Source organism: Pongo pygmaeus, chromosome 3 (genome assembly GCF_028885625.2).
Source record: "Pongo pygmaeus isolate AG05252 chromosome 3, NHGRI_mPonPyg2-v2.0_pri, whole genome shotgun sequence".
Lineage (NCBI taxonomy): Eukaryota > Metazoa > Chordata > Mammalia > Primates > Hominidae > Pongo > Pongo pygmaeus.
The window spans coordinates 43,729-115,817 of record NC_072376.2 but is presented as its reverse complement, the minus strand read 5'-3'; the positions used below and the strand labels follow the sequence as shown (position 1 = coordinate 115,817).

Sequence of the window (72,089 nt, the reverse complement as noted above, 5' to 3'; positions counted from 1 at the left end):
AGACAGATAACAGACAAAATGAATAAATAATGTATATAGTGTGACAGATGGTGATGAGGACTATGGAGAAAAAGAGATTGGGAAAGGAAGACAGGGAACCCCTGGGGGAGGAGGTTCTGCAATTTTAGAGCAGCTATGCAGCTATCTGGAGGAAGGGCAGTCAGGCAGAAAACACAGCAGGTGCAGGGGGACTGGGGAGCCCGTATGTTCCAGGAACAGCACAGGGCCAGGGTGGCTGCAGGGCAGCAAGTGAGAGGAGTTGCGATGGGAGGCGAGTTTAGGGGGGTGATGTGCAGGCAGCATGGGCCAATTCTCCAGGACCTTGTGGGTCATCTTAAAGCCTTTGGCTTTTACTCTGATGAGACAGGAAGCCAGTCCATGGTTCTGTGCAGAGCACTGATATGATCTCACCTAGTGTTGGGTTGCAAAGGGACTTCAGGGGTCAACAGTGGAAGTGGAGATCAGTTAGGGGGAGAGGGATGAAGGGGGCTCACAGCAGGTGATGAGTAGTCATGGGGGATGAGAAGCAATTGGATTCTTATGTCTTGAAGGTGGGGCCCACAGGAGGTGGGTGTGAGAGAGGAGGTGAGGGCAGTGGCCCGGATCACTAACTGGAAGGATGGGGTTTGGGGAGGAGCAGGTCTCCGGAGGAGGATGCAATGTGGGCAGCCTGTACACATTACTTAGAGCTTTCTCTCCAGCTGTGTGTCAGTGGGTACTTGCCCCTGTGCCTTTGCACATGTTGGCCTCTGTGCCTGGAAATCTTTCTCTTCCCTGGAAGAAGAGCTTTAACTGCCTTCTCAAGGGCACCTTCTGTGAATCTGTCCTGTCGGACCTCACCCCCTCTAGCCCTCTCTTTGCCTCATGCACATGCTGGACCTCAGGCACGCTACACAGCCTTGACCATATTGTGCCACAGAAGGTGCCCCAGGAGTCAGGACAGCATGCCATCATCGCTGAAGCCTGTGTTCCTCAGAGTGTCCGCCACACAGCAGGGCTCAGCGAGAGACTGACAGCGGACCTGGCTGGACTCTAGCTCTCTTCTTGACAGGTTCTGCCACCTTGGGCCGCTCACCTTGCCTCCGTGGGCCTCCGTTTCTGCATCTGTCAAATCGGTGTGCGCTTTCCCCTTCCCCCCCGAGGGTCCTGTGGGGATGGTCCCACTCCAAGGATCCTGAAAACCCTGGTTAGCACGCCCCGTGCTGGGAGACGACAGGCTCTTTAACCCTCTTCTCGCCTGTCCCCTGCTTTGCGCTGGAGGGAGACAAAAGAGCTGGGCAGAGGGAACAGGAGGAGCAACTGCCGACAATCCCTCATTTCCAATGCACTTTACACACATTTTCCCACCAATCCTCTGAACTCTCAAGTGTAGCCGGGACTGAGCTGACGGCTGGCGAAGGCGGCTGTGAGTGAAGGAGACCCCGCCGTTGGAACAGGAGGGTGAGCCCGGCCGCCCCGCCCGTGTGGACCGTCCCGCCGCTGCCCGCATCCCGCGCGCCCGGAGCCCAGCGCAGCCCAGCGGAGCCGCCGGGGCTCTGCACGCCGCGGACCCGCCCCTGGGCCTCAGGGTCCCGACCTCGCAGCCGGGCTCTCCCGTCCCCGCCCCGTCCCCGCCCCGTCCCCAGGGCCATGCGTTTCCTGAGCCGCCGCCCGCCGCCCGGGTCGCCTGCACCTTGCGGCAAAATTTGGTCTCGCCCTCGGCGGCTGCGCGGAGGGCGAGCAGGAGGAGGGAAAGGAGGACTCGGCCCTTCAGGGGACCGCTGGCCGCTGCCGCCCGCGTGGAGCCCCACGGAGCCCGGGCCGAGCCCGGGAGCTGCAGGAGGACAAGCTGCTGGGGCCCCGCCCAGCGGGGAGGGGCGGGCGGAGGGCCCGGGGCGACTCACGGGGCGGGGCGGGTCACGGGACGGGGCGGGTCACGGGGCGGGGCGACTCACGGGACGGGGCGGGTCACGGGACGGGGCGACTCACGGGACGGGGCGGGTCACGGGACGGGGCGACTCACGGGACGGGGCGGGTCACGGGACGGGGCGGGTCACGGGGTGGGGCGGGTCGGCTCCTCGTCGCAGGTCGAGGCCCGGCGGCCGCCTGATTCCTGGGCGGCTCTTCCCGGCCGGGGCGCTGAGGCCCTGGGAACGCCTCGTGCGGGGCTGCGGGGCGCGCCGGGCACGGAGGGGGCGTCTGCTGGTCCCTGTGGGACCCCCGGGTGCCCCGCGCAGTCCTCCCGCAAGCGCGGCTCTGTCGCCGCCACACGCCCGGGAGTCTGCGCTCCAAAGCTCCAGGGATGGATCCCAGCTCTGTTCACCTCTGCTAGTCCCTCTTCAGAGACACAGAAATATCAGGAAAAGGGATTCGATCGGCGACAGATTCCTCCAGTGAATTCTCACCTTTTTACTCCGGATTCGGTGTTGCGTCATTGCTAGGACAGCGTCGTGGTACAACGAGGAGGTATTGGGATTGACTCCTGTGGTGAAGACATGGAAGCCAGTGATGATGCGTTTGAAGATGAAACTACACCTGCTTAGAGAATTACAGTTACTGAAAGCAATGTGAACTCTCGGCCTACAACAGAATTTCATGAGCCAGAAAAAATGGGCTCTGCAGAATTTGATTCTGTGTTTTAACAGCGTGGAGAGGCTGGATAGATGTATTTATGCCACGAAGCGATCAGAAAAGTCACTGGCCGGCTCCGTTGATGAGCAGAACCCTTTGAGAGAAGTGTATGCTCACGCAGTGCTCGGACGGCATTCGCGTACTTTGACACTTGTCTGCTTGGGCAGATGCTCATATGCTTACACAGAATGGATACCGTGATGGTGGAAGGTTTGTTGATGCTATAAGTGAAAATTACCGAATCACGAGTTACTTTAAAGAAGCAGAGTTGAAGGATCTCCTTCTGCAAGTTGGCCGGGGCTCGAGGTATATTCATTCAGTGTCTTTGATTCACATGGATAAGGAACCTTGTAATATACCCATGTCTCAAACCTCAATCCCCAGTGCTGCCTCTGAAGAAGGAGATGAAGATGACTGGGCATCCAACAAAGTTACGTGTAAAACTCGTGATTATGGGCATGGAACAAGGATCTCTAACCCACAATTTGAAGAGACTGATAGTCTTTTTTTTTTTTTGCAAATGAAGTTTTACAGGAGAATTATACCATCTACCAAAAGCAGATATCTTGCACTTGCCCTCACAGTGGTCTGTGCTCTTCCCAGGAATGGAGACCAATGACGTGGAATCAGAGAGAACAGATTACCTCAGATACCACAAGTGCTTTCCCAAGAATTTACAGAGTTGCTAAAAGTTATGATTCATCCATATCCAGAGAGAAGACCCTCAGCAATGGCCCTCGTAAAGCATTCACTGCTGCTGTCTGCTTCTAGGAAGAGTAGAGAACCACTATGTGTAGGATTGAATGTTGAAACATTCAAAAATACACTTTTACAAAAAGAACTCATGAGAGCATAGATGGTAAAGGCTGCAGCTGAGGAAGGAGCACTCTTCACTGATCAGAGGCCACTAGGTCCACCACGCAGAGGAACACAACATCTTGACTTATTAGAAAGAAAATGAAGTGCTCTGTCAGCCTTCTAGTATACTAAACTACTCATTTCCCACCTACTCACCCCGCAAAAAACACTATGAAAAAAGCAAGCTAGGTCGAAATCACTGCTAGAATCCAATTTGCAATTACTCTGTCTATTGGTGTCAGTAGTTTTACTGATTAGGACTTTTATTTGTGAATTACAATCGAAAACTGTATTTTGACCATATCTTTTTCAGGCTTTTATATAGTCTTACCAGTCTGTCTTCTGTAAAATGTCAGTCACTGGTGGATGGATGTTAACGCAGTCTTTCCGAAATTAACTGCTGTGGTGGTGTGTTGCTCTCAGTGTGCTGTTGCACTGTAATGAAGGTATCTTTTCCCGTGGTGACCTGAAGAAAGGATTCAAGGGCTTGATGACAAACATATTCTCTCAGTAAGGCAAATGCTAAAACCACTCATTACTACTCAGCCTTCAATGCATCTGTGTATGAAATTTCTCTCTCTCTCTCTCTCTATATATATATACATGTATGTTTTAAGTGAATTATACTTGTATATCCAACTGGGAGCACTTTGTAGCCATAGCATGAGACATGGGATGATAATTCTGTGGAATTATTGCCTTATAAATTTGCTATTTCAGTTTTATCTCTGCTGTAAACTTGTAGCATTAAGCAATTACTGTTGTTAATAGGCTTTCTTTTTGAAACAAATATGTAAAGTGTACAGCTGGTCTTGATGAAAAGCAGCTATTGGCCTTTTTTTTTTCTTTGAACTTTAAAGCTTTGGAATTTTGTATTAATCCAGTATAATAATTACTGAGTTTTGTAATTTTGTTCTGGTAATGTACTTCCCTGACTCTTAAAAAAACTACCTCCTCCCTCCTTCCCAGTTTTGTATTTGATTGTATTGTTAGTCTGTTGTTCAATGTTTTGCCTGGTTTCTCTCAAGTGTATGTGTGTATAAACTTATCTTGGTGATCCTCTACACAGCTGTTTGTAATGCCAGAATTACTTCTGACATTCCAAGTTTTTTACAAAATAGATTTTTTTCTGTGATTAGCCATTTGATTACTAATACTGGCTAACGTATTTTGCAAAAAAAAAAAAAAAAAAAAAGAATTTGTCCATTTCTTTCTCACTGATTTTGTTGTAAAATATGTTTGTATTTGTCTTTGACTTGTGTTTTATTAATATTGACTGGCATATTAAAAGTCACCCTGAGTTTAACTTGTCTAGAAAAAAAAAAAAAGAAAAAGGGTTTATGGGCTGAACTACCAGGCAGAAGGCCTGGTGTGAGCACAGGTGTGGGTTTAGGGAACCAGCACAGCCATGCTGAGGAGGAGAGAGAAGGTGATGACCAAACACAGGAAAATCCAAAAACCCAGAAAGTCAAGGAGCCAAATGAAAGCCTTTTATCCTGCATCAACCATTTAACCTCATAAACACTGCAAGTGAACATGGTCTTTTAGAGATATTGATAGTTCTTATTTTCTTGTAATCCTGTAAAGGAAATGGATTTTTGACATCAGACTGTCCCCAGGAAATTTTTTCACCAGCCTGTCCCCAGGAATTAATAACAATTACAATTATAATTTTAATAAATTAAAATTTATCCGAAATTAGAATATTATTTTTAGGAAGGCATCCTTCTGGATTAGGCTGCTAGGAAATTGAGTTAGTTGCTGTCAGTCATTCACACCCTGCACAGACATTAATTTACCAGAGCCTTGGTATGGAATGGGAGGAGCTTATTATAAGCAGGACTGGCTGGTGACCAGAGTGTGAAGGGGACAGAAAAACGCAGGGAGGCTAAACCTGGAGACAGCTCCAAACCCAGAAGACACTGTTATTATGCTTATTTTACAGAGGAGGAAACTAAAGCACAGGCAGGTCAAGACCATGCTGCCCCAGAGTTGAGGAGACAGGATCTAAACCCAGCGAGCTTGCCTTGCCATCAGAGCTCACACACATAAGTTTGTTCTGTAGTTATGCAGGATTGCACTGTGGCTAAGTACACAGACTCTGGGTTCACATCCCAGCTACTCTGCTATTTCCAGCTTTGTGACCATGGGCAAGTTACTTGCCTGTGCTCAGTGTCTCCTGTAAAGTGAAGATAGCAGTACTTGCCTCATGGAGTCCCTTAAATGAGTTAATAGTGTAACATGTTATGGTGGCATGCACACAGTCACCATCGGTAAATATAGTCTATTATGCCTGAAACTCAGATGGGCACATGTCCTTCAAATGTCTAAATTCAGAACTGTGAAATCCAGCCTCTGAGATCCTGGAATCCTCCAGCAGCATTCTAACGTCTCCTGGCCGCAGAATTGTATGTTACTTTCCAGGGCTGGGAGGTGTATTTGTATTAATATAGTGTAATAATACGGCCACATACTCTGTCATTCAGATTCATACATGTCCCACAGGACTGCTTAGCCCACAGAAAAGGCAGGAGGGTGAGGAGTGAAGGTGGGTGGGTAGGTGTACTTGTCCACTCAATTGTGCTGCCTCTTGCTATGCGGAACTTGTGGGCACAGGGACTGTGTCTGGACCTGAAGGGTTCTTACTCTCCCTTTAACTTTAAGCCTCAATTTGCAGCAATCCCAGAGCTTTATCCCCCACTGTGAGCCTGTCTGAGTGTTTATGCTGGATGACATGCATACCCTCTGCCAGCAGTGAATAGACTAGGGCCTGATGAAGAAGCCATGGCAGATGAGAAGAGCTTCAACATGCACTTTATCATGCTGGCTTTTTTTTCTGCTGGCTCTCTGCACCTTTCTCATGAGCCATGATTGGCCCCAGGTCTACGGCACCTTCTGAAGCTGTGTCATGGTGACTGGGGGCATCATTTGAAGCATGTCACTGCTACCCCAAGGTAGGTTGTGCTGGGGCTGGGTGGAGTTATGAGGTCTGGAGACTATGCCTCTATTTCATGCATGGACTCTCCATCCATCAATCATCGCCTCATTCTTTGACTTCCTGTTTACTTCTTTCTGCTTCCCTGAGGATCCACACATCCATTCATCTTTCTATATCTATATTTTCATCTACTAATTCATTCATCTATCCATCCATCAGTTAGCATAAGGGTTGGTGAGAAGCCCCCAGGATCTGGAGCCATGAACCAGACACAATGGAGGTGACACAAAGAAACACAACATATCATCCATATGTTTAAACCAAAAGTCAAGGAGCGCTATCCACTTTACAGTCACTCCTGCATTTAGAGTACAGTTCTGCCCTTATCCTTAGGTTTTTGATGCCTTCTGTAGTTCCATTTTATAGCAGAAGAGGCTGAGGCTGAGAAAGTGAGGTTCTGTAGTTGAGTGGCAGAGTTTGGATTGGAGCTCCAATGTGCAAATGTAGGCATCATTCTCTTTGAGTTCTCCACCTCAGGGTCCCAGAGCTGTTTAGTTTTCTGGGGTGGGTCAGGTCTAATGTTGACAGGACACATTGAATAGTGCTCTATCTTTTGGAGTCTTAATGGATTCCTAGCCCAAGGAATGATTTAATGATGGGAAAAGCATTGGTTTGAGAATCTTGTGTTCTAGTCCCAGTTCTGCCTCAAACTTTGTGTATTATCTTTTTCTTTCTGAGCCTCAGCTTTTTCGTCTGCAAAATGGGACTCAAGCCCCTATTTTGCACAGCCTCAGGGTATAAAGATCAGAGAAGAGATGGGATATAGGAACATTTTGTGAACTCTAGAGTGCTGTGAGTGAAAGGCTGCCAGGGACTGATAACCCTGAAGAAAAGACATGTCAGCTCTCCAATCAAGTTTCTTATTTTCAAACTTTAGACACAAAAATATTTTTTTCTTGAAGTACATGCTTAAGAAGCTCCTGTTGGTCTGTTGGTCCCACTTCCACGGCACCTCATAAGATAAAACCCACTGGCTCAGAATTCCAGACAGCCACTCGCAACAAAGTAGCACCTGCCTGAGATGGGTGGGACTCCCTGACAGGAGAGGTGAGCCACCATTTTTGCTCTTTGGATAATGCAGCCATTGCAGCCTATGGGCTTTGAAGAATCCAAAGGATCCAAATGAGGAAGAAACCCCACAGCATAGCACAGCTGCTTTACCAACATGTCGCCTTCTTTAAATGCGACCCCAATTCATTCTGCTCACTGGGTGATTCCTCCCAGAAGAGGCCTCCAGGCACCCCCACCCATATTCTATGGACAGAATTCTGATTTGTCTTATGCAAATGGATTATTTTCTCCAGGGCTGGGACAGAGCTGGAGTCCTTGGTCAGAGGAGGGGGAGAAACTGGATAAGTGGGATAACTCACTGCCGAAGCCATGCACTCTGGCCCCAACCCAGAGGGTGCAGGGGAGTGACCATTCACTGGTCCATCTCATGTGCACCTGCGACTGTTGGAGTGAGATGGTGTGCAGTTTCCTCTATTCTCAGAAGTACAAGGATGAAAAGGCTTAGAAGCAAAAGGGAAAAAGATTCTTGGTTTGCATCTTACCCTTCCTCAAGGCCCATGTCTGGGCACCAACAATTTTTAGAATTTTCTCCTTAGCTCAGCTAAAACTGAGTTCTTATCACACCAAGGAAAGATTAGTCTTGCAGACACCCTGAAGGGTGACGACCAGAATTTATTGGGTAAAAAGGGGAAAAAAACAAAACAAAACAAAACCTCTCAGCAAAGTGAGAGGGAATCTTGAACACCAGGCCACCACAGAGGAACTAAAGAGGCCATGTTTCTTCCCCCTGCACAAAGTGTGAACTTTCCATTAGCTCCATCCCATTCCCCCAGTGCACTGGTGGGTCCCCAGTTCATTGTGGGCTTGTGCAGACAAGACCCTGGGCAGGTTCCCTCATCTGCCTCCTGCATCTATCAACAGCACAGATGCTCTACCAAAACACAGCCGGACTTTTTCTTCCAAACCAGGGTCTCCAGCCACCTCCTACAGATGCATTCAGGCAGGGAACATATCAGTATCCCCCTAGGATGGAGATCCCAGAGGAAGGGGCAGGCTGCTATCGTTGCTGGTTTTCAGCCTTCCCTGGTGAACTTCCAGGTACTGGAAAATCCAAGGTGACTAGGTTCTGGAGTGGAGCCTCAGCAAACCAGTCACCCTACAAATTGGTGGCAAGATTGTTTAAAAAAAAAAAAAAAAAAAGACAGAAAACCATGACAACCCCATCCAAAAGTCAGCAAAAGATTGAAGGTAGATAGGTCTTGGATTGAATTCCCCAAAGCTGGGCTTTTTGTCCACACAGCCAGCCAGAATTCTGTCTGGCGAGAGTAAAATTGCTTGTGATTTTCACTGAACCTGGCCAAGAGTTTGTCTTATATATGGAACCCCTGGCTCCTTTCTAGAGAATTTCTCTTCTTGGCCAGGACCCCTGTTCAGAATGCTAATAAATGATTCCTGTCCCAACTTCATATAACAATTGATCAATCTGCCCAGACTGCTTTAGAAATAAAGCAACCATGACTAGAAAACATTTTTATTTTTATTCTTTGGACCTGGATTATAATAACAAAGTAAAATATTGTTAGAGAACTGATGATATGGTCTGGCTTTGCATCCCCAGCCAAATCTCATTTTCAATTTTAATTCAAACTGTAATCCCCACATTTTTGGGGAGGGAAATCATAGGTGATTAGATCATGTGGTTAATCCCCTTATGCTGTTCTCATGATAGTGAGTTCCCACGAGATCTGATGGTTTATAAGTAGCTTTTCTTCCCTTTGCATGACACTTCTCTCTCCTGCCACCATGTAAAGTAGGATGTGTTTGGTTCCCCTTCCACCGTGATTGTAAGATTCCTGAAGTCTTAGCAGCCATGCATAGCTGTGAGTCGATTAAACCTCTTTTCTTCCAAACTAGTCTCAGGTATTTCTTCAGAGCAGCATGAAAATAAACTTACCAGTAAATTCGTACTGACATAGTGGGGCACTGCTATAAGGATACCCAAAAATGTGGAAGTGACTTTGGAACTGAGTAACAGGCAGAGGCTGGAAGTTTGGAGGGCTCAGAAGAAGGAAAGATGTGGGAAAGTCTGGACTTCCTTGAGACTTGTTGAATCGCTTTGACCAAAATGCTGGTAGTGATGGACAACGAAGTCCAGGCTGAGATGGTCTCACGTGGAGGTGAGGAACTTGTTGGGAACTGGAATAAAGGTGACCCTTGCTATGCTTTAGCAAAGAGACTGGTGGCATTTTGCTCCTGTCCTAACGATCTGTGGAAGGTCGAACTTCAGAGATAATTTATGGTATCTGGCAAAAGAAATTAAGGAGCAAAACATCCAAAAGTTGACAAAGCATAAAAGTTTAGACAATTCACAGCCTAATGATGTGGTAGAAAAGAAAGACCCATTTTCTCAGAAGAAATTGGCTGCAGAAGTGAGGAGCAAATGTTCATCACCAAGACAACAGGGAAAATGCCTTCAGGGCATGTTAGAGACCTCTGTGGCATCTCCTCCTTTCACAGGCCTGGAGGCCTAGGAGGCAAAAAATATTTCATGGGCTAGGCCCAGGAAACCTTGCTGTGTGCAGTCTCAGGACTTGGTTCCCTGGATTCCAGTCACTCCAGCCATGGCTAAAAGGGGCCAATGTACAGCTTGAGCCATTGCTTCAGATGTAAGGTCCAAGCCTTAGCATCTTCCTCATGGTGTTGGTCCTGTAGGCACACAGAACTGAAGTTTAGAGGCCTCAATTTAGATTTCAGAGGATGTGTGGAAATGCCTGGATGTCCAGGCAGAAGTTTGCTGCAGGGGCAGAACCCTCATGGAGAATCTCTGCTAGGGCAGTGCAGAAAAAAACAGAGTCCCCAGGGGCACTGCCTACTGAAGCTGTGAGAAGAGGGCAAAGTCCTCCAGACCCCAGAATGGTAGATCCACTGTCAGCTTGCATTGTGTGCCTGGAAAAGCCACAGACACTCAACACTAGACTGTGAAGCAGCTGGAAGGGAGACTACCCTGCAAAGCCACAGAGGTGAAGCTGCCCAAGGCTGTGAAACCTCACCTCTTGCATCAGTGTGAATTAAATGAGACGTGGAGTCAAAGGAGATCACTTTAACGTTTAATGACTGCCCTATTGAATTTTGGACTTGGGTGGGGCCTGCAGCCACTTTGTTTTGGCCAATTTCTCCCATTTGAAATGGGTGTATTTACCCAATGCCTGTACCCCCATTATATCTTGGAAGAAGCTAACTTGCTTTTGATTTCACAGGCTCATAGGAGGAACGGACTTGCCTTGTCTCAGATGAGACTATGGACTTAGACTTTTTGGGTTAATGCTGAAATGAGTTAAGACTTTGGGGATCTGTTGGGAAGGCATAATTGTGTTTTGGAATGTGAAAAACACGTGATTTGGGAGTGACCAAAGGTGGAATAATATGGTCTGGCTTTGTGTATCCACCCAAATTTCACCTTGAATTGTAATCTGAATTTAATCTCCACGTTTGGGGAGGGAACTCACAGGTGCTTATTAGATAATGGGTGTGGTTTCCCCATGCTGTTCTGGCGAGATCTTGGCTCACTGCAACCTCCATCTCCCAGATCCAAGTGATTCTCCTGCCTCCGCCTCTTGGGTAGCTGGGACCACAGGCACCAGCCACCATACCTGGCTAATTTTTGTATTTTTAGTAGAGATGGTGCTTCACCATGTTGGCCAGGCTGGTCTCGAACTCCTGACTTTGTGACCCACCCACCTCAGCCTCCCAAAATGGTGGGATTACAGGCGTGAGCCACCATGTCCAGCTACCTCTTTCCTTTATAAATTACCCATTCTCAGGTATTTCTTTGTAGCAATGTAAATACAAACTAATTTCAGCTGACAAAGTGAGGTAACTTAGGGAAAGAATAAAATACAGTAAAAATAGAAAACGTTCAGGAGTTATTTGCAGTCTGATATCTGTTTCAGGAGGATCTGTTGGTTTGGGCCTTGTACAACAAAATGGTGATTACACTGCCCAGATGCTTTCTTAGTTCTAATTTCTAGCACTTTTAAAATTGCATTTTTTCTGGTTTTTTTTTTTTGCTTCCTTTTTCCTCTCATTTTACATTCTTTCCTTTGTTCTTTTTATCTCTTTCTTTTGTTCTCTTTCCATTTTATATGGATATGCAAACATAGGCAAGGATAAAACATATACAGTGTCTTGTTCTGATTAAATGACACAATGCCAAAAAATTTGAAAATAAAAAAACAATTCAATAAAACAAGTTAACCTACAAATCTACCATGGAGAATTTATCTTCCTTAACTTCCAACTTTCTGGGTCTCTGGGTGTGAGATTTGGCCAAAGGTAGACAATTGTGTTCAACTTGTGAAAGGAATTTTTATTTTCCTACCAACTTGACAATGATACATCTAAGAAGCTAAACCAGTTGAGGATGAAGTGGTCAGCCTACCTTCCATATGTTAAGAGTTGTGTAGGAGACCAGAGACAGGCCAAGGAAACACTTTGAACTCTTTGTTTTGCATCTCAGCACTATCTCTGATGCCAATCCGCACACTCACAAACACACAAACACAGACACAAATGCATGTTTCTCAGCCAGGAGATGTAATACTGTTAAACTGTCAATATTTCTGAGTATTGCACAAATTCAATGTCATCCTTATTAAAATTCCAATGTTACTTATTTGGCAGAGATATTTTATATAATTCTAAAATTCATGTGTAATCTCAAGGGACCATGAATAGCCAACAGCTTTAGAAAAGAACAAAGTACCATACCTCATGATGTCAAAACAAGAGTCCAAAGCTACAAAAATAAAACCAATGTGGTAATGGCACAAAGAGAAAAAAGAATACATGACAGAACAAAGAACCCAGAAATAAACCTGTGCAAGTATTATCAAATAATCTTTTACTAGGTTACCATGACCAAACAGTGAAGAAAAGGTCAGACTCCCCAACCAATGGTGTGAGAAAACTCAACGTCTGAATGAAAGATAACGAACTTGGACCTTTCTCTTCAATGCAAATAAAATACTTTACATACACTAAACATAAAACTTAAAAGATGTATAACTCTTGAACACTTAGAAGAAAATACAGGGAGAAGCCTAGTAACATTGGTTTTGGCAGGTTTTTCGAATATCACATTAAAAGCAGAAGCAACAAGAAGGGAATTAGAAAAGGTACTATATCAAACTTTCAAAACCTTCTGCATATCCACACATCAAGGGAAACACTAAGTGGAGTACAAATGCCATCCACCATCTGACTTCTGAAACATGACCACCACCAAGGGTGAATAACTTCATTTTTTTAATGGACCAGTGTCTTCAAAAACATTTCCTAAAAGAAGCTATGCAAATAACCAAGAGGAATTTGAAAAGACAATCAAAATCACTTATGAAAAGAATGCAAAGCAAAATCTCAATGAACTCTTAACTCTCACCCATTAGCATGGCCACTATTCAACAAATAAAAGGTAATCAATGTTGTCAAGTATGTAGGATTTGGAACCTCCATGCACTGTTGGTGGAAAAGAATAATGCAGCCCTCAATAAAAGTAGGATGCAGGTTTTCCAAAATACTAAAAATGAACTGTGGCTCATGCCTGTAATTTCAACACTTTAGGAGGCTAAAGTGGGAGAATTACTTAGGCTCAGAAGTTTGAGTTCAGCCTGGGCAACATAGTGAGACCCCATCTCTTCAAAAAATACAAAAATTAGTCAGGTATGCTGGCATGTGCCTGTAGTCCCAGCTACATGGGTGACTGAGGGGGAAGGATCGTTTGAGCCTGGGATGTCAAGGCTGCAGTAAGCCATTACTGCACCACTGTAATGGCTACACTGTAGCCTGGGTGACAATGTGAAACCCAATCTCAAAAAAAAAAAAAAGAAAGAAGAGAAAGAGAAAAGAAAAGAGAAATTATACAATCCAGGAATCCTACTTCTGGGAATCTATGTATGCAAAGCAGGACCTGGAATAGACATTTGCACACATATATTTTTAAGAGCATTCCCCAATCCCCTATACACAAAAAGGTGACAGCTACTTAAGTTTCTTGATAAATGGATAACATATGGCATTTGTAGGCAATGGAATATGGCTGTACATTCAGATAGCAAATTATGCACATGCTACAATAAGCATAAAACTTTAAGACATCATATTTAGTGAAATATACCAGAAACATAGTGACGAAGAGTACATAATCCCATTTATATGAGCTATCTTAAGTAAAATGATTTTTAGAAAACAGAATTATAAAGTACTCCTCCACAGATGGAATAAAAAGCTGGGAATGCTGGGAGCAAAGTCATCTGCCACCTGGAGAACAGAACTTCCAGGCACCAGGGGACTGCAAGCACAGATGACAACAGTGACGGTAGCAAGGGCACTGATCAGAGTAGTGGTGGCCTGAGGAGTACTTTTTGGCATGCACCAGTGTGCCAGAGGCTGGGGCCCACACTGGGGACTGGAGTTGCCCTCCATAACTCCAGAACCAGGTTCTGGTGTTTCACTTCATGTTCCACCAATGCCCCTGCGGACAGTAAAGTACTTATCTCAATTAAGTGATCTAAACATTGCATTGATAAACTATAAATAACCTCAAACACTCCAGTTAAAAACAATTTACCACATTGAAAAATATCAAACTTCTAATCAGAACACAGAAAGTCTGTATGAAATTACACGGCAAAAAGAGAACAGTGAGAAGACTGTAGCCATAACACAAAGAAGAAGGGCTGTGAGGCATACATAGCTGGGAATAAACACATAAAGATATCCCAAAACTAAAGATAATCAGAAAATAAAATAAGAGATTCTCTTTAAATTCAGAATGAGTCAGTTTTGCAGCCTGGGAAGAGATGTTCTCTCCACATGCAGACTGCCATTTCTTCACTATAGACATTTTCATTCTCTTACTTGGAGCTACAAACTCACTCCAGAAAGAATACTATTTATGGCCAATTATGGAGCATCTATTACCCAGTACTTTCTTATGATTACTATAATTATATATCAAAACATCCCATGAATTATAGTTTTACCAGTACTTACCTTAAAAAATTGGCACAATAAACTCATTTATGTCAATTATAAAAAGTGAAACGAATAACTAAACAGCTCATATAGGGTTATCCAATTAAAGCAATAAAATGAAATGTCCTAACTAAAATATAACTTAATACACGAATTGTGAACTTGCATCTAAATATTTTGTGTGCACTACTAAATTTTATAAAATTATAATTTCTGACCAGCTCACATAATAAATACTTCATAAAGTAAAAATAAAAAAAAAAAGAAGTTAATTATAGCTCTAGCATGAGTAACAGACAAATAAAAACAGAATTTGCATGGGGAGAGTCTCAACAATGATCCATTAAATTTTACAGTAACAGAAGAAAATATAGATTTGATTTCAGAATGTTTTAGGTTCCTAGATTTCTAGTAAATTATCCACCTTATTAAAATAATCTTTGTTCCAATATTGCTATTTTCTTTGGAAAATAGATACAAACTCTCACACAAACACAACTGTTTGCCCCATAATTTTCTTACACCTAAATTTTATCTTTAGAGCAATACATTTACATATTTAACTCCATGTAAATCAAAACCAAAGTCTGCATTTATTTGCGGAAAGAGATGCTACATATTCAAAGATAAATATGGAACATTTTTTAAAAGCATTCATGACTTAGAAATGTGTGAATTATAATTATACTCATATACTTATTATAATCATAAAATAACCTGTAGTAAAAAAATAATTGCACATTTAAAAATAATTAAAGTGGCCAGGTGCGATGGCTCACACCTGTAATCCCAGAACTTTGGGAGGCCGAGGTGGGCGGATCATGAGCTCAGGAGTTCGAGAACAGCCTGGCCAGCATTGTGAAACCCTGTCTCTACTAAAAATACAAAAAATCAGCTGGGCATGGTGGCACGTGCTTGTAGTCTCAGCTACTCATGAGGCTGAGGCAGGAGAATTGCTTGAACCCGGCAGGTGGAGGCTGCAGTGAGCCAAGATCGTGCCACTGTGCTCCAGCCTGGGTGACAGAGCGAGACTCTGTCTCAAAAAAAAAAAAAAAAAAAAATTAAAGTGTATAACTGGACTGTGTGTAATACAAAGAACAAATGCTTGTGATGAATAACTCATTTACTCTGATGTGATAATTACATGTCATATGCCTGTATCAAAATAATCCAAATAAGACATGAATATTTACACATACTATGTACCTACAGAAATTTTAAAAAATTTAAAATAAGAAAAATAATACAAGTTTATATGGGAGCAATATTCTTCAATTTATTTGCTGTTCAAAGTCACTGGAATTAGAGATTACTAGAAATGTCATTCAACTATGTTCCTCGCCAGTGTGAATTCGCTTGTGTACAGTAAGGGTTGAGGGCCGATTAAAAGCTTTGCCACATTCTTCACATTTGTAGGATTTCTCTCCAGTATGAATTATCTTATGTTTACTAAGGGATGAGGACCAATTGAAGGCTTTGCCACATTCTTCACATGTGAAGGGTTTCTCTCCAGTATGAATTCTCTTGTGTTTAGTAAGGGTTGAGGATAAGTTATAGGCTTTGCCACATTCTTTACATTTGTAGGGTTTCTCTCCAGAATGAATTTTCTTATGTTCATTCAGGGCTGTGGACCGAGTAAAGGCTTTGCCACATTCTTCACATTTGTAAAGTTTTTGTTCAGAATGAATGCTCCTGTGTATAATAAGGCCTGAGGACTGGTTAAAAGCTTTGCCACATTCTTTACATTTGTAGGGTTTCTCTCCAGTATGAATATTCTTATGTTCATTCAGGCTTGCGGACCATATGAAAGCTTTGCCACATTCTTCACATTTGTAGGGTTTCTCGCCAGTATGAATTTTCTTATGTTCATTCAGTGTTGTGGACCGTGTAAAGGCTTTGCCACATTCTTCACATTTGTAAGGTTTTTGCCCAGAATGAATTCTCTTGTGTAATATAAGAGTTGAGGATTGGTTAAAAGCTTTGCCACATTCTTCACACGTGTAGGGTTTCTCTCCAGTATGAATTCTCTTATGTTTAGCGAGGTGTGAGGACCTATAAAAGGCTTTGCCACATTCTTCACATGTGTAGGGTTTCTCTCCAGTATGAATTCTCTTATGTTTATTAAGGGATGAGGACCAAGTAAAGGCTTTGCCACATTCTTCACATTTGTAAAGTTTTTGTTCAGAATGAATGCTCCTGTGTATAATAAGACTTGAGGATTGGTTAAAAGCTTTGCCACATTTTTCACATGTGTAGGGTTTTTCTCCAGTATGAATATTTTTATGCTCATTCAGGCTCCTGGACTGTCTAAAGGCTTTGCCACATTCTTTACATTTGTAGGGTTTCTCTCCAGTATGAATATTCTTATGTTCATTCAGGCTTGTGGACCATCTAAAGGCTTTGCCACATTCTTTACATTTGTAGGGTTTCTCTCCAGTATGAATTTTCTTGTGTTCATTCAGTGTTGTGGACCTTGTAAAGGCTTTGCCACATTCTTCACATTTGTAGGGTTTCTCTCCAGTATGAATTTTCTTATGTTCATTCAGAACTGTGGACCGTCTAAAGGCTTTGCCACATTCTTCACATGTGTAGGGTTTCTCTCCAGTATGAATTCTCTTATGTTTACTAAGTGATGTGGACCTATTAAAGGCTTTGCCACATTTTTCACATTTGTAGGGTTTCTCTCCAGCATGAATTCCTGTATGTTGAGTTGGGTGTGACATGTAAAATGATCTGCCACATTCTGTACATTTAAAGGGTTTCTCTCCAGTATGTCTTATCTTATGTTTGTTTGAATTTGAAAATTTACTAAAAACTTTAACACATGTATTACATTGAAATATTTTGCTCTGGGTAGTTGACAAGCATTGGTAAACTCCATTATTAACTCCTTTCTGCACCTTACACTCATTCACACGTTTACAGCCTTTTCTTAATTGTAAATTCTCATGTCCACATTTCTCGTATCTTCTCAGTATAAGTTTGTGGAATGAATCTTCTACCCCCTGCACTGGTGAAAGGTCTTGGCTGAAAGGAGAACATATAGCTGAAAGAAATAAAAATAACAAATTATCCCACTTACTAGATTCATACGAATATACTTTACGAATATAATATAGAAAATGTATACAAACTACATTAGTAAGATAGCATAACAAAATATCACAGGCCATAATTTCTTCACAGACATGTAACAAAAATATACTAACCAAAATGCCTTTGTGCAAAATCTGTAAATGAGTTAACTGTATGCAATGCCTCAGGTAAGCACAATACTAAGAACCACATGGAACAGGAAGGAAAGTTTGTTATATTTACCCACCACAGCTTTCCTCCTCCCCAATATAGCATTGTGCTTATAGGAGTAAACTGTCAACTCCTGGCTTCTTACTTAGAAGAAAAATACTGATACACATATCCTTACTTCTGGCTTTCTGGGGTCTTTACAAAATCTGGTTTCTGTCTCCAACAACACAGAGAGCTGAGAGAAACGGTGCTATACTTCGGAAGAACAGCTTGGGTCTGCTAAGACCAAATGTAAATGTTGCAGGAGCAGGCTACAGTGTTAAATACAGGGAATAGGTAGAAGAGTGACTAGAGACCATAAGAAGAAACATGAACAATCCCTTTTCACTGAAAAACAAACACAAAATTCCAGACAAGACAAATCCTTAGAACATGTATGAGAGGCTCCCATTATCTCTATCAAAGACAACTGGTTTCAGACTATGTCAGGACAAGGCAACACTGTAAAGATTGTGACAAATACCTTTTTGTTAATGTTCAAATAACAAACAGATGTTACAATACATACAAAATATTAGGGCAACATGGCCCAATTAAAACATGTAAAACTTTTCAGAAAGCAACCATAAAAAATGAAGATGTAGAAATTTAAAAAAATTAACCTGAAAAATCCTCAATGAGCTAAAGGGGAACATATACAACTAAATATAGTAAGACAAATGAGAATATCGATGAAAACGTTAAAATATAAAAAACAAATTGTGGATGTGAGAAATACAAAAGTAATGAGTGAGAAACTTCCAAAAGTAAAAGAAGATGTAAAAAATGAAGAAGCTCAACAAACTTCAACTAGGATACATACACAGAGATTTATAAAAAGGTACATATATAAGCAAAGTTTCAAAAGTCAAAGACAGAGAATCTTAGGAGCTGCAAGATAAAAGTGATGTGTCATTTATAAGTGTGGTCTTACATAACCAGTGAATCTGTCAACAAAATTTTTTTAGACAAGAGGGAATTGTGATATAGTTAAAATGCTGAAAGAAAGATAGCTTGTAAGTAGGAATACTATAACATGCAAAACTGTCCTAAAAGTGAAGAAAAAGTAAAGCTCTTTCAAGATAACCAAATGTTGAAAAAGTGTATTAGCACAACACCTGCCTTACAAAAGAAATGCTGAAGAAAGTATATTCCACTGAAAATAATATGATGCAAGAAAACACAACATAGTCATATGAAAATAAATAACTTTTTGGGAAAGACATGAACACACACAAATGTAAGGTTCTGTACCATTATCATGATACTGCAGAAAACATTTTAATTATTCTCTAAAATTTTAAAGAGCATAAAAATGATCATAAACTGTTCATCATAATCTGTTAATAAATAAGCAACATAAAAATATAATTAGTGACATTAATAACAAAGTCGAGGGCAGATGTAATGAGGAAGAATTTTCAAATGCAACTGAAATAACCAGTTTAAAATGTATTATTTTAACTGTAAGAAATTTTATGTAATTTCCAAGATACCACAAAGTAAGTATCTGTATGGATACATGAAAAAATAAGAAGTAAAAATCTATCAACACAAAAGTCAAAAGGAAGACAGAAAAGAAAAGAAGGGACAAAAATACAATAATCAAGTAAAACAATTAATAAAATAACATGAATAAGCCTTTCCACTTCAGCAAATTATTTAAATATTTATGAAGTAACCTTTCCATTGGAAATACATGCAAATAAATTTATTTAAGAAATCAAAAAACAAGATACAACTTGTTTTTCTTTCTTTTTTTTTTTTTTGAGACGGAGTCTCACTCTGTCACCCAGGCTGGAGTGCAGTGGTGTGATCTCGGCTCACTGCAAGCTCTGCCTCCTGGGTTCACGCCGTTCTCCCACCTCGGCCTCCCCAGTAGCTGGGACTACAGGCACCCCCCACGACGCCTGGCTAATTTTGTTTTTGTATTTTTAGTAGAGACAGGGTTTCACCATGTTAGCCAGGATGATCTCAATCTCCTGACCTCGTGATCCGCCCGCCTCGGCCTCCCAAAGTGCTGGGATTACAGGCGTGAGCCACTGCACCTGGCCACAACTTGCTTTTTTACAAGAGTCACTTGAGATCTAATGATTAAAGGAGACTGAAAAAGGCAAGATGAAAGAAAAAACTTTATGCAAACAACCAAACAGAAGAGGTCAAAATTATATTACCCAAAGTACATCTAAAGTCAAAAACTCCCATTTCATAAAACTTATTTTAACTAAAAGCTCATAAGAGACAAAGAACATAAACTATATTAAAAATGTTCATTTACTAGGAACCCCTGAAAAATGTGTGTATATACATATATTTGTGTGTGTGTGTATGTGTGTCTTACATTAGGGTTCCAAATATATAAAGCAAATACTGACAGAAGTAAAGCAAGACATACAGAGCAATATAATTATAGTAGGATATTTCAATAGCTCAATTTCTGTAATGAATAATCAGAAAAGAATACTCATAAGGAAATAGAAGACTTCAAAGCAGTGTAAAACAATTATGTCTAATAGAATTGTAGAGAACTCTTAAACAAAAGCAGAATACATACCCTTCTGAATAGCTCATAAAATATTCTCCTTGATAGACCACCTGTTAGGCTACAAAAAAGTCTTAACAAATTTTTTAAAATAGGAACTTTACAGATTACTTTTAATGACCAAACTGGAATGAGAGTAGAAATTAATTAAAAAAAGAAAACTGGCTGGGTGCAGTGGCTCATGCCTGTAATCCAAGCACTTTGGGAGGCCAAGGCAAGTGGATCACTGGAGGTCAGGAGTTCGAGGCTAGCCTGACCAACGTGGAGAAACCCCATCTCTACCAAAAATACAAAATTAGCCAGGTGTGGTGGTGCATGCCTGTAATTCCCAGCTACTCGGGAGGCTGAGGCAGGAGAATCGCTTGAACCTGGGAGGCAGAGGGTTGTGGTGAGCTGAGATCACGCCGTTGCACTCCAGCCTGGGCAACAAGAGTGAAACTCCATCTCAAAAAAAAAAAACCCCAAAAAATGTACATTTATAGAAATTAAACAACACAAACTTTAGCATGCTCTTGTTCAAAGTTTCAAATATGAAGATATCTAGACTGTTCGATGTAATCTACAGATTAAATACAATCTCTGTCACATTTTTAATTACATTTTTGCAGAAATAGAAATAGCAACCCCCAAATTATAGGGAATTTCAAGGGACAATGAAGCACCCCACAATCTTCAAAAAGAGAAACAATGTTAGAGGCACCACAGCTCATGATATCAAAACATATACAAAGCTAAAGAACTTAAAAAATTTGGTATGGGTATACAGGTGAACAGCTAGATCAATAAAATAAAATCCAGCAAAAATACACACTCTCACACACATGGTCACATGAAGAGTAATTTCTATACTCATAATTATTGTAGCATTGTTAGTGAAAGCAAATAAATGAAAGCAATGCAAATTTCTCACCAAATAAATTAATAAATTAAAAACATTAAAATATTACTCCACTTTGTAAAAAGCAAAAAATATCACAACAAGTATAATAAAGATAAATCTTGATGACATTGTGCAACATGAAGTAAGTCAACCATGAAGAGAAACTATGAATCAACTCCCATGAGATATCTAAAGCAGTTTGACTCTAAAACAGAAAACAGAATTGTTTTTGTAAAGGGCCAGAAAACAGAAAAGGTAGTCAGTTGTTTATGTGTACTGAGTGTTAGCTATGCAAGATAAACATATGCTAGAGATAAAGTGAGTAACAATGTCAATATAATTAATATGACTAAGCTGAATATTTAAAAATATTTAAGATTGTAAAGTTTATGTGTTGAAATCAAAAATAATATCTAAAACAGATACAGTGGTAAGACGGTTTTTGAAATTATCTTCAAATCACAAAAGTGTGTCTCCCACACACAGAAAAACATAGATTTATAAATAAATGGAGGGTAAAATTAGAAGAATTTCAATGACTACTCACCTAGGCAGGGTAAAATCACCATTGTATACAAACAGAACAAGTATACAACTCATAAACAATAAGAAACAATATGCATACAGATAAACAGAGATTCTTATATTGGAAATAGACATCACTGATCTCTATTTGATTCATGCTCCACACTTAGTGTACACAGTGAAATATTGTCATACACAATTATAATGTAAAATGAAAACATCCTAAGTTTTCTGCTCTTGCAGCCATAAAAAAGAATGAGTTCACGTCTTTTGCAGGGACATGCATGAAGCTGGAAACCATCATTCTCAGCAAACAAACACAGGAACAGAAAACCAAACACCACATGTTCTCATTCGTAAGTGGGAGTTGAACAATAAGAACACATGGACACAGGGAGGGAACATCACACACTGGGGCCTGTCAGGGAGGTGGGGGGCAATAGGAAGGAGAGCATTAGGACAAATATCTAATGAGTGCGGGGCTTAAAACCTAGATGATAGGTTGATAGGTGCAGCAAACCACCATGGCACATGTATACTTATGTAACTAACCTGCACATTCTGTACATGTATCCCAGAACTTAAAGTAAAATTGTCAGGCCTCTGAGCCCAAGCCTGCTCGTGTATATCCAGATGGCCTGAGGCAACTGAAGAATCACAAAAGAAGTGAAAATGGCTGGTTCCTGCCTTAACTGATGACATTATCTTGTGAAATTCCTTCTTCTGGCTCAGAAGCTCCCCCACTGAGCACCTTGTGACCCCTGCCCCTGCCTGCCAGAGAACAACCCCTTTGACTGTAATTTTCCATTACCTACCCAAATCCTATAAAACTACCCCACCCCATCTCCCGTTGCTGACTCTCTTTTTGGACTCAGCTCGCCTGCACCCAGGTGATTAAAAAGCTTTATTGCTCACACAAAGCCCGTTTGGTGGTCTTTTCACATGGATGCGCATGACAAAAATAAAAAAATGAAAAATAAAATTTTCCCTTTCCTGTCCAGTATGATATCAGCCATTGACTTGTCATATATGGCCTTTATTGTGTTGAGGTATATACCATCTATATCTAATTTGTTGAGTTCTTTAAGTCACAAAGACATGCTCAAGCAGGGTGCGGTGGCTCACGCCTGTAATCCCAGCACGTTGGGAGGCCGAGGCGGGTGGATCACCTGAGGTCAGGAGTTCAAGACCAGTCTCAACATGGAGAAACCCCATCTCTACTAAAAATACAAAATTAGCCGGGCATGGTGGTGCATGCCTGTAATCCCAGCTACTCAGGAGGCTGAGGCAGAATTGCTTGAACCTGGGAGGCGGAGGTTGCGGTGAGCTGAGATCACACCATTGCACTCCAGCCTGGGCAACAAGAGGGAAACTCCACCTCAAGAAAAAAAAAGACATGTTCAATTTTGCCCAATACTGCTTCTGCATCCACACCATTCACACTAAAAATAAAGATGTCTAGCAGAAAACAATTAAAAAGGTGAACACTCTAAACTGAAAATTATAAAACATTGGCAAGAAACTGAAAAAGACATGAAAATTTGAAAAACTTTTTTTTGCTCATGAATTGAAATAATATTTAAAAAGTGGCTATACTACCCAAGGTGATCTACAAGATCAATGAAATCTCTATCAAAATACCAATGACTTTTTTCAAAGAAATGAAAAAAAAAAACTAGCTTAAAATTTATAGGGAACAACCAAAGACCCTCAAATAGCCAAAGTAATCCTGAGCAAAACAAACAAACAAAAAAAACAACAAAGCTGGAGCTACTGCACTACCTGATTCCAAAATATACTATAAAGCTATAATAAGAAAAACAGCAAAATATCTGCATAAAAACAGACAGAGATATCAAAGTATCCAGTGAGCCCAGTAACAAATTCATGAACCTACAGCCAAGTGATTTTTAACAAAGATGTCCAGAACACACAGCTGGAAAAAGACAGTCTTTTCAATAAATGGTGCTTGAAATATTAGTTATCCACATGATAAAGCAGGACTTTAAATAGATATTTACACATGCATGTTCATTCATTGTTATTTACAAAAGACAATTCCTGGAAACAGCACAAATGTCCCTTTAGAGATCAGTATCAGATTTTAAAAATGTGACATATACATACAATTAAATATTATTTTAAAACAGAAACATATTCTGACACATCTTACAAAACAAAGCCTGAGAACATTACCTTAAATAAAATGAGAGTCAAACAGAAACAGACATTATATAATTACACTGAGAAGAATTATAAAATTATAGAAAGAGTAAGTAAAATGGTGTTCTTCAGGAGCTGAAGAGAAAAAAAAAGGGCAACTTATTGTTTATAAGGTATGAAATTTTACTTTTGTAAGGTAAAATTAATATAGAGATCCACAGCAAAATAAAGTAAATGTACTTAACACCACTAGACCACATACTTGAAAATGTTGGCGGGGGGCGATGGCTCATGCCTGTAATCCCAGCACTTTGGGAGGCCGAGGCGAGTGGACCACCTGAGGTCAGGAGTTCAAGACCAGCCTGACCAACTTGGAGAAACCATGTCTCTACTGAAAATACAAAATTAGCTGGGCATGGTGGTGCATGCCTGTAATCCCAGCTACTTAGGAGGCTGAGGCAGGAGGCTGCGGTAAGCTGAGATTGTACCACTGCACTCCAGCTTGGGCAACAAGAGCAAAACTCTGTCTCAAAAAAGAAAGAAAGAAAGAAAATGTTTAAAGTTAGCAATTTTAAGTTTTTAATCACAATTAGATATTTACATCTACCTAAAAAGGTTGCATTTTTCAAAAATCACCTTCAAATAACAAAACTGTTTCTCTCACAGAACATATAATCAAATAGGTGGTAATTTTACAGTTTCTTTGACTACTCACGTACACAAGAAAACACTGATGACCACCCAAGTGAATAATTTACAAACAAAGTAGGAGCAACATTTATACATGCAAATATCACATAGATAACTTTTATAGGCAATAGAAATGCCTGATTTATATGTACATTTTAATTTGCTCAAAGTGAAACCCAATGATTTTTATTTGAATTAAGTACCACAGGGTCATAAAAGGTACAGAGTTTAAAATTACCAGGCAAACATAAAGATTAAAACAAAAGGCCGGGCGTGGTGGCTCACGCCTGTAATCCCAGCACTTTGGAGGCCGAGGCGGGTGGATCACGAGGTCAGGAAATCGAGACCATCCTGACTAACACGGTGAAACCCTGTCTTTACTAAAAATACAAAAAATTAGCCGGGCATGGTGGTGGGCGCCTGTAGTCCCAGCTACTCGGGGAGCTGAGGCAGGAGAATGGCGTGAACTCGGGAGGCAGAGCGTGCAGTGAGCCAAGATGACGCCACTACACTCCAGCCTAGGCGACAGAGCAAGACTCCGCCTCAAAAAAAAAAAAATCAAATTGAGAAGAAGTTACATGAAAAAAACTCCCTAGTAAAATGGAGTTAAAAAAAATAGAAAATTTTTATCTATAAAATATTGAATGTAATATAGATGTATCATAAAAACAGAAGAACCGAAGACTGAGGAAGGCTGTATTGAGAGGACATGCCCTTGAGTGGCATGGGTATGCTTGCCCATCATAGTCCCAGCTACAGAGTAAAAAATATGTTCAATTCTCATTGTAGAATTAGCTGTAGAACGTTTGGTTTTGTTTCTGCCACTAGCACCATCTGCCAAGACACCTAGAAGAATTCATAATGTCCTGTGTCTCACGTGAAAAGCCTGTTGGTTCTGTCTGTGATCTCTGAATTAGGCTAAAATCCACCCCTTGCACAAGTCAGTCATGGTGTCAAAGAAATCCCAAACACACAGGGACCCACAGAGAGAAACGTCCATCTGTGCCCTTGGATGTAGGCTTGCCAGTATTTATGTGATGGTGGATCTTGATGTGGCACTATAACCTGGCTCCAAGTCCATGTAACCAAAGTCCAGGAGCAGTTTTTCCTAACCTGGGACCTGCCAAAAAACACACCTGTATGTGCCACTGTAGGCATGCTGGCTGAATTTATTCCCACTGTGAATTGGGAAACAGCCCTATAACCCAGCTCCAGTCTCTGTCATCTAGAGTCTGGGAGAAGTCCTGCCCACCCAGGAATCTGGAGGGGAGACATGCCATGAACCAGAAACAAACCTGAAGACTTGGCTGGGCGCGGTGGCTCATGCCTGTAATCTGAGGACTTTGGGAGGCCCAGGCGGGCGGATCACGAGGTCAGGAGACGGAGACCATCCTGGCTAACACGGTGAAACCCCGTCTCTACTAAAAATACAAAAAATTAGCCCAGAGTGGCGGCGGGCGCCTGTAGTCCCAGCTACTCGGGAGGCTGAGGCAGGAGAATGGCGTGAACCAGGAAGGCGGAGCTTACAGTGAGCCAAGATCGCGCCACTGCACTCCAGCCTGGGCGACAGAGCAAGACTCTGTCTCAAAAAAACAAACAAACAAACAAAAAACCCTGAAGACTTTGGTCTCAGCTGTGTATCCTGAAGCAGCCCTATGAATCAGTTCCACACCCTCTCAGCTGTGTTCAAGGGTCAGTACTGCTCATCTAGGAACCTGTCCAATGACCAGGTTAGAGCATTTTGAAACATCCAGCAAGAGCCACAGATCAGGAGCCACACCTGCTCACATTTATTGTATCAGCACCCCCATCTGCATATATAACTGGAGATTTTTTTTTGTCTCAGGCCAGTCTTATTGATAAAGTTCTTGAAGAAAGTCTAGTCTTTCCAGAAAATAGAATCCACAACTGTCTGATGGCCTGATAACAGGTCTGCCAAACATGAACTTCACTGCAGACATAGTAGTAGTTATGTGACCTGGGTCCAAAGCATTTAATTGCAATCTCAGTGGAAATATCATCAGCCCAGAGATCAAACAGGAGAAGTATTTACCTCCCAACTAGTCTGTAATGACTGAAAGAGGTATTTGCTCCTTCAGATGTGAGGACATCAAAATAAGTCTTCGCAGATAATAAAGGATCAGGCAAACATACCACCACCAAAGGAAACTGAAAATTTTCCAGTAACCACTTACAATAAAACACAGATCTAAAAAATGGCTAAGAAGTCAAAATAATCATCTTAAAGAATGTCAATGAGATGAAAAAAATACTAATTTTTTTTTTGCAAGAATGCATGAACAAAATTACAATTATAGTAAAGAAAGAACCAAATGTATATGCTGGAGCTGAAGAACACAATATATAATAAAAAATTTTAGAGAAAGCTTTAACAGGAGACAGTTATACAGAAAAAAAAATCAGCAAAGTTAAAATTAAGTCATTTGAAAGTTCCTAATTTAAAAAAAAAAAAGAATGAAAGAGTGAATAAAGCATTTGGGCCACATACTGCATAATAAACTGTAAAAATATTTTAGCATGTTCAGGGTAGAGAGACAAAAATCTTAAAAATTTGTTTAAAGATAATGTCTTAAATTTTTCTCAATCTTAGAAGGAATACAAGACATTCAGTTTTATGAAGCTTAAAATGTCTATAGCAAAAGAAACTAATAAAAATTGCCCAGAACACATAACTGAACTGCCAAAATTCAAAGACAAAGAGAGATTCTTAAAAGAAGCAAGAGAAAAGAAATTTTTCTCATACAAGGGAACCCCTATAAGGTTATCAGCAGATTGCTCAGCAGAAACCATGCAAGCCAGATAGGAGTGAGATCATATATTTAAAGTGCAGATGAAGAGAGAAAAAGAAAAAATTCTGACAACGAAGAAGACTATACCTGACAAAACTGTTCTTTAGAAATGAAATATGAATCAAGATATTCTCAGATTAAACAAATAAGTTGAGGAAATTTATCATCATTTGACCTTACAAGAAATGTTAATAAGAATTTTTCAAGTTGTAATAATGGACTAATTTACAACAAGAAAACATATAAAAGTATAAATCTTACTGGAAAAAATATATATATAGTCAAATGTAGAAGGCTATAAAACTGTAATTATGGTACATAAATCACATTTAACTCTAGTATAAAAGTTACAAAAAAGTATTAAAATATATATAGCCTCAATAATTTGTTAATGGGTATACAATATAAAAAATTATGTAAAGTATGACATAAATAGTGTGTTGAAGGGAGTATAACTGCTTGATTTTTCTACACATATCAGTTAACTTTTGCTTGAGGCCAGGAGGTCAAAACCAGCCTGCTCAATATAGCAGGACCCTGTCTCTAAAATAAATACATAAAATAAAATACAGATCTCAGAAAGCTATTTACTTAAAACAAGTGGCTGGGTCTGATGGCTCATGCTGGTAATCCCAGCACTTTGGGAGGCCAAAGCAGGTGAATTGTTTGAGCCTAGAAGTTCAAGAGCAGCCTGAGCAACATGGCAAAACCCTATCTCTACAAAAAATACTGACAAAATTAGCTGGACATGGTTGCATGTACTTGCAATCCTAGCTACTCAGGAGGCTGCGATTGGAGAACTGCTTGAGCCTGGGGAGGTCAAGGCTGCACTGAGCTGTGAATGCACCATTGCACTACAGCCTGGGTTAGAAAGCAAGACCCTATCTGTATAAAACAGAAAGTTAAATTGTTATCTTAAACTAGATTTTATAACTATGAGATGTTTTATGTAAGTCTCTTGGAAATTCTAAAAAAAAAAAAAAAACAAAAAAAACCCAAAAAAACCCCCTAAAAACTGTATTAGATACATACAAAAGAAAAAGAATGAAAGCATCTAACAACAAAAACAAAACAGAACTCAAGAAAACACAAGGGAAGACAGCACTTAAGAATTACAAAACAGAAACTACTAAATGGTCAGAAAACAATGAACAAAATGGCAGTAATAAGTTCTTACCAATCAGTAATTCTTTTAAATATATAAAGATTTAGTTATCCAATGAAAACACATTGCTATGGTTTGAGAGTCCTCTCCAAAATTCATGTTAAAATTTAACTGCCATTGTGAGAAAATTAAGTGAGGCCCTTAAGTTATTAGGTCATGACAGCTCTACTCTCACGAAAGGATTAGTATCAGTATTTCAACAGTGGGTTAGTCATGATAAGAGAGGGTCTATTATAAAAGTGAGCTCCGGTGTACACCTTCTGTCATCTTCAAGCCTTTAGTCATGTTGTGATGTGGAAGTATGATTCTCATCAGATGGGAATGGCATGCTCTTGGACTTCTTGGCATCCAGGATTGTGCGCTAAGCAAACTTTTATTCTTTATAAATTACCAACTCTAGGATATTGTTACTGAAGCAAAAAATAAAGCATTCACAAAATGTTTGAATAGATTTATAAAATCAACAATATGCTGCACACAACAGACTTAGAGTTAAGGACACACATACGTTAATGGTTCAAGGATGAAAAAGAATATTCCATGTCAATACTAACTAAAAGAGTGTAGCAGCAGCCGTATCAGACAAAAGAGATTTCTAGGAAAAAAAAAATCTGTCATGAAAAGAAGAACTTCACTATATGGTAATAAAAGGCTAATCTGTCAAAATAATATAACAAATAAAAATATATACATACCCAATATAGAAGCACATAAATATATTGTAAAAGGAAAATAAATTTTGGGGCCTCCAAATCACTAAGCTAAAGGGAAAAGTCAAGCTGGGAATTGCTTAGTGCCAACCTGCCTCCCATTCTATTCAGTCACCTCTCCACCACTGACACAGATGTGAATCTGATTGCCTCCTTTGCAGAGGCTAATCAGAAACTCAAAAGAACGCAGTCATTTGTCTCTTATCTACCTATGACCTGGAATCCCCCTCCTCACTTCCAGTCTTCCCACCTTTGCTTCAAGTTGTCCCGCCTTTCCAGACCGAATCAATGTACTTCTTACATATATTGATTGCTGTCTTATGTCTCCTTAAAATGTATAAAATTAAGTTGTTCCCCGACCACCTGGGGCACACGTCTGCAGGACTTCCTGTCACAGGTGTGTGTCCTCAACCTTGGCAAAATAAACTTTCTAAATTAACTGAGACCTGTCTCAAAAATATGAACATATATTAACAGATATAGAAAAACAGACAAATATGATAATACTAGGGGACTTTATTGCCCTACTTAATACAACACATCATTCAGACAGAAAACAATGTACTTGCATAGCACTAAAGAACTACACCTAAAAGACATATATAGGTAACATTTCACCCAACAGTGTAACTTATATTCTTCTCAAACACACATGGAACATTCTCCAGGATACATCATAAATCTGGCGAGCCTCAACATCCCAGCCTTCAAGTGATCCTCTTGCCTCAGCCCCAGCTGGGACTACAGGCATGCACCACCTTGCCAAGCTAATTTTTTTTATTTTTGGTAGACATAAGATTTCACCATATTGCCCAGGCTGGTGTCGAACCCATGAGCTCAAGCGATCTGCCCTCTGTGGCCTCCCAAAATATTAGGATTACAGGTGTGAGCCACCGCACCTGGTCTGATATCTTTATTCTAACACCAAATATATGGAGTTTGCTGAACATCAACCAAACTTCTATCACCAACTGGGTGTCCAACAACTCAATTCTGACAACACCAGGGTCAGCACAGACCCCACCGGCTCAGGGCTCAGTTCCACAATATTGCCTCCACTCCACATGCCAGTCACAAGCCCCAGGGACCCATCTATACTTCAGAGCATCCCTCCCTCAAGTTAAAGGATTTGATAAAACTACTCACAGAACTTAACAAAAAAACTACCTATGTTTACCAGATTACTAATATTGGATACAATTCAGTAAAAGCCAAAGGGAAAAATATATAGGACAAAAGAAAGTGAGGGAAAAGAGGAGGTGGGTTAGTGAATCTTGGTAGTTTTAACTATGGTCTCTCCAATCCTTTGTGCCCTATAAAAAAAAGCTTACTGCTAATAAATCACCTTTTCATTGACTTTGATGATGCTCCCTCTTTAGATATCTCAAATTCACAGACTCTAAATTCTCATTTTTCCCTCATAAACAAATAATTTTGTCTTCAGTGTTCAGAACAGAATACTTGTTAACCAAACTTTGCTTAAGTTTCTCTCCTTTACCCAGGCCCCTGGACTCTGCTCCACCTTGAGTCTGAGATAGCATACAACCCCTCTTCATGTCCCTCCCAAGAACAGGTTGACGTCAGGGTGAAACATTCTCCGATCCTGAATCTGATGTTGCCATTCTCCATTCTGCCCTCTCCCTCACACCTTCTTTCTAATCTTGTTTGCTCCTCTGTATGACAAATAGCCCTTTTCTGCCTCATTTTGGAGATACTTGCAGGTCTTATGCTTGGTGCTTTCCCCAATGCAATATTCCTCAGAATACAGTCACTTCTTACCTCATCGGAATTTATTTGAAAAAGGAAGAGCCCCAGGACAATAAAAATTACACCCTCTCAGAAGACATCACAAACAACCTCCCATCCCAACTCTCACTGCATCTGCCTGTGGATCCTCAGCTTTCCAGAGTTCTGTACCTTCTCAGTATAAAGGCTCCTTTCATGTCTAATTTGAGCCAGGCTGGGACACCTGCAGGAAAGGTTCCCCAGTAAGCAACAACTGGGCTATTGATTACATCCTTTGACAGTGTCAAGATTGGCCTTACCCTACAGTTAATAGGCTTAGGTCTGATTCCCAGTCAAGGTTATTCCCTTCGTTTTATACAAAAGGAACTCAGTGTTTGAAGAATCCAGCAGAATTCCTCAAACTCAGCGCTTATGTTCACAGGAGAAATGGAAATTGGAAGGCACTTATATTTCATACTTCAACAAGAAAAGCCAAAATATCCATTTCAGACAGCAAACATCATTTAGGTATTATTTCCATAATAACAAATAATTAAGCAATCATTTATGAGCACTTCCAGGAATGTCAAGTCCTAGTCCATAGAATTTAACATTAAACTCAAATATGCAGATAACAGGATACAGAGTGGACTTATCAACTATTGCAAATTCTCCACCATGCAGAAAAAAGAAACTGATGGTTTGGCAAATCTCTATAAATCACCAATTTATCTACCATGATTTCTTGTGGAAATGTATTCACTTTTCTGCAGAAGAAGAAAATTTTTCCTACTTCTTTTCACCCAGTAATATTTTTATAACTAAGCCCTGAGATTCTGTGTGAAATAACTCCCAAAATGTACAGATTCCAGAAACTTACTACCCTTGCTCAGGGAAAAAAAAATGAAAATAAGAATTTTTAACAAATAAAATACACACTAGATTTTTTTAAAATTCACATTTGTATGCCTCTTTGAGAATATTTTCCTATTTTTCTAGCTCTACCAATAGAATGCATTGTGCAGTTAATAAAAATGAAAGCTGAAATAAGTAAACAATCTTTTCAAGATGACAAACCCAGGGAGTGGCAGTACTGGCCAGAATGGTATGTCTGACTCAAGTGGCAAGTTAGGCCATCCTATGATATAGATCCTCCCACCCCCATCCTGCTCATTGAAATACTCAACGACCATCCTCCCAAGGGCCTCTGCACTGTGTGCCTCTGTGTGCCTGGAGTACATTTTTTTTTTTTGCAGGTCCTTGTATCACCTTGCTAGAATGAACATTCAATGTTGTTGGGGATACTTTTTTCCCCTTTCACAATTCTGAAAAAATCCAGATGGTAGGAATTATTTCTGCCTTTCCCATCGATATCAGCTTTCCATTGGCTGACCAGCAATGTGTCTCTAAAACATGGAAACTGTATTTGGAGAAAGAAAATCTTAATGCCACAAGGATTTGGTTTTTTGGATGAAAAGTAAACAAGAAGAGTGCTCTTAGCATCAGGACAGTCAGCTGCTCCCCTGAGGCTCCACCCTATACCTCAGGCTGTCCACCATGAGGATGTGATGCAGTAGCTGTTATTCCCTAGACATTCCAAGAGACATGGCCACCATAGGCATCTGTGGTCTTCCCAGACAGTTTTGAAACCTAGGACAAGGAAAAGACAATAGGATGTATGAGGATGAATTACCTTGTAAAATTGGGAACCTAAACCCAAGGACATTCTGATAAGGTGTCTGCACCTGAAGAAGACAAAAGAAGAGGCACAAAAGATGCATGCTTTCACCACTGTTATTCAACATAGTACTGGAAGTGCCAGCCAGAGCAATTTGACAAGAGAAAAAAATAAAGTGCATCCAAATTGGAAAGAAAGAAGTCAAATTACATCTTTGTTTGCAGATGATGTAGTTTTATATTTGAAAAAACCTAATTAACTAGAACACTATTAGAACTAATAAATTTAGTCAAAATATAGGATTTAAAAATTAGTAGTGTTCCCATATGCCAACAGTGAACAATGTGAAAAAGAAATCGAGAGTAATCCCATTTACAATAGCCACAAATTAAAATTAAATACCTAGGAATTAACTTAAGCAAAGAAGTGAAAGGTCTCTACAATGAATACTAGGAAATACTGATGCAAGAAATCTAAAAAGACAAAAAAAGGAAAGATATTTTATGTTCATGAATAAAAAGAATCAATACTTTCTAAATGTTAATACTACCTGAAGCAATCTACAGATTTAATGTAGATTGCTACATTCAAAAGATCAATGACATTCTTCACAGAAATAGGAAAAACAATTCTACAATGTAGACAGAACCACAAAAGACTCCGAATAGCCAAAGTCACTGTAAGAAAAAAGAAACTAGAGAAATCATACTATTTAACTATAAATGATTCTACAGAGCTACAGTAATTAGAACAGCATGGGACTGATCAGTAAAACAGTAGAGAGAACACAGATATAAACCCATACATCTACAGCAAACTTATTTTTGACAAAGGTGTCAAGAATATTTATTGGAGGCTGAGCATGCTGACTCATGCCTAATCCCAGAACTCTGAAAGGCTGAGACTGGTGGATCACTTGAGATCAGGAGTTTGAGACCAGAGTGGCCAACATGGTGAAACTCTGTCTCTACTAAAAATATAAAAATTAGTCAGGCATGGGGGCGCACGCCTGTAGTCCCACCTACTCCAGAGGCTGAGGTGGGAGAATTGCTTGAACCTGGGAGGCAGAGGTTGCAGTGAGCCAAGACTGTGCCCCTGAACTCCAGCCAGGGTGACAGAGCAAGTCTCTGTCTTAAAAAAAAAAGGATATTTATCGGGGAAAGTGCTACAAAAACTCAATATTCATATTCAGAAGAACGAAACTAGACCCCTATCTCTGGCCATATAAAAAATTAAATCAAAATGGATTAGAGACTCAAATCTAAGACCCCAAACTGTAGGGATTCAATCAAGCTGGTGGGAAAAAATATTAAAGATAGTTATCTACCGTTGGTGCTTAATTGCTTTCTACTTGGGAAGTCTACAATGTCAATTACTCCCTAGTAGTGTTGACTCAAGCCTTTGTCAATTAATCTTTACTAAATAAATGCGAGTCTCACTAGCTGGTCAGGGTCACAACTGTGTACAGAACTCTCTGGGGAGTCTGTAAGCGGCCCGGACATCCAGCTAGACTGGCAAAACAGAATATCTGTGTATCAGTGTACTTTATTCATCCGTCGTTTGGGTCAGGGTCTGCGGGCAGACCCCCGTATCAAACTATGAAACTACTACAAGAAAACATTGGTGAAACTCTCCAGGAAATTAAACTGGGCAAAAATGTCTTGAATAATACCCCCACAAGCACAGGGAGCCAAAGCAAAGATGAACAAATGGAATCACATCAAGTTAAAGAGATTCTAAACAGCAAACGAATCACTATAAAGAGCTTCTAAACAGCAAATGAAACAATCAACAAAGTGAAGAGACAACACACAAAATGAGAGAAAACGTGCAAACTGCCCATCAAAAAAGGAACAACCAGAATACGTAAGGCACATAAACAGCTCTATGGGATAAGATCAAATAATCTGATTATGAATGTGCAAAGAATGTTTATAGACATTTCTCAAAAGAGGGCATACAAATAACAAAAAGGTATATGACGAGGTGCTCCACACCATTATCATCAGAGAAATGCAAATCAAAACTACAATGAGATATTATCTCACCCCAGTTACAACGGCTCTTATCCAAAACTCAGTCAATAACAAATGCCAGTAAGGATGTGGAGAAAAAAACTCTAGTATTCTCTTGGTGTGAATGTAAATTAGTCCAACCACTATGGAGGACAGCTTAGAGTTTCCTCAAAAAATGAAAAATAGAGCTACTATATTATCCAACAATCCCATTCTTAGGTATGTACATAAATCAGGACATCAAAGAGATATTTGCACCTCCATTTTATTGCAGCAGTGTTCACATTAGCCAAGATTTAGAAGCAATCTAAGTGTCTATCAACAGATGAATGGATAAAGCAAATGTGGTACAAATACACAATGGAGTACTTTTCAATCATAAAAAAGAATAAGATCCTGTCATTTGCAACAACATGGATAGAACTAGAGGTCATTATGTTAAGAGAAATAAGCCAGGCACATGATGGCAAACTTTGCATGTTCTCACACATCTGCTGGAGCTAAAAACTAAATTGATTTAATTCATGGAGATAGAGAGCAGAAGGATTGTTACCAGAGGCTGGAAAGTATAGTGAGGGGTTGGGGGGAAGTGGGGAAGGTTAATGGATACAAAAATAATTAGAAAGGGTAAGATTTAGTAGTTGCTAGTACAACAGAGTCACTATAGTCAAAAGCAATTTAATTGTACATTTTTAAGTAACTAAAAGAATGTTATTAGATTGTTCGTAAAACAAAGAACAATTACTTGAGGCAATGAATAACCATTTATCTGATGTTATTTTTGTGCATTTCATGCCTTCATCAAAATCACTCATATAACCCATAGATACATATAGGTACTACGTACTCACAAAAATTAAAATAATAAATAAAATATAAATTTAAAATGAAAAGCGTAAAAACAAACACCACTGGTCCTCATTTCTTCATAGATATATGAACTTAACACCACGCTGATCACATTGCCTTTGTGAGAATTCCTGAACATCGTTAAGAATTTGTACTACTTCAGTTGAGCACAATGCCAAAAACATGTAGAAGAGAAGAAAAAGCTTATTACATATGCCCAGTGCAGCCAGACCTCCTCCTAATACAGCATGGTGCAATCCAGGAGAAACTCTGAACTCCATGTTTCTTCCTCAGGAGAGAAAGAGAAATGTGGAATATATGTCCACATTCCTGTCTTTTGAGGGACTGTCCAAAGAGGAATTTTGTCTCCCCTGACGTGTCTCCTCTGACGTAGAGTGCTGAAGGAAATGGTGGTATACTTCGGATGACAGCTATGCATATTTCGTATTAACATAAGATGCAATCCTGGCCTGGTGCAGTGACTCACACCTGTAATCCCAGCACTTTGGGAGGCCGAAATGGGCGGATCACGAGGTCAGGAGATTGAGACCATCCTGGCTAACTCGGTGAAACCCCGTCTCTACTAAAACTACAAAAATTAGGCGGGCATGGTGGCAGGCGCCTGTAATCCCAGCTACTAGGGAGGCTAAGGCAGGAGAATGGTGTGAACCCGGGAGGCGGAGCTTGCAATGAGCCTAGATGGCGCCACTGCACTCCACTCCACCTCAAAAAAAAAAAAGAAGCAATCCTAAAATCATATCAGAACTGAAGAGATCAGAAGTGCTGAACAACTGTCAAAAAGAGAAACAACATCAGAAGCACCATACATCCTGATTTTAAAAACCTATTATAAAGTTATAGTAATTGAAATACTTTATAACTCAATTTTAAAATCCAGTGAAACAGAATAAAGCACACAAATAGTCCCTTGCATATATTATCAAATGAAGAGTAATTTACACATCCATATTCACGGTAGCATTATCTACAAAAGCAAGTAAGTGAAAACAACTTTTCTTAATAAATAAATGAATAAAGACAATTTCAAATATATAAATAATTAAATATTACTCAGCTTCTTAAAAGCAGAAAATTTTGTTAAATCCACAATAAGGATACATTTTTAAGGCTTTATTTATGTGGAAGAAGCCCAGGCACAAAAGGACAGAAACAATATAATTCCACTTATGTAAGATACCTAAAGTAGTTAAACTCATAGAAACAGAAAGAAGACTAAACTGTGTCGGGGTTAAGTGGAGAAGAAAATGAGTAGCTGTTGTTTCATGGACAACCTGTTAGAATGCAAAACAACCCCTCCCTTTTTTTTTAACTTTATTTTAAGATCAGAGTATTTGTGCAGGTTTCTTATACCGGTAAACTTCTGTCATGGAGGTTTGTTGTACAGATTATTTGGTCATCAAAGTATTGAGCGTAGTTCTCATCATACAACACTGAATTATAAAACAGATCCTTTCATACCACCTGTAATAAAACTGGAAATCAAAAGCGAAGCAATATTGCCAAATCCAAAAATCTGTGAAACGCAACACACTCTTGAACATATTCTTATCTGTGTCAGTTGATTTAATATTGTTAAATGACCATACTGCACAGTGATATTCAAATTCAATGTAAGCCTAATGAAAATAAAAATGATACTTTGTGAAGAAGTATTTTTTACAGTTCTTAACGTTTACATGGAATTTCAAAGGGCCACTGATAGCCCAAACATTCTTACAAAACAAGAACAAAGTTACAGGCACAACGTTTCCTGTTTTTAGAACAGATAACAAAGCTAAATAAAAACAGTGTGGTACTTGCAAGAAGACAAATAGATGATGGAACAGAACCCAGAACTCAAAAACAAACCATTGTGTATATGTTCAAATGATCTTCAACAAGGTTGCTATAACCACACCATAAGAAAAAGACAGTCTCTTCAATAGATAGTGTTGGAAAACTCTATATCCATATGAAAAAACTGAGGTTGGATCCTTCCCCTGAACCATATACAAAAACTGTCTTGAATGAGTTAAATATTTAAATGTAAGAATTATAACTATACAATCTTTAGAAGAAAATACAGGAAGATTATGACATTGATCTCAGCAATGTTTTCTTGCATGTAACATCAAATACATGAGCAAAAAATTCAAAAGCACAGAAAAGTGGGACTACATTAAATTTATCTCTCCATATTAAAGATTTAGTAAGAGTCCCACCTAAGCAGCAGAAAAGCCAAAATATACATATATTTGACAGAAGATAACATCCAGAACAACTCCAAAAAAAAACACAAAAAGTTACATGACTAATAGATAAGAGATGAAAATGTTTCTCCAAAGATGAAATACACAATTATTGAAAAAAAATTCTAATCTTTAGAAAAATGTAAAGAAAAACCACAATGAGGTATTACTGTGCATTAAGATGGCCAATATCAAGCAAACAAAAAATAATATATATTGTCAACAATGTAGAGAAATTGAAACCCTTGTACACTGCTGGTGGAGAAAACATGATGCAGCCACCTGAGAAATGTATGGAGGTTCCTCCAAAAATTAAAAATAAAGTTACTGTATGACCCAGTAATTCCACTTCTGAGCATCTATTTAAAGTATGCAATGTATACCTGAAAGAAGTATTTGCACATCTGTATTCACTGTATTAGTTTATTCTTGCAGTGCTATAAAAAAATTCCTGAGACTTGGTAATTTATTTTTAAAAAGAGGTTTAATTGGCTTATGGTTCTGCAGGCTGTGCGACAAGCAGAGCAGCTTCTGCTTTAGGGGAGGCCTTGAAAAGCTTCCAGTCATGGCAGAAAGAAAAGGGACAGAGAGTCATCTCACATGGTGGGAGCAGGAGCAAGAGAGCATGAGAGGGAAGGTGCCACATGCTTTTGAAAAATTAGATCTGAGGAGAAGTCACTCACTACGGCAAAGACAATACCAAAGGGGCTGGTGCTAAACCATTCATGAGAAACCAACCCTACGATCCAATCACCTCCCACCAGGCCCAGCTCCAACGCTCGGGACGGGAATCCAACATGAGATTTGAATGGGGACCCAGGTCCAAATTATATCACTTACAAAAGCCAAAAAGTGAAAAAACTCAAACGCCCTTCAATAGATGAATGATTTAAAAAGATGTGGCTTATACACACAATGAAATATTCTTTAGCCTCAAATGAAAATATCTTGTCAGATGCTACAAGAAGGATAAATCTTAAAGCCATTATTTTAAGTGAAAGAAGACACCAACAAAGTGACAGTGTATGATTCCACGTATATAAGATATTTTAAATAGTAAACTCCTGGAAAACGGAAGTAGAAAGGTGCTTGCCTATGGTTAGGGTTGTGAAACCTCAGCGGTGCCAAAGATCAAAAAGGCTTATTTGGCAAAAGCAGGCCCTCACCCAGGTGGCCAACTCAAGGGCCCACAGACATGGCTACAGTCAAGGAAATGGGGCACCGAGCTTGGTCTTACTGAAGATTACGAAGCAGTTCTGCAACCTCTCTCAAACTCCTTCAGTTATGGTCCAAAAGTGGTCCTTCCCATCAAGTGACCTGCAGGGAAACACACCCAGCCATGGCCCTGGAAGCAGGCCTGCAGATCTTGGCCTCAGCTGTGCTCCCTGAAGCAGCCCTGTGACTCAGTTCTAGCTCTCACAGCCACAGTCCATGGCCAGTCGTACACACTCAGGGACCCACATGGAGACTTGTGAAACCTGTTCCCAGGTAGTTAGTAGAAGCCAATCCCATTCATACACATGGTATTTGGGCCATCATATGCAGACAAACTTCAAAACCCTACCCTACTGCCTGCCATATAGATTCATGTCCTCAAGGATATTTAATCTTTCCATGGCCCAGAAAGAATCCATGACTATCCAAATCTCTGGTAATACAATCATCAAAGGCAGACCCTATATCACTCAAACACAGATGTATGGTAAGTCCTCACTTAATGTTCAAAATAGGTTCTTGAAAACTGCATCTTTAAATGAAACAATACTGCTATATGCCATTTAAACAACAGACCCAGCAGCACCCTTGTGACCCAGTGGCCAGGCTGGTCTGGAACTCCTGGCCTCAAGTGATCTCCCCACCTTGGCATCCCAATGTGCTGTCATTACAGGTGTGAGCCACTACGCTCTGCCACTTTACATTTATTTTGATTAAGTTTCTTATTTTTATACTATTGCAATTGGAAACTTTCTCTTTTTTTGGAAAGTTTGTTGTTACTATATGGAAATGCAACAAATATTTGTATGTAGGGTCAGGTGCAGTGCCTCATTTCTGTAATCCCTGCACACTTTCAGAGGCTAGAGGCCAAGGAAGGTGGATCACTTGAGCACAGGAGTTTGAGATGAGCCTGGTCAACACAGTGAGACCCTATCTCAAACAAACAAAAAAACCCCACAAGTATTTTTATGTTGGTCATGTATCCTGATACCTTAATGAATGCATTTATTAGTTCAGTTTTTGTTATTTTACTCTAGGGTTTTGTATATACACATAATTATATTATCTACAAACAGTAACATTTTTACTTTTATTCCAAGCTGGAAAGCTTTGTTATTTTCCTTGTATAATTGTTCTGATACAAACTTTCAGTAATATGTTAAGGTACAAGCTGTGGCCCTGGAGGCATGCTTGTGGATCTTGGCCTCAGCTTTGGTCCCTGAAACAGCCCCATGTCTGTACATTTGAAGGATCTAACAACTCTTAACAGTTTCTATAAACTATGGCAAAACCCCATCTCCACTAAAAATAAACTATCTTTGGCAAGTAAAGATCTCCTTTTATTGGGTCCCCAGGCTTATAAGATTACCTCTGAGGTTGCTGAGAAGAAAAGTCGTAGCTGGGTCACAACGGTGCTGCTGGGTCACAAAACCCCATCTCCACTAAAAATATAAAACAATTAGCCGGGTGTGGTGGTGCACGCCTGTAATCCCAGCTACTCGGGAGGCTGAGGCAGGAGAATCGCTTGAACCTAAGAGGCGGGGGTTGCAGTGAGCTGAGATTGTGCCACTGTACTCCAGCCTAGGGAACAGAGTGAGACTCTGTCTCATAAAATAAATTTAAAAATGTAAAGGATGAGATAAAAATTTATACACTAACACAGTTAAGATATTGATGACAGAAATTTGAAGTAGGTAGAAATAAATGAAAACATATTCCATTAGGATAACTAATACTGTCAAGGAATATTATCCAAAGTGATCTGTAGATTCAATGTGATCCCTATCAAAATTTTAGTGGCATTTTTCACAGTAATAGAAAACACAATTGTAAAATTTAAGTGTAATCTTAAATAAAATAACCTGAGCTATCCTGAGAAAGAACAAAGCTGAGGACATCATACTTTCTAATTTCAAACTGTACATAAAGGTCATAGTAATCAAAAGAGTATAGTATGTGCATAAAAACAGATACAAAAACCAATGCAACAGAATAGGGAGCCCAGAAACATATCCATGCATACAAGGTCAACTAATCTTTGAAAAGGCCACCAAGAATATACAATGCAGAAAGTATAGTCTTGTCAATACACGGTACCAGAAAAACTGGATATCCACAAGCAAAAGAATAAAATTAGACTACATCATAAATAAAATTTTCTTATACCATACCCCAAAATTAACATAAAAGCTTAAAACTCCTGAATAAAACATATGGAAAAACCTTGTTGATATTGGTCTTGGCAATTTGGTATGTCATCAAAAGCACAGCAACAGAAGAAAATACAAGAGTGTGGGGCTGCATCAAAGTGTACAGCTTCTGTACAGTAAAGGATAAAACCAAAATTTTAAAAAATCCTACAAAACAGAAAAATATTTGCAAGCCATATATCTGATAGTTAATATCCAAAATGTGTAAGAAACTTCTGCAATTCAAAGTAAAACAATAATAAAGATAACCTATTCAAAAATAGGCAAAAGGTTAGTTTTGTTTTGTTTTTCCCACAAAGAAGACATACATACAAGGGAAATCCTGTATGCCATTAGTGAGATATAAATTGATAAAAGTCATCATAAAAATCAGTAAAAAATAAAAATGGAAGTATCACATAATTCAGCAATACCACCTCTGGGAATACTACCAAAGGAAATAAAATTAGTACCGCAAAGAAATATCTTCAGCCCCGTGTTCATTTTAGTTTTGTTTAAAATAGCCAAAAAAATTTATATATACACACACACAGTAGAATACTATTCAGCCATAAAAGAGAAGGAAATCTAGCCATTTACAACACCCATAGACCTTGAAGACATTACACTAAGTGAAATAAGCCAAACACAAAGAAACTGCATGTTCTCAGTTAGATGAGGAATCTAAAAATGTAAACTCATAGGAACAGAGAGTAGAATGGTGGTTGTTAGTGCTTGAGGGTGGGAATATGAGGAGATGCTGTTCAAAGAGTACAAATTATTAGTTGTAAGTTGAGTAAGTCTGAGAAAGCTAATGTACATTAGCATTAGATTAGCAAAATAGCATTGTCTTTATAGTAATACTATAAAGTATGCTTACAATTTGCTACAACAGTAGACCTCAAGTGTTCTTATGACAAAAAAAAATGGTTATCTATGTGAGGTAATAAATGTGTTCATCAACTTGACATTTTGTTTCAAAATGTATATGCATATAAAATCATTACATTGTACAAATTAAATATAGTTAATTTTATCAGAAAAATCCGTATCACACAAACACAGATGTATGCTAAGTCCTCATTTAACATTCAAAATAGATTCTTGAAAACTGCATCTTTAAATGAAACAATGTTGCTATATGCCATTCAAATATAACTTGTTTTTATTGATTAAACTCTAGTAAAATTAGTTTTCTTAAACAATATGTTGCTTTACTTACAGTTTCCAAGAACCTATCAACGATGTTAAGCGAGAATTTCCTATAGGTATGTGTATGTGTGTGTGACACACAGTTCTACATATAGATGGATTATAGCTCAATGACAGAATCCCAGTAGGCTTCCTACTAAATAAGACAAAATTATAAGATAATAGTTTATCAAGAAATAAGGTAACAATTGAGAGCTTAATATACACTTAGGAATGTTCTAAGCTAGTTAATGACATAGTGCATTTAAGAAATCTAGAAGGCGGGCCAGGCACGGTGGCTCAGGCCTGTAATTCTAGCACTTTGGAAGGCAGAGGTTGGCAGATCACTTGAGGTCAGGAGTTCAAAACCTGCCTGGCCAACATGGTGAAACCCTGTGGCGGGCACCTGTCATCCCAGCTACTCAGGAGGCTGAGGCAGAAGAACCATTTGAACCCAGGAGGTGGAGGTTGCAGGGCGGCAGAGGTTGCAGTGAGCCGAGGTCACGCCACTGCACTCCAGCCTTGGTGACAGAGCAAGACTCCGTCTCAAAAAAAAAAAAAAGAAAAAAAGAAAGAAATCTAGAAGGTGAGTAGATACTTTAAACCAGTGGTATCCAATCCTTTGAGTGTGAGGACGTTTTTGCTTATCTGTGGTGATGGGTATAACATAAATTATTCACAAACCTATTTCTTGTTTCTTAGCTCATCAGCTATCATTATTGTTTGTGTATTTTATAATTGTAAGTGTGGCCCAAGACAAATCTTCTTCCAATGTGGCCCAGGGAAGCCAAGAGTTTGAAAACCTGTGCTTTAAACTATACTATAATTTGAAAATTTGAATATATAGAGTTTAAATTACAAATTTCAGTTTATACAAAATAACATTTTGAAGTAAAATAACATATTTTTTCACGTTTGGAAAAATGCTTATTGTTCTGATAAAATTGCTGAGTAAGAGTTTTTGTAGAATTAAATTTGCAACCTCTACAGGATTAAAAATCACTAAGCAGAAAAGATGCAACATCTGTCCTTGGTGTTCCTAAGATTTCTAAACCAAATCCCATTATGTCCACTACTCACCTTACGTATTGTAGGCATGATGCGAAAATAATATTTGAAAAAATATTTTAACATAGAGGTCCTCAATAATACAAATACTCCTATGTCTCTAAAAGCAATGGAACAGCAGTCAGATTATGCAGCCCGTTATAAGCGATGAAGTGGACATTGGCTCTCCCTGTAAACTTGAATGGAGATCACTGAAGAAAAAAAGGAAAATCTTAGAAGATTTAAGAGCATAGGACAGAAGATGACCCTATTTGTGAATAAGAGAAAAAATGCAGCCCTTTCAGAAATTATTTTTATTGGCGCAGTTTCCCAAACTACATTTGAAGGCCTGGCTTCCTTCCTGACCTCGGGCCTCCTAGCCTGTGTCCTCTCCTTCATTCAGTCTCACCTACCTGGGGGTTTGGCTGCTGTCTCATGTATCTTCAAATCGCAGGGCTCTTTTATTTGCTCCAGACAGGTGACCAGGTCTGGGTTAGAGATCACAAAACCTGTTTTATTAAAAAAAAATTAACATGACTATTGCTGGGGATACTCCAATGACCAATCTATTACTATGCTAAGTAGAATAAAGAAATTATGGAAGACTCTAGAAAATTAATCCAAAAATTGTTTCCTGACAGAATCTTTAGAATACTGAAATATTTTAAATCTGTGGGTTCTAAGTTCCACTACCCAGTACTACTGAATCAAAAATAAGTGGTGCAAATTAGATTTTAAGATGTGGAAAACAATATTTTACATCACTGAATTTCTAGAATTACTACTATCCTAGAGTGAAAGACATGAATTAGCTCAAGAAAAGAGATGGTTTATGCAATGATGAAACATCCTAAAGATTTTCTTTTTACACCAGCAAATCCCAATTTTTTTCTTGTAGAAAGGAACTGAAATTAATTAATGCAAAGCAGAATCACCCAAGAGACATTCTATAAAGAAAGAAAATGAAACTCTGAGGAAGTATTAGGAATTATGTACTGAAGTTATCCTCACCCAGGGAGACCAGGTTCTTGTAGTTCTCCAACATCACATCTCTATACAAATTCTGCTGGGCAGGGTCCAGACATTTCCACTCTTCAGGGGAGAATTCTATGGCCACATCCCTGAATGTTAAGAGTTCCTGAAAACACATATTTATCATGTGACAGAGTTCTTAATTTGACTACAAGTGAAATAAGAGAACTAGTTGTGACTTATGGGGCTGACTGGAATTATCTGATAAAATAACTTTTAACACAGTAATGTTATCTAAAGCATTCTATAATTCTGAAGAAAAAGGAGGGCATGCCAGCAATTTTTGTTGCTGCATTGGAAATATGAGCTACACTGACCTGTCCCTACCAAAACCAAGCAAAGCAGGTCCTGTGACCTCCTTGAACAAAGGGTGAACTCACGTCTCATTAAAGTAACTGGAAGCCCTCATGCTTGACCCTGGCCTCACTGTAATGTCACACAAGAAACTTAACAGGATCTGTGGGGAGGGAACAGGTGACTGTTTCTCTTCAAACTGCCATGTGATCCTACTGGAAGACTGGGCTGAGAGTCACTCAGCTAAACATTGCCTCTGAAGCTTCAATGTGCACATAAATTTGGTATTCTAGGCCTCACTGTAAGTAACAAAATTCTGCAGGTTTGAAAAGGGTCCATGAATTAGCTTTTTACAGCAAGTCTCCCATTAATGCAGATGCTCCTCCTAGACCCGTTATAGTACCACTCAGCTAGAGAAAGCAGACACAGCACGCAGAGTCCCTTACCCCAACACCCTTATCACAACACAAATACTTTTCCTCTGAAGACAAGACCAGCAATCAACATCCTGAAACGTGGCATTATCTGCAAGCTCTTTAAAGGTTACAGAGGCTGGAGATGGTGGCAATGTCTGAGTAAGTCTGCATTTGAAAACCAGCACATCCACATGCATTAATGCGATATTTGTGGAGCATGTACTATGTGCTCAGGAGTATGTCACAGAGCACAGTGCTGGGAAGCTCACATTATACGTGTTAATTCTTACAGCATCCTGGGAGGTGTGTACAAAGTGTGTGATACTTCCCAGGATTTAAATGCAGGGCCAAGCATTTCTATTTTTTCTTCTGTTTTCCTATCATTGATTTTTAAGAAATGTATAGAATAATAGCTCAATGTAGATAAATGGGAGAGACACAGAAGAAAGTTTTAAGTACAATTCAGGAATTTTTTATTTTTGTGTTTATAGTTACTTTGAGACTTGTGAAAAATCCACTGAAACTGCAAAGATGGAGAACAGGTTGCTGGATGGGATGTCTCTAGAAATACTGGTTTTAATTTTACATAAAATAATTTAAGTACATTAAATTCAAAGTACATCGCTTTTCTCCGTTTATCGGCTTTTGTGTTTCAGGAAATTTGGGAGCACCAGCTCTGGAGAGGCAGTACGAATACCTACTCCAAACTCTGATCTCCTCTAAGCAGTTCTGTGAGGTATTTCAGTGTGGGGTCAGAACTGGACAAGGTTCAGTAGAGGGTGGATCTGGCCAAAGTTAGGACAGAAAATGGGCCCTAGGCTTCCGCTCTCTAGGCCACTAAGTAGTTTCAGTTTTGTCTTTTCTAAGCCTGCCCAAGAGAAATTTGATTCCCAGAGTTTGAGTAATTTTTATCTATTTTGCCACTTCCCCATCTATAACATACAATAACAAGGAATTTAACCAAAACCCTTTTGTTTTTCCAGACCAATTATATTTGAAGCTAAATATTTATTCTTAGCAAGGCAAAAACAATACAAATAATGACTTCTCTTCTGTCCATAAACAGTCATGCAGGTGGTGGCATCAAAACTCACAAAACAATAAAAGGGAAATAACCCAAACGAAGCTTACGTCTCCGTACAGTTTTCATCTTTGTACTGAATACATGATGCTGAATTCAATCATTTATTCATGTGCTCTAGAATGCAAGTTCCTTGATGGTAGGGACCATGACTGTTTCATCTCTTTTTCTAATGACCATATGAAACACTGACCCCAGTCTGCACAGGACATCCTCAAATGTCTCAAATACTCACTGATGCTGCTGAGAGTGTCCCCAGTGACCCTGGGCTGATGCCCCCATAGTGATCCAGGCAGGAGACTCAGGCTGACTTTGTGGGGTGCAAACAGAAAATGGAACTGCCCTGATGGAGCTGCAGATCCTGCATCCACATGTGATATCCCCTGTCCCTGATCAGCTAACTCTGAGGTAGGGGAAGGACAAAAGTACTGTACTCCAGTAACACACGGAGGCATAGGTGGCATTATGGCTCTGGATATTTAGTGGCCTTGACTTCCCACTGTTAAGGTGCTTGTTTACACTTACAGATTCTGCCACAGGATTGTGTTCACACCAGAAGCCTCTTACTCAGCTGTAGCAGGTCACTGGAAAAGATCTGGAAAACTCAAAGGGCTCCACTCTGAAAGTGGGGCTTATATCTATGTTGACCTCTCATGATGCAGAAAACACCTTCTGTGACTTTTCTGTATCTCTTCAACCCAAAGTCTGGCCCTGTCTTGTGAATCCTGGGCAGAGGCCAGCTTTTATGTGCAGATTCTAGGTGAGATCAATGTGTGCTGCATTCTTGAGTTACAGGAAGCAGAGTAAAATCAGAGGAAAGACCTTCTCATGAAGCCTCCTTCAACATATTCTAAAGAATATTTTGAACTAAAGGGGAAAACCTGGGGTAAACATAAGTAGAGAGTTTATTTGAGCCAAAGCTTGAAGACTGCAATCCTGGAGTATAAAGTTACCCTGAATAAACACTCCAATTAGAAGCAGTTACAAGCATATTTTTAAAGGCAAAAAGAAAGTCAGAGAGGAGATTGATAGAAAGGTGTCAGAAATTCTTACTGGTTTATAGAAGTAACACTGGTTAGTGATTGGCCATATACATAGTTAAGCTATAGGGTATGGGTCATAGTGTCCAGTGTGGCATTATTAGGTTAATTTACAGCCACTTGTGGCAATAGCAAGCAATTTCAAAAGACAAATAGTTCAAGGAGGAGAACAGTATGTGAGTGTGGTCTCATTTTAACACATCTCTGGGTCTGATAAATTTAAAAACTTGTATTTCTCAGACAGAAGTTCTCTTATCAAATCTCAGGACATAAACTCAGAATTTGGAACTTCACATTTAGGTCTTGGAGGGCTGGTGAGCTATGCACATTTGTGGGCATATGGGCAAGGGGAGGTGGGAGGGAGCAGAATTTCTCAGGTTTAATCGATGCGTATGTGTGAATCTGGTTAGGTTTATGGGCCCCAAATCTCTGAAATCAGTGTCAGGGCGGAAGATGCCAGGAGCACTGAAGGCAGTGAAATAACTGACTGCTGTCCTGAAAAGTTATTTTTGTAGAAATTTAACTGCTCTAGAAAGGACTGTAGATCCCAAGAGAGAGATCACTCTGTTTGCAGATTTGGGAAATACTTTGCTGCACTTTGCCGCACAATTGTAGGTTGTGACTGGAATCCTGAGAAAGAATGTTTTCTCAAGTGAAGTCTGCTCGACATTTTGTGTATAACATCTGGTAATTCTGGACAGTGTGTGGAAAATATAACTAAAAGCAAAATCATCTGCAATCCTAAAAAAGTCTCCACAATAACAGAACTGCAAGAAAATGTTTTGTTGTATAATTAAACCAAAATGTGATGTGCATCACAAGCAATCTAAGAAAACGCCAACGCAGAAAGTCACCATAATTAGTTCTCAAGTAGAAGCCTTGAAAGCACCATTTGTCATACACAATTTATTATAATTTCATCTTGTAATGTGAGAGGTCATCTGGGTTTTCTAATTTTTTCTAATCATTAAAGAAGAAATAAACATCCACATCTTCATGACAGGATGTAGATTTGCAATGTGGAGCTAGGTACCTGCTGAAGGCAGCCTCCTAGTCCCCTACAGAAACTGTGAAAGAGGGTGTATATTCTTGCTATTTACATTTCAAAGCAATAGTTCCCAGGTCGCAGATGAAGACAATTTTGAGCCAAAAAAGACCAATGATCTATTTAACTGATAAAAATGATTTACATTTATTTTAAAGAAGCAGAGAAAATATTTAAATATAAAAGTTCTCAAACTAAATGCTTTAAGGGAGAAGAGCAAAAATTCTTCCCTCGTTCTAAAGAGAAAGCATTAAGCCTCTTCTAATTTGTGTTTGCTCCTACAGCAGCCAGGCCAAAAGGTCTGGTCTTGAACTCACTAACGTCTGAATTCTCATAGGCATCTGAGGGATGGACTTGGGCACACCGTGTGCACAGAAAAGAGAATCTGTGGGGAAAGAAAAAGCAGAAGAGAGAAAGGAGCTATCAACAGCCATGGGTGGGAGGCCGGGCGCGGTGGCTCACGCCTGTAATCCCAGCCCTTTGGGAGGCTGAGGCGGGAGGCGGGCGGGCTCGAGGTCAGGAGATCCAGACCATCCTGGCTAACACGGGGAAACCCCATCTCTACTAAAAATACAAAAAATAATTAGCCAGGCATGGTGGCGGGCGCCTGTAATCCCAGCTACTCGGGAGGCCGAGTTAGGAGAATGGAGTGAACCTGGGAGGCGGAGCTTGCAGTAAGCCGAGATCATGCCACTGCACTCCAGCCTGGGCAACAGAGCAAGACTCCATCTCAAAAAAAAAAAAAAAAAAAAGCCATGAGCGGGAGCAGGGCAGGACTGACTAAAGCACTGGTTTGTGCTACAGGTACAGGCCGAGGCAGGGATACGCTCTGATTCCATGTCTACAAAGACAGAAGAGATTAGGATCAGGTGGTCCAGAAGCCTGGGTGGGTGAAGGAAGCAGGTTCCTGCTATAGATCCAGTGTCTGCGGTTGAGATGAGCCAGGAGACTTCTGGGTACTGCGTGTGTTTTTGGCAGAAAACGCTACGCGCAAAGCTGCCATGGGCACAATTCCTGAGGTGGAATCCTGTACTGGGAAGAGTGGGGCAACGCGAATGCCCGGTGGGCGTGCTCAGGAGTGGGCTAGCATTGGGTGGGGGCTGGCTGCAGGGTGCAGGGAAGGGATTTCTCGGAACTCCTTTCCCCTTTTTTCTGGGTCCCCTCTCTCCCCGGAAGGAGACCTGGAGGAACAGGACAGTGCCCAGCGGGACAGCACATGTGCAGAACCCGGCCGCGCCTCCCGCAGACACCAGGCATCTTTCTCCAGCCCAGGCTCAGCCACGTCTTTCTTCTGACACAAAACGTGCGGAGTTTCCGCAACACCAGTCAATGCTTCAACCCCAATGAGCTGTCCAGCAACTCACTAACGACACCACCCAGAGTCAGCGCAGACCCCACAAGCTCAGCGCTCTTTTCACAACTGCCCCTGCTGCAGACGCCAGTCCCTGCCTCTGGACACCCATCTTCATTTCTGAACACCTGTCTACAAACCAGGGGCGCCCACACCCTCCTCAAGTTCAGTAATGTGGCAGAACCACTCACACAACAAAGAAAAGCGCCGTGCGCACCGACACCAGCGCATTCTAAAAGGTGCCACTCAGGAACAGCCACGCGGAGGAGGTGCACAGGGCAAAGGGACTGGTGGGAAAGTTGGAGCGGGCGGGTGATTTGCTTCGCTTCCTCACACACCTCACAAAAGCCTTTCTTTCAAGACCCGCCGGCAGTCCCCAAACCACGAGCCACGGCCGGCGCTGTCCCATTAATGAGACCCTGTTTGCTCACATGAACTTTCTTTCCATGGGGCCTCGATCTCATTCCGAACCGGGTAAAGTAGGGACCGGACCCCCGGACCACAGCTCCTCCTACGCGGACACCTCGCACGCGGGCGCCGGCGTCTTCCAGATGAGCTCCTCCTCACCCCACAGCCCAGGGAAGGTGCGGGGCTGCGGGCGCAGAACTGCACAAGGAGGGCTGCAGGCTGGGCCAGAGCCGCCGTGCAGGGACCGACAGGAGCCCGGTCCCTCACCGGAGGGGAGTGAGGCCTGAGAGGCGGCACTGGGGACTCCGTTCGCAGACTGGGTCCCGCCGCCGCCATTTCCCGCCGGTTCCGATGAGGCCTCCCCAACCTCGGGACGCCCTGCCCGGCACACTCACCATTTCCCGACTTCAGGGTATCCGGGAGTCTTAGCTACAAATCGCCCAACGCCCTCAGGTCACAGAGCAACGGGAGGCAGAAGCGGTGGCTGAATCACCGAGCCCAGAACGCAGAGAGCTGAAGCCCGAAACCAAACCCTCACAGGAACCAGAGGAAAAGGCCGCGCCAGATCCCGGAAGCCAACCCCTCCTCTCTGTCTGCGGGCCTGATTGGGCAGTTCTCACTCCTACACTCTGATTGGATAATACTCCAATCCCCGCCCTCGGGCCTTGAGTAACAGAATTTGCAACCATACACTCCACTGATGAGGCAAGAGTGACAGGCTGGGGCCTCCAGGCCTTTTCAGGCAGGGCTCTCTCTCCGGGCTTGGCCTGACGCAGCGCAGGGGTCTTTTTTTTAACCTTGTTGTGTGTAAGGTTATGTCCACTTGTAAAATACACGCACGCACACACAGACGTACACACACACGCGCGCACACACAGACACGCACACACACACGCATGCACACATGCATGCACAGACACACACTTTTTCACAAATGGAAGTGATATAATGACAATTATTTTAATATTTTAGGTTTCATAACCCTTCTGGCCGCTAGTCTTTTGAGTAGGACACCTGAGATTTTAAGAGGGAAGCAATCCTCTAAAAAATAAAATGTTAATTTGTGAATTTTCCGTTTTTTATTAGCCACGTCAAAAATAGTATTTAAAGAGTGAAGTTGTTTGTAATAATTTTTAACCCATTGTATCAAAATATTGTTTTAATATGTGATTGATATATAATTAGAAATAAAGTTTATTTCTGATCTAGTTCTTCTAAACTCACTGTGTATTTTATGTATTTCTGATCTAATTCTTCCAAACTCACTCTGTATTTTATGTTTGCAGCACATTTTACTTCAAACCAGTCACATTCCAGGTACCCAGTAGCTACATATGGCAGATGGCTGCCACATTGAGCGCAGTCATGAGGGCTCCCTTCCCTCAGGGAAGTGAGGGCCTGAACACCTCTTTTCTGCTGGAAGTAAGGGACCAGCCTCTCTACCAACTTTTCTCCTCAGGCTCAAGGGTGGGTGGGACAGTGCCCCTAGAGAGAGCAAGGGCTGCAAGCTGAGAGTATCCACGTGAAGACCACGGTTTCCCAGTTGCGGTTTGGTGGAGGTGTGGTGGTCTGCTCGGTTCAGCCAGGTCGGGACTCTTGTGCCACGACCAAAAACAATGAAGCACACGGATACCAGAGAGTGAGCAAGGCAGAGTAGGATTTATTAAGCAAAAGGAAAGCTCTCAGAAACAAGAGGGGACCTGAAAGCAGGTTGCCAGAAATGAGGCTGAGGTCTGGGTCTTTTATGTGGCAAGAACAAGTATGTCTTCTGTGGGTTCTGCCGCAATGGGAGGGGTAAAGTTCCTCAGTAAGGGTGTTGCATCTGCGCATGCCTGGGATTGGCCACAGTGACTCCATTTTGGTTATTACCCATGAGTGCCTAAGCGAAACTTACACGAGGAGAGCTAAAACCGCAATGCTAATGTCATGTTAATGACCTTATAATGAGCTGGGTCAAGTTAAGGACATTTAGGTTGATTTATTGCGCCTGTGCCTAAGTTGGGACAGTCCCTTTGGAGCAACATCCTGGCATAAGAGGAAGTTCTTAACCACATTTCTTCCTGCTAGCTACAGGAGTGGTGCAGGTGCGGTCCCACAGGTATTTTTCCTCTCCCCAGACCCTCTCTCTCTGTCTGCTTAACCAGCGTCCGACCGCCTCCTCTATCAAAGGTTCCTCTTCCTTTCAAATATCAGACAGTAAACAAAGAATGTTGGGGCCACACGAGCAGAGAACACCATGTCTTCAGATCTCTTCACAGCCTTGTCCTCCAGAGTTTAGAAGTGGAGGGAAAAGGTTAAAGGCAATCTTCTTAGAGTTTCACTCTTTGTCCTTGGACCTAATCTGGACCTAATTTGGACACACAGGCTGTTAACTATGTGTTTTTCTCCTTTGGTGTGGGGCAGTGTGTGAGTTTAAGCACCAATCACATGCATCCACATCCACCTGCGCTTTTGTTCCCAGAACGAAGGCCGTGAATGTGAGTTGTCCAGGTCTTTGGCAACAAAGAATTGAACACAATGCACAAAGTAACAAAGGAACAAAACAGAGGAAAGAAGCATCAAAAGCGGAAATGTTTCAAGGTAAGAAATAGGGTGGGTGTGGGCTTGAGCGAGTGGCTCAAGGACCCAGTTACGAAGTTTTCTGGGTTTTAAGTACTCCTTTTGAGGTCCCTATCAGCTACCACTGATCTGAATGAAGGATTTGGTCCGTGGCTAAAGGCTTAGGAGAATTGGCACCCTATGCGGATGAAGGAATGCCTGTGCTTGGCCTGCAGCCACTCCAAGGCACTTTCCCTTGCAACCTGAGAAGTGGTAGAAAGGGGAGGGTTGTAGGGACAGTAGCCTTTGATCCTTTGCTGCTCAGGTGTGGGGAGATGGGATTTTTTCTTTTGGTTTAGCTGTTGGAAGTTTGCCTTAATTAGCCTTAGGTTTCCTGCCTCCAGACCTTGGTGTTTTTTTCTTTTAGGAAGTCAGCACAAATTGGCCTTAAGTTCTCTGCCTGCATACACCATTCTCCTGCCTCTCTTCTGTACAAACCATTTGTTACACGTAGTTCATCTTAAACTCACCTGGTAACTGGGGAGGCCTTCTGTGTATGCTGGTTGGTTACACGCAAAGAAAAAATAAGCTTCCAACATCATGATAGGAGGCAGTTTTGCAACTTAGAGCCAGGTGCCTGTTGCAGGTAAGCCTAGCTTACCTTCAGCTCTAAGTGGCTCTAAGTCACTCTCAATCTCGTACAGAAAGAGTGAGGTAGGGTACTATCATCTTGGCAATTTATATTTCTTTTTTTGAGACAGAGTCTTGCTCTGTTGCCCAGGCTGGAGTGCAGTGGTGTGATCTCGGCTTACTGCAAGCTCCGCCTCCCAGGTTCACGCCATTCTCCTGACTCAGCCTCCCTAGTAGCTGGGACTACAGGTGCCCGCCACCATACCTGGCTAATTTTTTTGTATTTTTAGTAGAGACGGGATTTCACTGTGTCAGCCAGGATGGTCTCGATCTCCTGACCTCGTGATCTGCCTGCCTCGGCCTCCCAAAGGGCTGGGATTACAGGCATGAGCCACCGCGCCTGGCCGGCTATTTAAATTTCAAAGCAATGGATCCCTACTCCCTAAGCCCTGGGCTGCAGCAATTCTGCTTGCCCTCTCCTGGTGGCCTGTGTCCTCTCCCAAACCCTGCCATCTACCACTGAGGCACAGCCCACAGCTGGCAGCTCACATTTTACATTAGAGGAGAGTGGGGTCCCCACATTTTACATGACAGAGCGGAGTCCCTGAGCTGCAGGAGGAGAGCCTGCAGGGCTCCTGGGTAGAATTGCACTTTTGCAATAAGGGGAACAGGAGCAATGTTTCAGCCTCAGTTTCTATTTATAATAGTGACACAAAAAGAATATTGCTGGGTACATAGCATGGATCTAGATAGAGTAGCTCCAGGAGTTCTCACAGTGACAGCCCCCCTCACTCACAGACACCATGTGATACTAATAGGGCTTAGACACAGATACCCAAAGCAATGAAGAGAAAGACAGCTCTCAGTCTGAGTAAAACCGTATTGAGAGAAGAAAAGAGGTTGAAAGAATCTTAAAGACAAATTCAGATTACATATAACATTGGTCAAATTGACCAGAAAATATTCTCCCAAAGAAGTTCTTCTCTAAACACCAGAAGTGCACAGCTACTTTCAGCATGAGAAACACAAGTATTATGAAGAAAGAGGGCTTATTCTGAGCAGGATTTCCATCTCTGCTGCTCTCCCATCTGCCGGCCGTTGGATTGGGAATCTATACTGGAACACACTTGACAACCTCCACCAGCACTTTTTGATGAAGAATTGGAATTCACTCTATTCACATAGTAGAATTATATCAGAGATTGCAAGATAGCTTACTGAAGAGCTACTATGATTCCTGGGTGGCCACATCACCTGCATTTATTTGTCTGGGAATAGTGGCATTCCTAATTTAGTAAAATAAAAGAATAGAGTGTAAAATTTTGCTGACCTATAATTATACCTATAGGATCAATTAATAAGCATGTCAGGTTAATATCTACTGTAGCAATGTGGTAGTAAATTTTCTTTGGGTATTAAATATAAATGTGTACATATAAAGAATTTTAGTATACTAGTCATAATGTATATATTTTTAAACTTATCTGTAAGCTTAATTACAATATTTTATAATACTTTATATTTCAAACAAATTAATACTTATATTAAAGTTATACAAACTGAATTCAAACAAATTAATACTTATAATAGTTATATAAACTTAAAGTTATAATACTTTATATTTCAAACAAATTATACTTATATTAAAGTTATGAAAACTTAATTCAAACAAATTAATACTTATAATAGTTACATAAAGTTAAATAAAGTTATACTTTATATTTCAAACAAATTAATAACATTAATATTAAAATTACTGTTTAAGAGGTTTATTCAAAATAAATATTATGGCCTTATATTCACACAATTGTAGAAAATACTGTTTAATTTACATGGATGCATGTTGTCTACTAAAGACTACACAAAACTATGCTAATTTTTCTTAACTAATAAGTAGAAACCAAGGCATAGCTAAAAATTCCACTGCTCAGTTTATACACTAACTGTTCTTGCTTTTGCAGTGTTAAATACTTTAGGCTCCAGATATTATCACCTTTGATATAATCGCCTTGGATGATTAGTTTTCTGTTGGAGAAACTTAGTATCTTTTACTCTTCATTACTCTGTATTGCTTAATTGAATCCTATGCTTTGTGCTCAACTTTTGTGTGATCTTAAAATGAGCTTTATTATTCTAAACAAATCTGTGTCTACTTTAAAAGACTGAAAATGGAAAAAAAAAAAAAAAAAACCTTTGCCAAATCAAAAGCAAAAACAAAGTAATGGTTCTCAAGTCCTAGATAAAGAGAATCCTGATTCAAAAAAAAAAAAAAAAAGTTAAGGTTTATTTAGCTGTTAAAATAATTTACATATGTATGTGTATTTCAAAAAAGCAAAGAAAAATGTACATGTAGGCTAAATGCTTTTTAAAGAAAAGCAACAGCTGGATTATGGACATGATCTTGAACTTCCAGACATCTGAATTTCAGTACACACTGGATTTAGGTATCTAATGGTGGTCCTGGACACACTGTGTACACATAAAAGAGAGACTGTGGGGAAAAATGTAGAAAACAGAAAGGAGCCACCAAAAATCCATGAGTGGGGGACAGTAGAAGGTAGGTGGACAGACTGATTTGTGTTAAAGATAATGGTCTAGAAGGTGCTATACTCAGAATTATTCCTGTGTCCGTGCAGACAGTTGAGATTATTAACAGGTGGTGGAGAGAACAGGTTGCTACTGCAGATTCAGTGTCTGAGGGTAGAATTATACTAGGAGACCTATAGGCACTTGTGTAGGTTTTTGGCAAGAAACTAGAAGAGAAGGCACTGTGATGGGATTCCTGAGGGTGGTACTTAGTCCTGGAAGGGGCATGGCCACATTAATACCTCCTAGGAGTATGTTTATAAGTGAGTGAAAAGTGTGTGATGGTAGCTGTAGGTGAAGGGGGTCTGTTCTGAAGTTTTTAGTCCCCTCTCACCTGGGGAAAAGAACAGGAATCACAGGAGAATGTGCAGTGTGGCAGCCTATATACAGGAGAAGAGGGCCTTTCTTCTCCAGACACCCAGTCTTTCTCCAGCTCAGGCCCCTGTGATGATTCTTCTTCTTCTTCTTCTTCTTCTTCTTTCTTCTTTCTTCTTTCTTCTTCTTCTTCTTCTTCTTCTTCTTCTTCTTCTTCTTCTTCTTCTTCTTCTTCTTCTTCCTTTCTTCTTTCTTCTTCTTTCTTCTTCCTCTTCTTCTTCTTCTTTCTTCTCCTTCTTCTTCTTCTTCTCTCTTCTTCCTCTTCTTCCTCTTTTCTTCTTCTTCTTCCTCTCTTCTTCTTCTTCTTCTCCTTCTCCTTCTCCTTCTCCCTCTTCTCCTTTTCTTCTTCTTTCTACTTCTTCTTTTTCTTCTTCTTTTCTTCTTCTTTCTTCTTCTTCTTCTTCTTCTTCTTCTTCTTCTTCTTCTTCTTCTTCTTCTTCTTCTTCTTCTTCCTCTTTCTTCTTTCTTCTTCTCCTTCTTCTTCTTCTTTTTTGAGATGGAGTCTCACTCTGTCACTTAGGCTGGAGTGCAGTGGCACAATCTCAGCTCACTGCAACCTCTGCCTCCTGGGTTCAAGTGATTCTCCTGCCTCAGCCTCCTGAGTAGCTGGGACTACAGGCACCCACCAACATGCCCGGCTAATTTTTTATTTTTAGTAGAGACAGGGTTTCACCGTGTTGGTCAGGCTGGTCTCAAACTCCTGACCTCATGGTCTGCCCACCTCAGCCTCCCAAAGTGTTGGGATTACAGGTGTGAGCCACCATGCCTGGCTGATGTCTTCCTTCTAACACTGCATCTGTAGAGTTTGAGGAATACAAAGCAATTCTCCAACACCAACTAGTTGTTTAACGTTTTAAATCTCACACCACCAAAGTCAGCACAGGCCCTAGAGTCCAGAGCTTAGTCCCACAACACTGCTGTTACCGCAGATGCCAGTCAGAAACCACAGGTACCCGTACATACTTCTGAGCTACTAAGAAGTGAGGACTCCCATAACCCCTTTCTCAAGCTTGAGAATTTGATTAGAATACTCACAGAACTCAGCCAAACACTGTACTTGTGTTTAACAGTTTATTATAAAATATACAACACAGGAACAGTTGGAAATGGAACAGGTGTATAGAAGCTACAGAGCTTGGGCAGGCTGGGGACCCGTAGGCAGATGCAGCTGGGGATAGGATGAAAGGGGATTGGGACAAACTTTCTGAGGATACAATTTTTATTGTCCTGGGGTTGTTTATAGACTTTGTCAAATAAAACAAATTCAGATTTAGGGAAGATTTAGATATACATATAACCTTAATATTATATGCCTATTTTTGTAATACTTTATAATGTGTTTTACTGGCAATCTAAGTTGAAATCTAGTTTACTATTAGCTACAAATACCCTCCAGGAAGGCAAGTTTTATAACTACATATCTTTGTTAAGTTGTATGTGGTCCTATACGGCACAACATGCCTCTACTTTGAAAAGAATAGCCACCAAGTCCTGAATGGAAATGCAAGAATTGTGAAAGAATTTAGTCACCTAATTTGTTGATTGGAGAGGATTTCATTTTTTTTTGTTTTTGTTTTTGAGATGGAGTTTCACTCTTGTTGCCCAGGCTGGAGTGCAATGGCGCAATCTCAGCTCACTGCAACCTGTCCTTCCTGGGTTCAAGTGATTCTCCTGTCTCAGCCTCCTGAGTAGCTGGGATTACAGGCATCTGCCACTACATCTGGCTAATTTTTGGTATTTTTAGTAGAGATGGGGTTTCACCATGTTGGCCACGCTAGTCTCGAACTCCTGTCCTCAGGTGATCCACCCGCCTTGGCCTCCCAGAGTGTTGGGATTACAGGCGTGAGCCACCGCGCCCAGCCAAGGATTTCATTTCTGTAGGTACCATCGGCTTTCTCACTTCTCCCTATCTATTGAACATGTTCCACATTTTTTCCTGCAGCCTTTTCACCAAATCATAACCCAGGAGAATGGTGAAGGCACAGAGAGTGATAAGCTGCTTCATGACAATCTTCATTTCAGAACTAAAAGCAAAAACTGCACTATTTAGGTATCTGTGGCTTGTGAACATTCTGTCTATGAATTACAACTATTTTAACTTAGAAGAATCAATCTTAAAAATTAATAATTACTTTTTAGATGTATACCAAAGTAAAATATTCCAGCATTTTGGGAGGCCAAGTGTGCGGGGGTGGATCACTTGAGTTCAGGGGTTCAAGACAAGCCTGACCAACATGGTGAAACCCTGTCTCTACTAAAGAAATACAAAATTAACCGGGCCTGGTGGTGTACCCTGGTAATCCCAGCTACTTGGGAGGCTGAGGCAGGAGAATTGCTTAAACCTCGGAGGCAGAGGTTGCAGTGAGCTGAGATCCTGCCATTGCATTCCAGCCTGAGCAACAAGAGCAAAACTTTGTCTCAAAAAAAAAAAAAAGTAAAGTATTGTCCTTAATTTTTGTCTTATAAAACTATATTATATTCTATAAACAGTCACATGAATTAATTTTTCTTCAGCCATGTTAACATGCACTATTGTTTTCACATCTTAAGAAAGAATAAGTATGGACACAAGAGTTTGTTTTCCTTTTCCAGACTTAAAATTTGTGATATAAAAGTTAACTGAAGTGAGAGCGTTTCAACTGGGTTTCCACATCATTTTCCACAGTGGAATAATCTGAGGCATAGAATTCAGTGCACCCACACATAGCTTTGAAATATAGTCCTCTGATTACATCTGGAGAATATGCCAAGCTTTCCAACAGCAAGCAAGACTGAGGCATCAGCATAGAGATTAGGCCTGGCTGAAGAGCTCTTGAAATACATGTGCCTTATACAAAACACCTGGGAATGTCAGACACCATGGTATAAAAATCACCAAGGTAATTAGGCCAGTGACTGTGTCATTGATTGTAACTACCAGTCAATGTCTACCTAACATTTAACTAGTGGCATCAATGAATATAACATTCAATGGTAGATGGAGAGGGTAGAAAGTCTGCTTTCCAAAGAATGTCATCCTTCTCTCAATTCAGAAAAGTCCCTCAATGGCAATTTTCTCAGCTGCTTATACATAATTCAGATCTACTCTCTCATATGTCTTATGTCATAAGCAATGACCAATGCAGTTATAGTCAAGTTGAAAAGAAACTTGCCTCACCTGGGAAGTACAAGGGGCTGGGGAATTCCCTTTCCTAGCCAAGGGAAGCTGTGACAGACGGTACCTGGAAAATCAGGACACTCCCACCCTAATACTGTGCTTTTCCAGTGGTCTTAGCAAATGGCACACCAGGAGATTATATCCTGTGCCTGGCTTAGAGGGTCCTACGCCCATGGAGCCTCGCTTACTGCTAGCACAGTAGTCTGAGATTGAACTGCAAGGTGGCAGCAAGGCTGGGGGAGTGGTGTCTGTCATTGCTGAGGCTTGAGTAGGTAAACAAAGCAGCTGGGAACCTCGAACTCTGTGGAGCCCACTACAGCTCAAGGAGGCCTGCCTGCCTCTGTAGACTCCACCTCTGGGGAAAGGGCATAGCTGAATAAAAGGCAGCAGAAACTTCTGCAAACTTAAACATCCCTGTCTGACAGCTTTGAAGAGAGTAGTGGTTCTCCCAGCACGGAGTTTGAGATCTGAGAGTGGACAGACTGCCTCCTCAAGTGGGTCCCTGACCCCCGAGTAGCCTAACAGGGAGGCATCTCCCAGTAGAGGCTGACTGACACCTCATATGGCCAGGTGCCCCTCTGAGATGAAGCTTCCAGAGGAACAATCAGGCAGCAACATTTGCTGTTCTGCAGCCTCCACTGGTGACACCCAGGCAAATAGGGTGTGGAGTGGACCTCCAGCAAACTCCAACAGACCTGCAGCTGAGGGTCCTGACTGTTAGAAGGAAAACTAACAAACAGAAAGGACATCCACACCAAAACCCCATCTGTACATCACCATCATCAAAGACCAAAGGTAGATAAAACCACAAAGACTGGGAGAAGCCAGAGCAGAAAAGCTGAAAATTCTAAAAATCAGAGTGCCTCTTCTCCTCCAAAGGAATGCAGCTCCTCACCAGCAATGGAACAAAGCTGCATGGAGAACGACTTTGATGAGTTGAGAGAAGAAGTCTTCAGACGGTCAGTAATAACAGCCTTCTCCAAGCTAATGGAGGATGTTTGAACCCATCACAAAGAGAGATCAGACTGTTACTGTGTCTATGTAGAAAGAAGTAGACATAAGAAACTCCACTTTGTTCTGTACTAAGATAAATTATTCTGCCTTGAGATGCTGTTAATCTGTAACCCTAGCCCCAACCCTGTGTTTGCAGAGACATGTGCTATGTTGACTCAAGGTTTAATGGATTTAGGGCTGTGCAGGATGTGCTTTGTTAAAAAAGTGCTTTAAGGCAGTATGCTTGGTAAAAGTCATCACCATTCTCTAATCTCAAGTACCCAGGGACACAATACACTGTGGAAGGCTGCAGGGACCTCTGCCCAGGAAAGCCAGGTATTGTCCAAGGTTTCTCCCCATGTGATAGCCTGAGAGATGGCCTTATGGGAATGGAAAGACCTGACCATCCCCTAGCCCAACACCCATAAATGGTCTGTGCTGAGGAGGATTAGTGAAAGAGGAAGGCCTCTTTGCAGTTGAGATAAGAGGAAAGCATCTGTCTCCTGCTCGTCCCTGGGAATGGAATGTCTTGGTGTAAAACCCGATTGTATATTCTGTTTACTGAGATAGGAGAAAACCACCTTAGGGCTGGAGGTGAGACATGCTGGAGGCAATACTGGTCTTTAATGCACCAAGATGTTTGTGTACGTGCACATCAAAGCACGGCACCTTTCATTAAACTTATTTATGACACAGAGATCTTTTTTCACATGTTTTCCTGCTGACCCTCTCCCCACTATTACCCTATTGTCCTGCCACATCCTCCTCTCCGAGATGGTAGAGATAGTGATCAATAAATACTGAGGGAACTCAGAGACCAGTGCCAGCGCAGGCCCTCTGTATGCTGAGTGCCGGTCCCCTGGGCCCAGTGTTCTTTCTCTATACTTTGTCTGTGTCTCTTATTTATTTTCTCAGTCTCTCATCCCACCTGATGAGAAACACCCACAGGTGTGGAGGGGCTGGCCCCCTTCACATCCACACCAAAACCCCATCTGTACATCACCATCATCAAAGACCAAAGGTAGGTAAAAACCACAAAGATGGGGAGAAACCAGAGCAGAAAAGCTGAAAATTCTAAAAATCAGAGCATCTCTTCTCCTCCAAAGGAACACAGCTCCTCACCAGCAATGGAACAAAGCTGAATGGAGAATGACTTTGATGAGTTGAGAGAAGAAGGCTTCAGACGATCAGTAATAACAACCTTCTCCGAGCTAATGGAGGATGTTTGAACCCATCACAAAGAAGCTAAAAACCTTGAAAAAAGATTAGACAAAAGGCTAACTAGAATAAACAGCATAGAAAAGACCTTAAATGACCTGACGGAGCTGAAAACCATGGCACGAGAACTACATGATGCATGCACTAGCTTCATTAGCCAATTCAATCAAGTGGAATAAAGGGTATCAGTCATTGAAGATCAAATGAATGAAATGAAGTGAGAAGAGAAGTTTAGAGAAAAAAGAGTAAAAAGAAATGAACAAAGCCTCCAAAAAATATGGGACTATGTGAAAAGACCAAATCTACATCTGATTGGTGTACCTGAAAGTGACAGGGAGAATGGAAACGAGTTTGAAGACACTCTTCAGGGTATTATCCAGGAGAACTTTCCCAACCTAGCAAGGCAGGCCAACATTCAAATTCAGGAAATACAGAGAATGCTGCAAAGATACTCCTCGAGAAGAGCAACTCCAAGAAACATAATTGTCAGAGTCACCAAAGTTGGAATGAAGGAAGAAATGTTAAGGGCAGCCAGAGAGAAAGGTTGGGTTACCACAAAGGGAAGCCTGTCAGACTAACAGTGGATCTCTCAGCAGAAACTCTATAAGCCAGAAGAGAGTGGGGGCCAATATTCAACATTCTTAAAGAAAATAATTTTCAGCCCAGAATTTCATATCCAGCCAAACTAAGCTTCATAAGTGAAGGAGAAATAAAATCCTTTACAGACAAGCAAATGCTGAGAGATTTTGTCACCACCAGGCCAGGCCTGCCTTACAAGAGCTCCTGAAGGAAGCACTAAACATGGAAAGGAACAACTGGTACCAGCCACTGCAAAAACATGCCAAATTGTAAAGATCATCGATGCTAGGAAGAAACTGCATCAACTGATGAGCAAAATAACCAGCTAACATCATAATGACAGGATCAAATTCACACATAACAATATTAACCTTAAATGTAACTGGGCTAATTGCTCCAATTAAAAGACACAGACTGGCAAATTGGATAGAGTCAAGACCCATCAGTGTGCTGTATTCAGGAGACCCATCTCATGTGCAGAGACACACATAGGCTCAAAATAAAGGGATGGAAGAAGATCTGTCAAGCAAATGGAAAGCAAAAAAAGCAGGGGTTACAATCCTAGTCTATGATAAAACAGACTTTAAACCAACAAAGATCAAAAGAGACAAAGAAGGCCATTATGTAATGGTAAAGGGATCAATTCAACAAGAAGAGCTAACTATCCTAAATATATATGCACCCAGTACAGGAGCACCCAGATTCATAAAGCCATTCTTTAGAGACCTAGAAAGAGACTTAGACTCCCACACAATAATAATGGGAGACTTTAACACCCCATTATCAACATTAGACAGATCAATGAAACAGAAAGTTAACAAGGATGTCCAGAAATTGAACTCAGCTCTGCACCAAGTGGCCTTAATAGACATCTACAGAACTCTCCACCCCAAATCAACAGAAATACATTCTTCTCAGCACCACATTGCACTTATTCCAAAATTGACCACATAGTTGGAAGTAAAGCACTCCTCAGCAAATGTAAAAGAACAGAAATTGTAACAAACTGTCTCTCAGACCACAGTGCAATCAAACTAGAACTCAGGATTAAGAAACTCACTCAAAACTACATGGAAACTGAGCAACCTGCTCCTGAATGACTACTGGGTACATAACGGAATGAAGGCAGAAATAAAGATGTTCTTTGAAGCCAATGAGAGCAAAGACACAACATACCAGAATCTCTGGGACACATTTAAAGCAGTGTATAGAGGGAAATTTATAGCACTAAATGCCCACAAGAGAAAGCAGGAAAGATCTAAAATTATATCCTAACATCACAATTAAAAGAACTAGAGAAGCAAAAGCAAACACATTCAAAAGCTAGCAGAAGGCAAGAAAGAATTAAGATCAGAGCAGAACTGAAGAAGATAGAGACACAAAAAACCCTTCAAAAAAGCAATGAATCCAGGAGCTGGTTTTTTGAAACGATCAACATAATTGATAAACTGCTAGCAAGACTAATAAAGAAGAAAAGAGAGAAGAATCAAATAGATGCAATAAAAAATGATAAAGGGGATATCACCACCAATCCCACAGAAATACAAAATACCATCAAAGAATACTATAAACACCTCTACACAAATAAAGTAGAAAATCTAGAAGAAATGGATAAATTCCTGGACACACACACCCTCCCAAGACTAAACCAGGAAGAAGTTGAATCCCTGAATAGAGCAATAACAGACTCTGAAATTGAGGCAATAATTAATAGCCTCTCAACCAAAAAAAGTACAGGACCTGATGGATTCACAGCTGAATTCTACCAGAGGTACAAAGAGGAGCTGGTGCCATTCCTTCTGAAACTATGCCAATCAATAAAAAAAAGAGGGAATCCTCCCTAACTAATTTTATGAGGCCAGCATTATCCTGATACCAAAGCCTGGCAGAGGCACAACAACAAAAAAGAGAATTTTAGACCAATATTCCTGATGAACATCAATGCAAAAATCGTCAATAAAATACTGGCAAACCGAATCCAGCAGCACATCAAAAAGCTTATGTACCATGATCAAATTGGCTTCATCCCTGGGATGCAAGGCTGGTTCAACATATGCAAATCAATAAATGTAATCCATCATATAAACAGAACCAAAGACAAAAACCACATGATTATCTCAATAGATGCAGAAAAGGCCTTTGACAAAATTCTACAGCCCTTCATGCTAAAAACTCTCAATAAACTAGGTATTGATGGGATGTATCTCAAAATAATAAGAGCTATTTATGACAAACCCACAGCCAATATCATGCTGAATGGGCAAAAACTGGAAGCATTCCCTTTGAAAACTGGCACAAGACAGGGATGCAACCTAAGAAATGGGAGAATGAATTCCAGGAACAGGTGATCCATGCAGGAGAGAGGAGCAGCATTGCTGAGAGCCAGGGGTGAAGCAATTCAAGCTGGAGGCACTGAGACAAACACAGGGGCACCTGGCATTCTCTGAGAGGCAGTACAGTGGTTCTCACCACTCATTAAATATTGTAATTACCTCTTATCTGGTTACAATGCATCTTCCCAGGCCTGCCAGCAGGGATTCTTAATCCTGATGCAAATGATGTGGCAGCACTTGTGGTTATAGACATGGGTGTTTGAATCACAGATCCATGTCCAAACCGAAATCCCGTCAGTAATTAACTGTAAGCTGTCATTCAATTACTTAATCTCTGCAGCATGCCACTTTCTCAGGCCAATTCATATGGGAATAAGAATTCATAGGAGTGTTATAAAGGGTAGTTTATACAATGAGCTCGTGACTATGAAATGCTTAGCATGGCATCCAAAAAGCCCTCAATAAGTGGTGCAACAATACCTTTTTATTACAGAAAACACACCCAGCCTAGAAAACAGTGTTCATAGGGGATTAAGAGAAGCAAGTACAGTTAGTGAGCAGAGCAAGTCAGCATGGCGAGGGCCTTTCCTAGGTGAAGCATCCACCACATTTGAAAGTGGGATGCAGGGCAAGAGCTCAACATCAACAAGGATGGGCAGGAATGAAGTGAATAGCTCACACCTGTTCCTTCATGGGTCAGTTCGTTTCATTTTCAACTTGACTCTGATGCAAAATTAGAACTCTTCTCTGCTCAAATGTCACTATTCTTAATAAAGTAAAGTAAATAAGTAGGATCCAAAAACTTCAGTTGTGTAAAATACGTGCTCTTGTTGTTACAAGGCAAATGGGAAATATTTTGCAGTTGGTCATTGCCATCACAATAACACAAATTGTAAAACTTACACTGTTTACAACTGAACCACACCCTCAAATAATCAAAAAATTGTCCCTCCCTAACCTCTCTCCCCAGGAAGAGAAGGTCTTTGGCTGCCCCAACCTGAGCAGGAGAGCAGGTGGAGAGTGGAAGCCCACAGCTGCAGTGGCCAGAAGCCTGAGGGCTGATGGCCTAGACCAAATAATAGGGAATTGGGCTGAGTTGTTTGAATCATTTTCCAATAACTGATTTATAAAATAGATCAGACTCATTGAAGGACCTGGGGAATGGGAGCCCACCCCTCGGTCTCCAGCCTCCCCAAACTATGTGTTTCTCCAGAGTAATCTTCAGCCTCTCCCAGCATGGATTAAAACCCATGGCTCTTCCAGATCTAAAATCTGAGGCTCTACAATTTAAGTCATAGTTAGGCACTTCCATACCTGTGATGGTAATATGCTTAAATACTCAGTCTATCGTTGTTTAATATTGAATGAAAGACACATTTTGTTTACTTATTATGCAGCAGCTAGTCTGTGTTCACCTGCATTGTCTCAGGGTCAGCTCTTTATTTCCAAGAATCCTGTCCCATTTCCTGGAGCCTATTGACCAGGGGAAAGATATGGTCAAAAGTTAAAGGTATGTTGGGCAAAGCCTTAGGAACAGCTTTTCTGACAAACAAGCAATGGGGAAAAGACTCCATTCAATAAATGGTGCTGCGATAACTGGCTAGCCGTGTGCTGAAGATTGAGCTGGGCCCCTTTCTTACACCATACACAAAAATGAACTCAGGATGGATTAAAGATTTAAGTGTAAAACCCAAAAATATAAAAACCCTGGAAGACAACCTAGGCAATACCATCCTGGACATAAGAACAGGCAAAGATTTCGTGACAAAGACAACAAAAGCAATAGCAACGAAAGCAAAAATTGACAAGTGGGATCTAATTAAACTAAAGAGCTTCTACACAGCAAAACAAACTATCCACAAAGTAAACAGGCAACTTGCAGATTGGGAGAAAGTATTTACAAACTATGCATCTGACAAAAGTCTAATATCCAGCATCTATAAGGAACTTAAACAAATTTGCAAGAGAAAAACAACCCCATTAAAAAGTGGGCCAAGGACGTGAAAAGACACTTCTCCAAAGAAGACAAACATGTGTGCTGGGTGTGGTGGCTCACGCCTGTAATTCCTGCACTTTGGGAGGCCGAGGAAGGTGGATCACAATGTCAGGAGATTGAGACCATCCTGGCTAACATGGTGAAACCCTGTCTCTACAAAAAATACAAAAAATTAGCCGGGCGTGGTGGCAGGTGCCTGTAGTCCCAGCTACTTGGGAGGCTGAGGCAGGAGAATGGCATGAACCAAGGAGGCAGAGCCTGCAGTTAGCTGAGATCGCACCACTGCACTCTAGCCTGGGCGACAGAGTGAGACTCTGGCTCAAAAAAAAAAAAAAAAAAAAAAAGGCAAACGTGGCAAACAAATGTATGGAAAAAAGCTCTAGATCACTGATCACTAGAGAAATGCTTATCAAAACCACAGTAAGGCACCATCTCACACCAGTCAGAATGGCTATTACTAAAAAGTAAAAAACTAACAGAAGCTGGCAAGGTTACAGGGAAAAGTGAACATTTATACACCGTTGGTGGGAGTGTAAGTTAATTCAACTGTGGTGGAAAGCAGTAGGGTGATTCCTCAAAGAGCTAAAAGCAGAACTACAACATTCGACCTAGCAATCCCATTACTGGGTATATACCCAGATGAATATAAATCATTCTACCATGAAGATACATGCATGCAAATGTTCATCGCAGCACTATTCACAATAGCAAAGACATAGAATCAACCCAAATACCCATCAGTCATGGACTGGATAAAGAAAATGTGCTACATATACACCATGGAATACTATGCAGCCATAAAAAAGAATGAGACTATGTCTTTTGCATTAGTATGGATGAAGCTGAAGGGTATTATCCTTAGCAAACTAAAGCAGGAACAGAAAACCAAATACAGCCTTTTCTCACTTATAAGTGGGAGCTAAATGATGAGAACTTGTGAACACAAAGAAGGAAACAAAAGACACTGGGGTCTACTTGTGGGGGGAGGGTGGGAGGAGGGAGAGAAGCAGAAAAGATAACTATTGGGTACTGGGCCTAATACCTGGATGATGAAATAACATGTACGACAAACCCCTGTGATACATGTTTACCTGTATAAGAAACCCTCCCGTGTACCCCCTAACCTAAAATAAAAATTAAAAAAAAAGAAACACAGCTTTTTTTTTTTTCTTTTTAATACCATAAAGGTCATGGGCCATTTGCCACCTGAACAGTCAGTAACACATGAGTGGAAAGAAACTGAACACCCAGGGACACCAGAGACCATTCACTGTAGAGGAAGGAGGCAGGTATAACTCATAAGGTGAACTTCCTCCTGTCCCAAAGTGGTTCCCCTCTCCTTAAATGTGGGTCCCATGGAATTCAGACTAGGAAGTAAAGCAAATGAGAATGGCCTACAGGGGAGCAGTTCAAATGTGTGGAAAAGGATAGAGCAGCCCCAATGAGGAAGGAAGGCTGGACAAGAAATGGATTTGTAGGGAAGACAATGTGCACCCATCAGAGCTCTGATTCCTTCACTTTCACTACCCCTCCCCCCCAATAACATCGAAAAAGTATCGATGGCAAGTGTTGGGCTGTAAGACATTTCCTTGCTTTATAATCTGGAGTTGGGGGGTTAAATTTCAGAGATAATGAAAATCTCCTTTAGTTAACTTTTAATTTCATAATTGTAAGTTTGTTTTTACAGATTTGTGAACATGTAAAACAAAGAAAACAGCATGGGAGTAATTTATAATCAACAAATATGTGTTCACTGAGTGACACTCACATGGCATATGGCATACGGGCATCCTGAGAGTAGGATCGTGGGGCATCCGATGGTGATTGTCCTTAGAGTTGGTCGGAGCCCAGCCTTCCACTGTCTGTGCACTGCTGCGTGTACAATCGGTGCCTTCTTTAAGTTCACAGCGATGCCACAAGGCAAATAGCACTGTCTTCACTTCCTGTGTGAGAAAACTAAGGCTGGGTGAGAGTATGCAGAGCTGGATCATGGATTTGTTTGGCTCCTTCTAGTTTCAAAACCTGTGAATATTTTCCTGTCTCTAAAGCTAATCTTAGCACTATATTTGGAATAAGCATATAAACATATAACCACAATCCACTCAGGTAATAGGCAACTAAATTATAAATAAATGCTCAACAAGATTATGAATGATTGAATGAGCTATATATAAGAATAATAACTGGTTGAAGTGTTATTCATAGGATAAAGTAGAAATCATTTAAATGGCTAACGGTATAAGGAGGGTTAAATCAAGCATCCAGGTGTGGAAATAGCTGATTTACATATATAGTTTATGCCATGTAAAACGTTTGTGATCTAATATTGGATGAAAAAATAGAAACATTTTATGTACAGTATAATCTAAAATTTCTACATTTCATTAAAAGTGCAGGAATTATCAAAATTTGAGTGATGAAATTATGAATTTTTCTGTTTCTTATAACTCATTTTATATTTACCAAAGATCCTCCAAAGAGAATATACACTTTTATAATTAGAAAAAAAGTTATTTGTTAAAGAGATCATAAATGACATAATATTTTACAGAAGTTAAAAGGTGAGATTGTGAAGATTTCCAGGGACTCCTGCCACCAGCCCATCTCGCATCATCATTTACATGGAAATGTTGGGACTGAGGTGACCTCATGCCTCTCAATTCCCAGACAGCTTTCTCTCCCTCTGGCTCCTAGCCAGCCTGTTAAACAAAATAATCAGTGAGACAAATAAAAAACACCCTACCTCAGAACTCTCTTTTCCTCATAGAGTCAATATAATCATTTATTTTAAATTCAGCTTTTGCCATTTTACAGTCTGAGATGCAGGACTTTGCATAGGGCATGGATGGGTTTCCACAGTCCACATGAGGATGGGAGGAGAGCAGGGCAGATCCAGTCCCACTCAGTGAGAGTTCTGGCTGGAGTTACTTGGCTGGACATCACTCCAGAGAGAGGAGACCTTCTTCTGGACCAGCTACCAAGACAGCTCCTAGTTGGAAAATCTTTTCTTCTAAGGTGAGATGCAGCCCCACTGGAGAGGAAAACACCATAGAGTTTTTAAAAAGGAAAAACCAAGGTAAGCTGAGGACCTTCTTGACATGAGACACATCAGAGTCCACCAAGCTGGAGTGAATCTCCGCAGTTCCCCAACAGGACAGTGGGCGGGAGCCCCAAGTCACTGGCCCCTGCAGTGTGGGAGCAGCATGAGCCATCTGCAGTGACATTGTCTCCTCCAGCTGTAGCCTCCATCCAGAAATCCATCTCAGGGTCTGTCCTCACAGGAACCTGATGCCAGAGCTGTGCACTGAAAGTATTTGGACGCAGATATTTTGTGGAACTGAGCATTTTCCAGGTCTTGCTGGACGTCATTCTGCGTGAACTTGATGGAGATCTTTCTCATGGGCTTCTTTATTTTTTTTCACTCTTTTTTAAAATTATTATACTTTAAGTTCTAGGGTACATGTGAACAACGTGCAGGTTTGTTACATATGTATATATGTGCCATGTTGGTGTGCTGCACCCATTGCCTCATCATTTACGTTAGGTATATCTTCCTAATGCTTTCCCTTCTGCCCTCCCCTCACCCCACAACAGGCCCCGGTGTGTGATATTCCCCTTCCTGTGTCCAAGTGTTGTCATTGTTCAATTCCCACCTATGAGTGAGAACATGCAGTGTTTGGTTTCTTGTTCTTGTGATAGTTTGCTGAGAATGATGGCTTCTAGCTTCATGTCCCTGCCAAGGACATGAACCCATCATTTTTTATGGCTGCATAGTATTCCATGGTGTATATGTGCCATATTTTCTTAATCCAGTCTATCATTGATGGACATTTGGGTTGGTTCCAAGTCTTTGCTATTGTGAATAGTGCCACAATAAACTACGTGTGCATGTGTCTTTATAGCAGCATGATTTATAATCCTTTGGGTATATACCAAGAAATGGATGGCTGGGTCAAATGGTATTTCTAGTTCTAGATCGTTGACGAATCACCACACCATCTTCTACAATGGTTGAACTAGTTTACAGTCCCACCAACAGTGTAAAAGTGTTCCTATTTCTCCACATCCTCTCCAGCACCTGTTGTTTCCTGACTTTTTAATGATCACCATTCTAACTGGTGTGAGATGGTGTCTCATTGTGGTTTTGATTTGCGTTTCTCTGATGGCCAGTGATGATGAACATTTTTTCACATGTCTGTTGGCTGCACAAATGTCTTCTTTTGAGAAGTGTCTGTTCATATCCTTCACCCATTTGTTGATGGGGTTGTTTGTTTTATTTCTTATAAATTTGTGTGAGTTCATTGTAGATTCTGGGTATTAGCCCTTTGTCAGATGGGTAGATTGCAAAAATTTTCTCCCATTCTGTAGGTTGCCTGTTCACTCTGATGGTAGTTTCTTTTGCTGTGCAGAAGCTCTTTAGTTTAATTAAATCCCATTTGTCCATTTTGGCTTTTGTTGCCACTGCTTTTGTTGTTTCAGACATGAAGTCCTTGCCCATGCCTATGTCCTGAATGGTATTGCCTAGGTTTTCTTCCAGGGTTTTTATGGTTTTAGGTCTAACATGTAAGTCTTTAATCCATCTTGAATTAATTTGTGTATAAGGTGTAAGGAAGGGATCCAGTTTCAGCTTTCTACATATGGCTAGCCAGTTTTCCCAGCACCATTTATTAAATAGGGAATCCTTTCCCCATTTCTTGTTTTTGTCAGGTTTGTCAAAGATCAGATGGTTGTAGATGTGTGGTATTATTTCTGATGGCTCTGTTCTGTTCCATTGGTCTATATCTCTGTTTTGGTACCAGTACCATTCTGTTTTGGTTACTGTAGCCTTGTAGTATAGTTTGAAGTCAGGTATCATGATGCCTCCAGCTTTGTTCTTTTGGCTTAGGATTGTCTTGGCAATGTGGGCTCTTTTTTGGTTCCATATGAACTTTAAAGTAGTTGTTTCCAATTTTGTGAAGAAAGTCATTGGTAGCTTGATGCAAATGACATTGAATCTATAAATTACCTTGGGCAGTATGGCCATTTTCACGATATTGATTCTTCCTATCCATGAGCATGGAATGTTGTTCCATTACTTTGTGTCCTTTTTTATTTCATTGAGCAGTGGTTTGTAGTTCTCCTTGAAGAGGTCCTTCACATCCCTTGTAAGTTGGATTCCTAGGTATTTTATTCTCTTTGAAGCAATTGTGAATGGGAGTTCACTCATGATTTGGCTCTCTGTTTGTCTGTTATTGGTGTATAAGTATGCTTGTGATTTTTGCACATTGATTTTGTGTCCTGAGACTTTGCTGAAGTTGCTTATCAGCTTAAGGAGATTTTGGGCTGAGATGATGAGGTTTTCTAAATATACAATCATGTCATCTGCAAATCATGGGCTTCTTTTCTAAGTGTGGGAGAGCATGGCCTGCATGACTGCTGGCTTCCAGCACATGGTGTACAAACCCATGCCAGGTGTGTAATTCACTGTAGCCCTTGAGAGAATATCAGGGGATAAAGGTTGTTTTTTAATCTTCTGTTTATTACCCTCAGCCAATTAACTTCTATCTATAGTAGAAGATATTTTGCCAATTTTTTTCAAAA

General features: G+C 40.7%; 1 protein-coding gene and 2 pseudogenes across 1 annotated transcript; 2 read left to right on the top strand and 1 right to left on the bottom strand.

Moving 5' to 3' along the window:
- The first annotated feature begins 1,629 nt into the window (after positions 1–1,629).
- LOC129035301 (wee1-like protein kinase) lies at positions 1,630–3,571 on the top strand (annotated as a pseudogene).
- An 8,476-nt stretch (positions 3,572–12,047) lies between these two features.
- LOC129035574 (zinc finger protein 595) lies at positions 12,048–50,695 on the bottom strand. The gene is made up of 4 exons (XM_054486092.2): positions 50,500–50,695; positions 44,449–44,575; positions 43,851–43,946; positions 12,048–17,555 (listed from the first exon to the last, which is right to left on the bottom strand). The coding sequence occupies exons 1-4, from the start codon at positions 50,500–50,502 to the stop codon at positions 15,835–15,837; spliced, it is 1,947 nt and encodes a 648-aa protein (XP_054342067.1). The 5' UTR covers positions 50,503–50,695; the 3' UTR covers positions 12,048–15,834.
- Positions 50,696–52,621: 1,926 nt separating this feature from the next.
- On the top strand, positions 52,622–54,426 carry LOC129035300 (BCL2/adenovirus E1B 19 kDa protein-interacting protein 3-like; annotated as a pseudogene).
- Positions 54,427–72,089: the final 17,663 nt, after the last annotated feature.

Excerpts from the sequence above, each read along its gene's own strand:
- LOC129035574 (XM_054486092.2), bottom strand. Across the intron at positions 43,947-44,448 it reads CAAGAACCTGGTCTCCCTGG|GTTTTGTGATCTCTAACCCA; the intron begins GTGAGGATAACT and ends TTAATAAAACAG. Across the intron at positions 17,556-43,850 it reads GACAGCAGCCAAACCCCCAG|CTATATGTTCTCCTTTCAGC; the intron begins GTAGGTGAGACT and ends TATTTCTTTCAG.